General features: G+C 41.6%; 1 protein-coding gene across 1 annotated transcript; it reads left to right on the top strand.

The window, feature by feature from the left end:
- Window positions 1–26,043: 26,043 nt before the first annotated feature.
- On the top strand, window positions 26,044–48,211 carry ELOVL2 (ELOVL fatty acid elongase 2). Its single transcript, XM_010152948.1, has 7 exons — window positions 26,044–26,102; window positions 31,400–31,587; window positions 42,738–42,815; window positions 43,965–44,136; window positions 45,734–45,858; window positions 47,292–47,426; window positions 48,044–48,211. The coding sequence occupies exons 1-7, from the start codon at window positions 26,087–26,089 to the stop codon at window positions 48,170–48,172; spliced, it is 843 nt and encodes a 280-aa protein (XP_010151250.1). The 5' UTR covers window positions 26,044–26,086; the 3' UTR covers window positions 48,173–48,211.
- The last annotated feature ends 7,272 nt before the right edge of the window (window positions 48,212–55,483 follow it).

The following is a 55,483-nucleotide window of genomic DNA, read 5'->3' as shown; positions in this document are numbered from 1 at the left end:
AGGAACGGGTTTGGGGGAAGGGGGAGGGGGGTACCGATGCGCAGCCCCCGGGCATGGAGTTCCCCGGGCGGCGTGCGGGAGGGTGCAGGGCACCCGCAGCCCCTCTGCCCTCCCCCGCTCCAAACAGGTGCGTTTTTCTCTGTTCGAGGTGCGCTTGAGCGTGTTACATAAACAGGTTACTCCCGGCGGTATGTTAATAGCAGCTCTTGTGTTACCCTTGCAACCTCCAGTGGAACACTTGGGTGTTTTTCCCCATGTAATGAATGAATGAACAATAGAGTTTTAGATTTCTGTTTGGCATTTAAGGGAGTTAAAGTGGAACAATGCTCTCACCTATTTAGCTGCTTGGACCGTTTCCCCATAGCGCGTTGTGTCTTTGCAGTCATAGTAACGTCCCCAAAGGAGCTCATCCTGTTTATAAACAGTAATGCGTTAAGTGTCACGCTGCCCTTTACAAAGTAGGACGGTATCCTACAGGTATCTTGCAGCCTTAAAATCTGAGGTACAGTGGGGCTGAATAACTTCTCCAAGCTTGTCCTCTCAGAAGTCAGACATGAATAATATTTAAATAATATTTCCCTAATTAACTTCAGTCCTCTTCCTAAGTCATGTATACATCTGCTGTCAGTTTGGATCTATTTCTCCTACCTCATGTGTTTGCAAACAACTCAAACTGGGACGATAAACAGGAAAAGACCCTATTGAAAAAGACCAGAATTGGTGCAGTAGTTTATGACTAAATGACCATAACTGCACAAAGCCCAAGTCAATACCAGCCACTGATGATGTCTTCCTTACTGTATACTGAAGGCAGTTACAAAGACAACTGGTGTGGCAGAAGGTAATGTGCATTATTTGTCAATAAATGGTACAGCTAACACCCAGGTGCTCCAAGTGCCAAGTCATCTGGAAAGAAAGTTAAAATTGCCGGAACCAGTTAAAGTATTTCTTTTTGACTACCTCCAGGACTGAGATGAAGTCAGTTATACTGGTGCAAATCAAGGCAGTGTTCATTAGTAGCACAGGCACTGGCAACCCTGTATTTGTAGTAATGGAAATGATCACTGAGACCAATCCTTAACCTACTATTTCCGCTTCTTAGAGCTGTTTCATTAACCTGAAATTATTCTTGAAACAGCTGGCAGCAATATCAAAAAATCGCCATTCAGAGCTACTCAAGGGTTTCTATTAGCAAGTTTTGCTCTTTTGTTTCTCCAATAACCTTAATGTTGAAAAGTTGCTGAGATTTCACAAGCCTTAATACTCACACATACAGGCATTCTGGGGGGAGAGTGGCTGATTTGGGAAAATCCTTAAAGCAATATAATGGCTGAACCTTGCTTTAGCTCTAAAAGTTTTTAAAAGTGTCCTTGGAGCATTAGCTACCAAAAATAAAATTGAACTTTAAATGAAAACTGCTGCAATGACATTAACATAAGGTTAAAAGCTACAGCACATCAGTGTCTAGGTGAAACCGGAGCTTGGGGAAATGGGGACACACAGACCAAAGGTATCATGAGTAAATGACTGACAAACATAGATTTTGGGGTCAAGCAGTGGGAACAGTATTTGAGCACTCCCTTCTCTAGTGACATAGAAATAAGCAGGTGGATGTTGCTAGTGTGCCTTCAACTCAACTGAGAGAGCTTCCTCAGTATCCTGTGCGTTAAATCGGTATTATTTGTAGAAAGTAGCATAAGGAAACTTTTTTTTTAAAACAACTTTGTTTTGCTGAAGAAGCAAACTGCCGCTTTCACCAGGTTTTAAGCCTTTCTTCAGCATCCCAGCCGTCTGAGGGCAACCACAGTGGGACGGTTCTTCTGTTTATGTAGTTCACTGCAGCTCTACTTACTCCAGTGAATCTAGGTCAAATTACACTAGCTCAGGATTTGGCTGCACCCTTGAACTTTAAACCGATTATAAATTTTGATTGGTCAGTGTATTTTCCATGGGGTCAAATCCCACTTTTACAGAGTAAGAACGTGTATAACCTTGCAGAGTGCATGGCAACTAATACTTACAAAGAGGCTAGGTGACACTAAGGTAAGCATAAACATGAGGATGGTGCGAAGCTGTATTTAATAGTTTCAAGTACCTGTAACTCTACAATAATCCAGTTGCAGAGTTGTTTATATATAGACAGGAGCTAGAATATTTTTTAAATTTGCTAAGAGACTTTGGTAACGGCTGTAATCTGAAATCAGCAAAGACAGACACCTAACTCTTCTAAGCATTCATAAGCCTCTGTGACCACCGTATCAGGGTATTATGATGCTTGATGTGGGCATACACTGATTGCAGGTCACACAGAACACACCCTAGACAGCAACAAATCTCTCTTCTTCGTTGGCAGTAGCCAAAATAAAAGACTGCCTCATTTTCTGTTAGTATTTGTTAACTGCCTTGAGCACCTCCTAGAAGAGTATTGCAAAGACAGTGTTTCAGTCCCTGGCCATTGACACACAGACTGGAAGAGAACATTCTCTGTAGACGGGGATCAATCCACAAATCCCTGACTGACATGGGAGCCAGTGCTACAGCACTCCCTGCCAACAAGATCTCTCCAGCTCCATGAGAGTGAAAAGGTAGCAGAGTTCAGCAGCCCTGCCACCCAGAACAGCGTCAACGAGCCAGCGTTGTGCCAACTGATACAGAATCCATAAGCTATGAGAAAACATGCTCAGAAGTTGTTCTTCATGGAGAGGGTCGTGAGGCACTGGAACAGGTTGCCCAGAGAAGCTGTGGATGCCTCATCCCTGGAAGTGTTCAAGGCCAGGCTGGATGAGGCTTTGAGCAGCCTGGTCTAGTGGAAGGTGTCCCTGCCCATGGCAGGGGGGTTGGAACTAGATGATCTTTAAGGCCCCTTCCAATCCAAACCATTCTGTGATTCTATGAAACTGCATATGGAACAGACAAAAGGACAAATACTTGCATAGAAACTCAAAAAGACATGTTGAAGCCTTTTGCACATGATGGGATTGATTTTAAAAAAACTCCAGGACATGAAGTAGGAGTCCAGTCTTTCATTTGCATAGCTAGTTAAAGATACCTGCTTATCAAAACATGCATACTGGCCTTGGTGTTGATCCCTTTCATCTCTAGGAAGATCTTTTGATTCTCTACGACTGATCCTTGCATCTTCATTACAAGCAGTCTGACCTGTGAAAAGAAACCGATTCCTGTTGTTCATCAGGCACTTGATTCTACAGTCATTTAGTTTAACACCATCTCTCGATTTTATTAAAGAAAAATGTTAATCAGATGCAAATGCTTGAAAATTGAACCTCTGACTCAATTAGAAGTTGCGAAAAGCCCTACAGTTGTATATTCTTTAGGTATGAGTAAACTCCATCTTAATGTAAACAAAAAGGGCTGGTTTATTCCCTGGTATAAACTAACTTCAAGTATAAATCAACAGAACCACATCAGGTAGGAATTATTCCTGATGCCTTCATGGTGTGCTATATGAGAGTTTTATTAATCACTGCCTGTAAAACTGATTTAGAAGCTGAGGCATTGATAGGCCTTGTACAAATTGAGTCCATATTCAATGATAAAGTTGTGACAACATGCCACAAGTGCAGTCTGACTTGTAATTAAAGAAGGTAAAGGAAAAGGGAGGGAAATTAAGAGGATGAAACTAAGTGTACCACTGGTTGTTCAGAGCCAGAAAGCTGCTGGGATTAATCTGCCTGGTGAGGCAACGGTGGAAGGGCACAAGAAGGGTTGCCCAGCTGCAACAGAGAAGAAACACCTTTCAAGTGGGGCCTGCAGCTCTGCTGCATTATAAATGCCATGCTTCAGACTCTGAGCATATCAAATTTATCAGCCAATTTGTAAGCGCCTGGCAACAGCTGAGCTTATAAATCCATTATCTGCATACACACCGCCATGCCTTGCCTTATCATATGCTAAATACACGGGCCACAGATCTAGTGACCACAGGACTGCTGCACAGCTAATGAGTAGAGTTCCATATGAAATAAAGCAAATAAATATATCTTCTGTGGGACTTCTTATCTGCCTCATTAACAGCAAAAAACCATTTTAGTTTTTGAGGGCTAGTTATGCTCAGATTTAAGAGGGCAAGAAAGAACACTGTCCATCTTCAAGAATATGACAATTAACATTATATTGGCATTGGTACTGCAAGTACTCTGATTTGATGTCAATCTGAGTGATTTTTAAAAAATATTAAGTTCATCCAGCTAGTGACTTTTAGACTGCATTGCGTTTCCTCTTCCCCAGTCAAAACTGTCCATGATGAAATGGTAAAGGTCAGATGTCCCAAACTGAAGGAAATGAAACCACACATGGCAGAAACTTCTATATGAAGATGTGCAATTAGGGAATAGAAAAATTAAGCTTGTTTTCATTGCTGTTGGGAGACATTTTGATTCTTTCTCCCTTAAGAAGGACAGATATGGAAATGAAACAAGAAGTACTTCATATTCTGTGTCACTATCTGAAAGCCAAACACAGCAAGAAAATGGTAGTTGGAAGGAAGGTGGCCAAGTTTTAAATAAATATCCTAAAAGCAGAATTAAGGAAGCTCGACAAAACCATTCTTTTTCTAGTTCTTAAAGGCCTCTAGTCAATAGTTACCATTCACAACACTTTGCAGCTAGCAAAGACAATGTGGTACAGCAACCTAGCAGGCGAGTAACCTACCCATGTGAAGAAAAGCCTTCAGCTGTTTTTATTGCCCCTCTGTGACAGTAACTGATGTAGTTTACAGACATTTTGTGTCATGAGGGTCTTATCATGCAGCACAGTCATTAGCATTTTGTTTTGAGTAAAGCGTCAGTCTTGGTGTTTCCATGGTAATAATGGGTTTAAGAGTTTTGGGCTTTAAAATTCCAGTTATACATAGATTACACTTGAGGACACTGACTGTATCAGTTGAGACGGAGGAAGGGAGCTAATCAGCCTGTACACCCTCTTATCCTATGCCAGCAGACTGGGCCCTATTATTGAGGCTCTACATGCTTTTAAGAAGAGGTGTCCTTGGAGTTCGTTAGTCTGATTTAGGCTTTTAGAAGCGGTGCATTTAGAACAGTTTTGGAGGAGAAGGCATAAAAGCACTTCCATACTCTCTTTCTGTTTTCCTTATTAAACTTGAAAATCAACTGTCATTTCCTTTCCTCTCTTCACCCAGTCTTCTTTAATCATGGTTGAAGTCCAAAACATGAATTAGCATTTGAAATCCAGGTTTTGCCCTCCAGGACTGAAGGGAGAAATGGAAAGAAAAAACCTAAGGACTAGTTAACAGAACAAGAAGATATTTTCCTCTTCAAATGTTGTTTTGTGGTGTCAAGTGACACTTCGGAAAACACATATCGGATTCTGTTTCTTTATTTCCCTATATTACACATGCATTTTCACTGCCAGCTTGAAGTAAAAAAAACCAAAACCACTTTGTTTCTTGCATTTTACTGTAAGCATGGATAAAGCCATGCCAAAAAGCAAAGTGCCTTCAGATTGGCCGGGAATAAATGGTTGGCAAAGTTGCCAAGGGTGATTTCCATGCCAGGGAATTGGCACATCTTTTGGTAAGGCAGTTTTGAATAATACCATCCATACCCACTTTCTCTCCAATTGCTGGCGGCAGGCAGCCAAGTTACTTCTATTGCAGTTTAAAAGGTCAGGTGTGAGGTCATGCGAGCTCTGCATCTGGTAGAAGTTGGTATTTGTGGCAGGGCAGTATTTTATTATGTACACAGTTTATTTTTTTCAGCATTTGTCAATAGTCTGTGCAATTCCAGGGCAGGGAGGAACCATGAAGTTGTATTTTCATATTTATACGCTTGTCAGTCTAATATTCAAATCTCTTTATGTACTAAGTAATTCAAGCCATTTGCACTACTGACTGTATACTCACAGTTACTCTTTTCCCTAAATTCACAAGGTTGTCTAGTATGAAAAGTATCCCATGCAATGGTTATAGGAGTGGCTGCATCTGTCCTCTCAGCTGTTAGGATTCTCTGCCTTCCTAGAGTAGCATTTCAGTGTTGCTTTGCTGTTACACCAAAGACTGAACTGTGGCTTAAAACCAGCCCTTCTTATCTTGACCAGACTTACTTCTGAGATGTATCTTTTAATACTGACAGAAGGCTATGCATGAAGCCAGACAAAAAATCCATCTTTTCAAGTTTATGGAAGAAAAAAAAAATCAAAGACATCTGAAAACAAGCCTATCAAAAAAACCCAGTCCAGATTATCAAAGTGTTTATAGGCCCCTCTTTTTTTCCCTTCTTCTGCTGAAAGCAGAAATGAGAGATGTCTTCCAACCTGCCAGCATGTAAGTAGCTTCGATTTCAGCAGTTATCATCAGTCTCCAAATAGTAGGCACCTTATTTTATATGAGCTACTTAAGAAATCCAAATCTCCCAAAAGTCAGGTCCTTCCATTGAAAAAGGTATTAGAAGACTCTGGATCCACCCTCAAAAGCACCCTTGGAAAATTTCTCTCTTCAAATACTGGAGCTACTGGCTTTAGCTGGAAGCTTGATGATTAAGCGCCATGAGAAGGTAGCACTGAATCAGTCCACCCCCAAAACAGACAAGTCAGGTATATCACACCTCTAGTTTTATGGCATTCTCTTAAATTTCGAGAGCTCTCTTTTCTGGCAGGTTAGTTACATATATCCTCCCTAAGATTTTTTTTTTTTTCCTGGTATCTGTCAAAAGCATCACAGGATATTCATTCTTCCCTTTGAAAGCTGAGAAAGAGCTTGTGATTTCTTGGTGCTGAAACACATTTGAAACTTAGCTCAAAAATAGGCAATTTGTTCAAGGAAATAGAAAAGGTATCATTTAGCTTTTATGCCTCTGCAAAATAGCAGTAGCTGTCCATTTCAGTGAAAAGCGATGTTGAGAACCTTTTGGTTTTAATGCAGTTATTTCTTCCTTACTGCTGGAGACTTTGTAAGCCTGCATTTTAATAGTATCTGCAAAAAATCTTGAAAGATAAAAGACCAGATAAGTGTTATTTTGCTTACAATAACTAAAAATAAATTTCAAAGATATCCCCCACAACCTACGCTGGAGGCAAGTGCACTACCTTTTTCCCCTTTTACATTTACTACATTGCCAGCATAATTTTATTTCAAAACGGGTATCTCTGAGATGTCCCCTCAGGACTATATTTAATACAAATTTTTTTTTCCACAAAATAATTTCTTTTTCATCAAGCAGGAAGTAATTTCCTTCTGTTTGCCAGTCACCTTTGGGAGATGGTAGAATTCAGAGGAGAAAGTGTTTTGATGGGAAGCTGCGAAGTTGAAAGCCAAGCCATAGAACAATGTCATAAGGATGATGTAGAAGGGAAACAACACAGCACTATCCCATTTTGCCTCCAGGTGTCTTTTCATGAGTTTAAAAGAGTGTAAATATTTTGAAATTCTTTCTCGCTAAACCTTAGGGCCTGCTGAAACCTAGTGTGCACGCTGCAAACACTCAAAAATACTGAACAACTCCTGAGCGCCCAGTAGGATAAGGAATGTCCTGATCAGCTGAAAACAAGAAACCCTTACCAGTGCCCTACTCTACAGCAAATCTGCGTGTCCATGTGCTCTTGTTTCTTTTACAAAGGTGTCGCCTCAGTGCTCCTTCGCCTAATAAAAACAGCATTGATAAAGACACCGGTGCAAGTGTGATTCTCATCAGTTCTCACTGGATGCAGTAAGGTGGTTATTTAAGTGAAGAGAATACAAAATAGTGTTGAAATATTGATGTCATGTCAACTAACAATACTGGGCTAAATAAAGTACTCACTGCACCATGGGCATCTGTGTGGCAGAAAGCAAAGTGAGATCATTAAACACCTATGACGTTTCATTCATCAATCCAGAATGAGAAGAGGTTTGAGAATTTGCTACCTGAAATGATCTTGCACTTGATTCAATAAACCCGTTTGGGATATATTTTGACCAGCATTAACTTGATCAGATCTTGGGGTTAATGCTCCAGGTAACTGAGTCTAAATTAAAAGGAGAAGTGCGCATAGTCAGAATGAAGGAAACTTTCAATTCAGCCAGTGCCCTCAAACAACACAGTGCTTACACCTCGCTGGGAAAAGTTCCAAAGAACATCTTCAGACATCCCCACCTGCTTTCTTTCGTAGCATCCTCCTAAAATAAATAATTGTCAAATAGATGGATTTTCTTTAAAACAAGTAACACCTGCAATTTTTTATTTTACTTCCTTACTTAACTCTCACAGCTATCACACATTTGGTCCCTCATCACATTTACAGATCGCACAGACTTAAACAGAGATGTGTATTTCTTGTTAGAGGTTTTTTTTTTTTTTTCCAGGGGAAAGTCTCTCGTTGCTGCTTTTTTTTTTTTGTAATAGCTTAACTCTCTATGATATTTAATAACTTGATTTACCATCATTACCTTTGTCACTTCTGTCAGACAACACGTTTTGCTGGCAAATAATTATTCTGTGTCTGCAGAATAGTTAGTTTTTCACACCCCACCCCACCCTTTTTTTTTTTTTTTTTTTTTTTTGAGGATAGAAGCTTCCCATTTTATCTGTCTTTAAGGATATCTGTAGTGATAAATCAGCTGCGGGTGCCATCAATGCTACTTCTACCTTGTCCTCTAAAGCAAACGTATTTATTGCATTTACTAGTAAGAAATTGTCATCTCTTCAAATAGTTATTCCCAACAACACACATCCAATGCAAAGTAAGAAGTGATGCTTTTCCTCCTTTGAGAGAGTAATAAAGCCAAAGAGACTTGGAGCATCAGCTTCAGTTGTTGGAAACTTGAGCTCGTGAGGATATTCATTTTCTGGAAAGAGGTACCTGATCGGTGCCTGTGATGTATATCAGGTCTCAGGCAGTTCAAGCTGACCTTGCCAGCAACTCTATTTTCCTCTTGTCAATTATCTGTCCGCTACAGGGCAGTGCTAAACTTCACCAATATCTTAACCATTGAGGGAAACAGTATTTTCCCACATGATCTCTGTCTTTCTGATGGCTGTTTGCTCTAAGAATCAATTAATAATTAAATCAGTCCAGATAGGCATGGCCGTCACCGCAGTGCAGCGTTCTCAAGTAGATGTGATGTCACGTGGAAACTCCCAACTTTGACGGCACTTGATTTTACAGGTCAGCTTAGGCTGATCCTATCAGATACCCGCCCAAATGACAAAGAAAGGTGTGTGAAAAGCCTCTACAGAAAAGCTGATCTTCTAATAGTGGGCATAATCAAGAAAACACAAAATATATTGCAAGACCAGCATAACCACTGAAGCAATGAATGTCTCCTAGTTGTGCTTTCCTTCCATAACATTATTGTGACATCCTCATCCTTTAGAATTTTTCTCATTTTACTTTCTTTCTTTAAATAGGCACTTACCTGCAAATGAAATCTAGCATTAAACCAATAAATTAGAAGATATATATTTATTAAAACTCATAAGCTTGAAATCTGTTTGATTTTAAGTTTAACATACAGATTTTATATTTTATAAGCAGATATTTTGAACTAAAACCTCAGGTTTCATTCCCATTCAAAGTTATAATACGACTAATTGAAAAGCTTCCTGTACCGAGTTTTATACCTGCATTCCTCACAGGCAGTTAGACTTTTTTGTACATGGGTAATGACCTCAAAGCGAAATTGAAAGGATTTGCATGTTTTGGAAGATTAAGGCTGAAACCTTAGAGGCTTGGATCTGGACTTTCTAATCCACATCAGCATGTTACAAACACCTCCTCCTCTTCAATACTTTTCCTTCCCCTTTTTCAACTTACAGCCCTATGAATAGTTCAGGAATGGTCCATGGATTTGGGCAGCAACTAGGCAAGAAATAGTGCAGCAAATGACTGCAAAACAAGAACAACCCGTTTCTCTAATGGGTGAATAAACACAAGCAGACTTCCTTCACCCACTTGATGAGAGCAATTGTCTAAACTGAGTGTTGTTACTCTTAAGGATGTGGCTAAAGCAGGCTACAACATGACCCATCTTACCCATCCCTGAACGGAGAGCAACAGAAAGAAAACACTCACACACATTAACCTGCAGCACTAAGCTACTTGGCCAGATTCCGTCCTTCCAAGTTTTGAAGAGAAGTCAAAATACAGGAGCTCCACTCCTGGCAGTGGGTCCAAGGAGTCTGGCCAAGTGGACCATTGCGTCCTCGTGGCACTTTGCTGGTTTCTTCAGCAGCCAGCACAGCATCTACCCAAAGGTGTTGGGTTATAATCAGGCAGTGAACATGCCCCCTCATAAATCTCCCCCTTCTTCCAGGTCCATTCCCACATAGCAAGGAAATGGGAATATGTCCTGGTTTATACCCCACATAGTTCAATAACTTGAGCAGGATACAGAGGGTATATATCAGGGTAGATTTTGATGCACTGTGACTTTCGGAAGGTAGTTAGCCCAGTTTGACTAAACGTTTTTAAGTACAGTTTCTGCAAAGGAAATATGGCTGGGCAGAATAAATCGCAGCAGCTTTACATGAGACATTCAGTAGAGGGTTTGGGAAACAAAGCAAACACATAGGCAATTATTACAGATATGTTCTATGGGTTTTAATACAACTTTTTTCCTTTCTAGGTTTTCTGACTTTACAGAAGTCACTAATAATGTTAATTTACAGGTATTCTTTTTAAATATAATTCTAGTTTTACTGTGGCAGTGAAAACAAGACTTAAACTTCTACAGCATATAAATTTACAAAACCAAGAACTTAGCGTTTTAGCTCAGTAACAATGCACACGGGAGGGACTTCAGTTTGGGGGATCTATACTGAAGAAGTTTGAATGAAAGCCAGCCAAGGATGTGAACATCTGTCTGATCCTGTCCCAGCTGTGCCAGTAAACGAGATGACCGCCCCCAGCCACACAGCACCATCCTTTTGCTGCAGGTCCCTGTCCTGCGCAACTCCTCCCATGATGTTTGCATAGCTACTTTTACTCAGGATGAGCCCGGTTGTCAAAGAGCTCCTATTTGCGTAGTTTTGAATAACCGGAGTCACTTTAACGGCACTATGTGGCAGTTGTACAACCAGCACTGCCATGGGTCTGTGCTGGTGTTTCCATCCCAAAGGAAGCACAGCTGAGAAGCTGGTGCACGGAAACCCAACTCTCCAGCCAGCAGAGTGATTCTCATGGTGCCTAAAATGCAACAGGTCTCTAGCTCCAATTTGCTTTTTATTTATTTGTATAAGGAACTTGATGCAATTTAATAACTGCATCAACTGGAGATGTTTTTGCTCATGAGAATTAAAGTATTTTCAGGACCATTATTTTTTCTGAAAAACTAAGGTATCCTATGCTATAATTGTTTGCTCCTAGAAGTTTTTATACTTAAAATATTCTTCTGTACACATTCAGTAGCTATGGCAATTTTAAATTGCTTTAAGAGCATGAAATTAATAGTAGTCAACTTCAGAAATTCATAATACATTGACTATAAATACAGCACACAGTTGAGTGATGCAAACAAGATGTGCTGCATTTCCTTCATTTTCTTATGTACACTGCCTTTAGCATTTTACACGTATTAGAAACCTATTTTTACCCCATACATCCTGACTAGGTGAATCGGTTATTGGTTTGCTTGGAAAACTGGCGTTAATTACATATATGTATATATATGTTTTGCCAACAGCTCTCAGAATCTTTCTTTTTTGTTACATGCTTCACAGGCTGTATTCAATCTCCTACCACCGCTGTCCCTAGCAAAAGCCTTTCTATAAAGGGAACTGTCACTGCAGGAAAAAGGCTTAATTAAGGAATCAATTAGATAATAGTTAATATTTTACAAGTTAAGTTTCTGACGGGCTGCTGACAACTGTGCCAAAGAGCAAAAGATACGAAGAAAAAACCCCAAGGCTTTATTTTACTTTTTTGTGGGTTTATATTTTAATGTAATTTATTGAATTTTTAAGAGAGAACCCCACAGCCCCAGTTGTATGTCAGCCCAGAGGAACTAGAAATGCTGCCCATGTGGGCTGTCTTGTCCCCCTCCCAGTAGGCAAGAGCCCTGCAGCACTAGAACGAGCTGCTGAAGAAACTCAGGCAAAACCATTCAAGCCGGGCAGAGCCCCGGTCAGGGAACACATTTTAAAAAATCCTTTTTGATCCTCCCTGCCTGTAGCAGGAGGGGCCAGCAGTCCCTTGCACATTAATCCCTGCCGTGGGGACACAGTGTTAATGTTGCAGACATCTGGGACGGTAACCAAGAAACCTACTTCTTCAGCATAGAGTGCCCTTTGTCTTACTGCACTGCCGGGATTGTGGGAAAGCCAGACCTCTTGCTTTTGGGGTTGGCTTTTTATTTTTCTTAAGGTTCATTGTCCAACAAGCCATGAGATCCTGTGCAGAGGGTTAGGATCTTCTATTCATCTTAGATCTTGAAGTTTGTTACAGTAGAAAATCAAGAGATTTCCACAGTACTAGAAATGATATGTTGTCTGTCTCGGTGGCTTTCTCCAAAAGAATGGGCTAATGTGTGCGCCAAGTACAAAATAAAGCCCTGCATGCATTATATTAACTTAGAAAATCAGCTTCTCAGCAGTAACAAAACCTGTCTGTGAGGAAAATAAAATTACCGACATGGCATATGGATAAAACTGAGCTGCCCTGTAAACTTGTTGCTGTGATTTTCCCCACCATTTCATTTGCTCCCTGTCCCCATCTTGTTTATTCATTGAACGGGTCTAAATTTAGGATGCAAGCTTTCTGCTTCAGAAAGTGTGTAGTTGCATACATGGCACGTCTTGAATATCCTGTCCCAGAACCAAATCATCTGGTAAACCCAAGGCCTTAAAAGGGTAATTACCCTCCCTTGCTCTGGTAGAATTATTTTCCCATGCTTCTCAAAGTGCAGCTGGCTGTCTGGCTCTTATATAATGAGAAGTGATACGCTGCTTCTTCACTACATAGTTTGGCTGGGCATCCTTTACCAAGTCCAGCTGTATGGAAGCAGATATGTTAAACTGTGCAGGCTTTCGTATTGCTGATGTAAAATTAATTCTGATACTGATTTGTCTTCCCAATGCCTTCTAAAATCAGCAAGAGCTGAACAGACCATTAAAGAAGCAACTATAACAGAATTAACCTCTCTCTAAGAAAAAACTCACTGAGTTTGTAACTTCAGGGCCTTGCTTCTCCAAAGGAAACTTTCTCGTGTTCAAGCTAGGACCAGTTCTCAACGATCGTTGCTTTGGCTGAGAAAGTGATTTATTAACTCAGGCTATTAGAAGGTGGGAGAATTTCTATCTACCCTTTCATTTTTGACTAATTTTCTTTTAGTTTATTCCCTCACAGTCATACAGTCTCATCACATCATCACTGATGGGAATTATGCTCCATCTCAGGTCATACTGTCATTTTAAATCTAATTGTTAGAGCAAAGGAAAAATGAGGTCAATAATTGCTACCATTTTATTGGGAACTGACAGGCCACATCTGAGGTCTCCCTAGAGAAATCTTCTTTAATTACAAGTTAAGCTGATGTTCCCCTGTGTAGCAGGTAGAATTGAGCAGGATTACTTTTAAAAGGATTGCACTGATCTGCTTTGGTGACAGTTTCATTTTGAAACTCTGATAACAAGCAAGAGGATGGATTATAAAGATATGGTTCTCAGGAGGGTACATGACTGCCACATACTGCAAATTGGGCCACAGCAGCCACCCTTCTTTTCCACTCTTCTTTTACAGCCAGATGAGCTCTATTTTGAGTGCTGCCATTGCCATATTTTATTTTAGAGATTACTTAATATGATTATAAGAACAGAGCGAAAAATGTTTTGCAAATTGTCAAAGGAAAAATCCTGCAAACAGCGATTCTAGAAAGGGAATTTTTCATCCTGTAGACAATGCAACCACTCAGCCATTTACAAGATGAAACAATGAAAAACTGTGCAATAGGCTGAATGCTTTCAAGTACTTAAATTATTAGTAGATATTTTGGAAACTGAGTAAATATTAATTGGTTCTTTAATCACTTTCATACTGTCTCATGAAACTGTAGTGCAAAAAACCTCCCAAATTCCTTCTCCTCATACTTAAAACAAACAGCTGATTAATTTTATAAGAACAATTTATCTCACAATGATATATGACCTGACAGTACTGTGGCTGGTAAAATAAGGCTCACTAATTTCTCACATAAATAAGGTATTTTCTATGACTCCTTGCAGGTTGAATAGCCCAGAAAAAAAAAACCACTGACGTCTGAAGTAGCTCAATTACTTACAATGTTTTTGTGAAAAATTGTTCTGCCTGTTCAGGCTTACTCACCTTTGGCGTTGATGGTGCTTCAGCCTGATTTGAGTCCTGACAGAAGCCATAAAGCAGGTCCTTATTCCCCTGTGTGGCATGGACGTGTGTAGCACTGAGCAGGACTACAAAACCAAGTGAAAAGAGACCTCTTGTTAAACAAAACTAAAAGTCCCAAAGCAGAAAGAGCCTAAATATTAGTGCCATGCCTCCAGAAGTGAAAAGCCTGGAGTTAAGTTGGCTTCTCAAATGAAAACAGCTGAAATCCCCGTTTCCTACAGGGGCACACCAATCATCAACCAACAAGTGATAAAGCTTGAGATGTTTCTCCAGAGTCTCCTGGCTGTGAACTTGCTGTTCCGGTTCACTACAGCTAGAACCTAGCATTGTCAGAGAGACATGAGAAATATGATAGTTTGTGAAGCCCTATAGTATCAAGAGTTAAAACCCAGTCTTTTGGAGGGGGAAGAAAATAGCAAAAAGCAGGGTAATTTTTGTTAGTTAGGAAGAGAGAATGAAAACACGTACAGAAAGCTTTTGCAGTTTGATCTTTATTTTATATAACAGTTTTTTAGAAAGGTGAACATTAGGAAAGCCCAAAAGTAAATTTAATTTCTTCCTTTCATCATATTGGGTTACCATCTATTACATTTACCAACACCAGTTTATGTGCAAGAAAACTATAATTCCATAAGCTCTTGTTTTAGAGAAGCATGGCAGCAGCAGCCACAAGGGTTGCCTATAGATTCACACATGTAGAAACTAAGAAGAAAAAAAAAAAGTCAGCACTGAGGGTGGATATTGCAGCTATCGATAAGGATGATGGATTACAGCTGCTGTGGGGTGTGCGTCTGCGCTGCGATTAGGACGGTGAGCAGGATGGAGCGCAGGCGTGTTGTGTGAAAGACCAAGCATAGCTGATCCTTGGGCCAGTCTCCCATCCTGAGGTGAACTGCCGAAGCCTTGCCTGGAGCTCAAAAGCCTGAAGCAGGCCCCCGTCTCATTCTGCTCCTGGCCCAACCACTGCAGGCAGGGAAACCAAGCTTAAGAGGTGTTTTCCCTCCTGCTCCACCAGAGGCGATTCCCAGAAAGGGCAGGTTCACGGCTAACCATCAGTAACAACAGGTCTCGGTGCAGAAATCAAAGGTGTCGAACCTCAGAGAAACATGCGCCCAATTTGGTTTTGGTATGTCCTGCTGGCTTTCTGTTAGCATTCAGCACGGTAACCCAGAGCTTGCGGTTGGTGCTGTACCTCAGACACCCTTGAGCTACACACCTCTGTGTGTTTTTCGACTGTGACTAACTTAACTGTGGCTGGAAACTGGGCTGAGATGCAGAAGGGAGATGGGGAAACGTGCTGCTTCTACTAAGCCCTCTTCCACTCCTAGCAGCCCTATCCGCTCATTCGTATTAAACTCCATGATGAAGGTGCATCACCACCACCAGCAGATTGCATCAGGCACCCGTTTCAGTCCAGGTGAAGAAAGGGAGTCCCTTGCACAGCACAAGCTGTCTAGGGGGCAGTGAGCAAGCAGACCAAAGGGCTCTGCTTCCTTGGTGTGAGGAGGTATGAGTGTCAACCTGAGCAGCACAGCAAAGGCTCTGCCTTTAGCAGGCCACCATTTCTCTTAATGCTCTCCATGAATAATACCCTGAGAGCCATAAGATGCCTAAGCAGGGGGTTGTTAAGAGAGCTGTGTCCTCTGACCCTTACGTAGGCCACCCAAACTCACAGTCCGCAGAGGAGGACATGGAAGTTTCTCAGCCTTCAAGCCTCAGTCATCTGCTTCTCTTTCATCTGAAGGAAAGCACTTTTAAGATACTGAAGATAACACAGGAAGAGATACTAAAGGATGGGTTGGCTTTTGCTACTAGCTACTTTAGCAGCAAATGGGAACTAACCCAGGGCAGGTCTGTGGTAAGTCCCTTCTGGCCTCACTCTTCTGTGGGAGCCTCTAGATCTGCCCATGAGAGCTGCTGGTTTGAGACTCTCTGCTCCTTCTCCACCCTGGGCAATGGGGAGGGATGTTTTCTGGGTCCACAGCTCCTTTTGCTATAATATTCCAGTCTGGTTTGGCAGGGAAACACCCAGAAGAAATACCATCAGCACAAGTAGATCTGCATAAAGGTGGCCTCATTCACCAGAGGTACACAGAGACCACAGGAAGACTTGGTTTAGGTGCACATTAGCCAAAAGACCAGTTTCTAACTCCCCAAAGACCAGAGGTATATTATGAAGAGGAAACATTTCTGCTGAGCTGTTGCAATCATCTCTGGCAGGCAGTGACTATTTTAATGTTCAGTATGAGTTTGGGATTATGTGAAATAATGAAGAAAACAGATACAGAACAGTCACTCTGAAATACTAGTCCTGACCATTCAGGGAGCAGCTGGTGGGAGAAACTAAGTGAGGAATATCACCCTTCCTTAGAACAGAGCCTGCCTGCCTGTCCTCCAAGAAAAAAAGTATATTTCAAGGTTACCACTGCTTAAATACATAGTGGTCACAACTCTGAGCCTTCAGACCCCAAAGAAGCCCTTTCCTTTTAGAGAGACGCTCTGCAGCGTGTATCTAGAACACAGCAATACCCCCCCAAAAAAATAGTGGGAGAGAAGAAGGGGGTAGGAGGGGTTCCATGTACAGCAGATCCCTAGCATCAGTCCTTGCAGGATGCTACAGAGCACGGGCATGCTGCGGATCTGATTTTACAGAACAGGATGATGTACTATTGCCCTTATTTTCAAACACTTACAGTCAAAAATGCTGCGGTTCTCAATCCAGACTGTAGCAAGGAATATTTTTTTGTAAATCCTCTTCATGGATCTCACATAGATTCCTGCTCATTTTAAGATTTTTCTACAAGCCCAGCATAATGAAGACAGCTTGCAGTAAGGATAATTAATGAATAAAATGCTAACCAGTTTGGATTTGGTTTAGGGTTTTTTTTTGTTGTTGTTTGGGGTTTTGTTTTTTTGGGTTTGGGTTTTATTTTTTGCTATTTTTTAAAACTGACAACAACTTTAGGACGAAAGCAGCAGTTTGAGTGGTGCTTTTGTTTCTAGGGGTAAAGTAGAATGGCTTTGAAAATAAAATTACAGCAAATTGCTAACATTAAGTCAAAGCACACCTAGAAAAACAAAATCCAAAAGGCTAGCATTTATGCTTTGAAGTGCCGTTCTTCTGGATTCCTTTTCAAAACTACAGTTTAAATCTGACACATAAAAGCATCATGACACTAGATTTTTGCTTGGTTGAAGCACATATGCTAGGAAACTACTGAGCCCTACAAAAATGCTGTCAAAGAAGGGGTAGATGTGAAGGGAGAAGCAGATGCTGCCACAGGGCTGCTTCTGAGCTTGAGTCCTTCAATCGTCAAACTTCTTTTTCAGGGTGCTATGCCAAAAATTTAGAACCCAGCTGCCACATGATGTTGGAGGCTTCTAAATTCTTAGGTGTTCATGTTTCCAGTAGTAACAGCAACTGTTTTTCTGTACACAACTGTACTGACCTGAGCTCCTAAACCCCAGGAGCATTCTTGAGCCATGCCTGTCCTGCCCACCCACCCTCCCTCCGCTGTGGGACATGGTTTTCCAAGCCTGGATTTGCAATTGCCACTTTCAGACCAAAACTGAGTACCTGCGATGCTGCGAAGCCCACTACCTTATTGTTCCCATTAATTCAATGCACGCAGCCCTCGCCTTGTTGTATGGGAGGCCAAGCATCGAGCTGCTCTTAGGTACCACCCTCCAGAAAGGGAGCTCCTGTACCCTCTCCAAGCCCATCTGTCCGCACAGCACAGGGAGCCAGGTACCCAGGTCTTGTGCCTTGCACAGGGAGCTTGAACACCTCACTCGGGACCACGAAGCTCATCAAGACACCTCAGCACCACGCACCACAACACTACACCCAAGACTTAACTCTTCCTTGCAAGATATGTTCAAGTAGAGAGAACACAGAACTAAAAATCAAGATGAAATTGAAGAAATTCAGTTTCCCTCTGTAAATAGCATCTTTTAGCATGCTCCATAACTTGGGCAAGTGCAATATTCTGCTTCAGGCTTGATGCAGATATTGCTGGCAGCCTAGTCCATTCCTGCAGGCATTGCTAAACCACATGGGGAATTTCTTTGAACAGCAATAAAATAGAAGAACCTTTTGACACAAGTGCCCTCACTTCAAATTACAAGAACATAGAAGAAACGATGTATTTCAGGGGAAAAAAAAAAAAAAAATTATCACTTCTTAAAGGTCAAGCCCCCCAGACAACCCAAATGCAGTAACTGACAAAGATAAAACCTCTGGCTACGTTTAGCTGTGTCTTTCCATGCTTACCAAACTATACATCCTTCCATTAATTTTTCATATCAAAAATTGCTAGCTGGTCTTCAATAAGAAGCCACTGAAAGCATCATAATATTTTCTTGCAGGTACTGTAATCTGAACAGCTACCGAGGCAAAGTCTTTCAACCTCCTTCTCCTTTGCAGCCACCTTCCCCTTATCTTTTCACCCTCACTAACACCACCATCAACTCCGCTTTCTCTGCAGTGACTAAATCAGCACAGGAGAAAGTGTTCAGCACTTCTGGCTGTAATCACAGTTCAAACAGCTGTTCTCAATCCCCTCTAGAGAAAACCAGCCTATTTGATGAATCAGCTCCTCCACTGACTTTGTCAGATAACAGGCAGGCCTGGAAGCTACCAGCCTTGCACAGGATGCCAACCTGCAGTTACTGATTTCCAAATGCATACAAAAATAACCCTCAGCTGCAAAGCTGTTGCCCTTTGTCTCACAAAAGAAGTGCTGAATTTGGCAATAACAGCTGGAAAATGTCTATTTGCACAAGCTTTAGCAGTACAACGGAGCATATATGGCGTAGTATGAGAAAGTAATAGGAATAAAATATAATCTGGTTGAAAAATATTGAAAATAAAATAAATTGTTTTCAGAACAGACAAGGCTCTCACTGATAACTTTTATAGATACTATATGTTTCTCGAATATAAGCAGTGTTATTCTTTATTACCTTCAAAGCTGCTCTTGAAGTCTTTTAAATAATTTACTGACCACCATAACATCTTTCTTTCCTGAAGTGCTTACAGATTATTGTGAAAGCCTTTAGAAAAAAGGATATAGGAAAAGAAACTTATGAAGACATTTCATATTTTCTGTGCTAAAGCTGGAACAGCCTCATTTTGTTTTTTCTCCACCATGCTGTATTTTTCAGACATTTTTGCATTACATTAAAATGTATTATAATCATAGAACCACAGAACGGTTTGGGTTGGAAGGAGCCTTAAACACCATCTAGTTCCAACCCCCCTGCCATGGGCAAGGACACCTTCCACTAGACCAGGTTGCTCAAAGCCTCATCCAGCCTGGCCTTGGACACTTCCAGGGAAGGGGCATCCACAGCTTCTCTGGGCACCCTGTTCCAGTGCCTCACCATCCTCTCTGTGAAGAATTTCTTCCTGATAAAATCTATCCTCTTTAAATTTAAAGCTATTACCCCTTGTCCTTGTCCCTGTATTACACAATTTGTATTCCCAAAACAAAAGATCTCTCTTTTTTTTTGTAATTCTAAAAGAAATAGCTGTATCTTCAGATGGATTCATCAGTACTTCTTTTATTAGCTATTCTTAGCTATTTTCCACAAAATAGGAGCATTACCAAACTTTGTTCATATATTATATAGGCACCACTCTGGAACCGGTGCACTAGCAGAACTTGTCTTGCTGCAGCACTGCCTATCTTCGGTCACTTCTGTCACACCAAATTACATGCCTCCATAGGACAGATCCAGTTACAAAATTCTGACAGCTTTGCAAGGCCACCTGTTGGGAGGGAATCAGGCAGTGAGGTGGTTACATTAGCAAAAGTATTTCCCGTGGATGCATCTCACATTGGCAGAGGAGCCGTTCAGCCAGCCCAGTTTACCACAGTCCAGGAGCTGTGCTTCTACTGGGAGCTCTGGCAGTACAGCTGTGCTGATTAAAGGTTTGGAATGTAGCTAGTCCCCAGTCTTGGTCAGCCAGTGGAGTGGAAAGAATGTCCCAGAATGTGGGACATAGAAATTACCATGTCAAATAAGGAGTCCAGTTTCTGTCTCTTGAAAAGATTAATCTGAAATGCTAAAAAGGTCTAAGATGATGTCCCTTCTAGCTATTTTGTTGCTTCCCTCTCTCCCTGATTATCCATGGGATATAGCAGCAGTCTCATCCCCTAGCTAGTTGTCTGTTTCTCTCATAACCTAACTCCAGCTTATTCCTGCTCTCAGTGAGATTATCTGGCAGTGAGTTCTATCTATTAATTTCAAATTACATAAAGCAACAGTTTATTACCAACTTCTGGATGTCCTGTCTCCCAGTTTCATTGAATATTCCCCTTGTTATAGTGACACAGTACATAGCAATCTCTGGCTTTGTATTTTCAAATATGCAAAGGCATCTAAAATTAGTTTCTTTAAACATGCTGATAAATTCAGATTCATTCCAGCACTGCTTAGTCAATAACTATTTATGGAGCAGATCTCTTCAGGGAATTAAAATAAAGTTGCCATCTAAATAATAAAAATCACCATACAGTTAATATATTTATTTTCTATCATGGTTGTTTCGAATATCACATTTACTTCCAGGAACAGTATTGGAGAGCAGAGGCTGGCACCTATTTCTGTTTCTTGCTTGAAGCCTGAGATGAGATCTCTTTGTATGCAGAGTATTATAAATCCTGCATGGCTGTGTAAGAACAAGCAACAAATTACCTTGGATTTTTGAGATACTGAATTACATTCAAGGCTTTTGCATGAAAAAAGAAATCACTAATACAAAAGGTTTCCAGGTAGCATAAGTAAGACTGAATGCAGTTTACTCAGCTGCAGGAAATTTATGTCAGAAAGCCATTTAAAATCCACATCATCAAACAAAAAGCCTCAGCATGTATGCATATATTTAATAATTGACTTTTATTGTCTTTTAATCCCAGTTATTGTCTGTAATGGTACTTTATGCACGTGAAGAACATTTTGAATGCGTTCCTCATGCCAGCTCAGAAAGGCCTGTTATCGCTGTCTCTGAATTCCAAAGAGCCTTTAATTTTGGAATATCCATCCTTAGACTAACATGGATTATGGAGACCGCATGCCTGTGGGCAAATTCTTCTTCTGAAGGCTTTGTGACCACAGTCACTAGGACCTAGGACTTTTGGTGGGCTCCCTAGCCCGTTCCTGGTCCCAAAAGATCAAACAATTTACTTGGGCTATAAACTCCTTGTTTCTAGACTGTGGCATTAATTCACTAAAGTAGTAGTCGGAGGACATTTGAAGATTGTCACTGGGAATAGCAGCTGACAGGGACAAGCATCCACTTGGTTCTGTAGAAGAAAGGAGTGTTTTCATGATTATGTTGGATCCAGGTAGCCTGTTTTTCACAGCTATATAAAGGGAAACTTAAATTACTTGAGGCAGTGTTTTCAGTGGGCAGTAGATAATACCCAAAACCGGATCATTGGTATTTTGATAAATCAAAAGTATTTTGGACAAAATAAATATATTTTTATACCCTGTGCTGTTTAGATAACATGTACATAATTTTTGCATAGCTTTTACTAAAACTATTACAAAACCAAGACATTGGTCTCCCAGTGAATACCAACACTAACAAATACGTTATAAGCATAAAATGAGAAGTGATTTTTTTTCCATACCTGCTGACCTTGAAATAGCGTTCAGGTGCAATCAGCATGAAAACAGTAATTCACACATGAGCACCATGCTGCTTATTCACTTATTTCCATTTGTGCTGCAAAAATATTGAAACTCATTAGACCTTTATCATCACTGGCTTTATGCTCCTTCCCCATCTTTCCAGTTGAGTGATTTGATTTGCTCAGATAACCTAATGTCTTTTTCATAGGTGTAGGTAAATAGGTCTTCCACAAATCTGTCCAAAATCCTGCCAAACTGCTAGCATTGCCAGTGCCCCGAACAATGTCCTGTACAACAGAAGAGAAAATATGAAGTACATGTTAATCTTTAGCCTTGCAACTCAAATACCTTCACTGATAAAGGCTATTACAGTGATTTGCTGGAGAGAAGTGAGCTGTGTGAGCATGTGGTTTTGTTCAAGCTGGTTTTATTTGCTTTGGTTTAGAAACACAACAGATCATGTTGAGCAAGACATTTGCATCTAATCTGCCCCAAGGCGCTATTAAGGACATGTTCTAAAACACAGAAATACGGTATGGTCTCTTGTAGCGGTGTTGACGGGAAAATGACAAGATCAGTCACACAAAATTACCTACTTTTTTTAAAGTAAGACACTTTATTTCTTCAACTGTTAGTACTAGTATTAGGTATATAAACAAATGTATCATCTTTAACAACCTTGTAAATCTGTATCTTGTAAATCTCTATTTCTGTTCCTGTAAACTAAGATAAACTGTAAAAAAAAAAAAAAAGGGGAAACAAATCCTGGGTCATTCTTAAGAAGCATATATGTTTGTTCTGCTGCACCTTCTAGAAAATATTCTACTCTCAAATTACTAGTGAAAGCAAACCAGCCACTGAATTGATCCAGTGATAATTAAGATAGACCAGAGCATGTTTAGGAGGTGGTATGCATCCCCACTGTCATTTAAGCCCATACGTAAGGAAGTAAATTTAACTTGAGACTGGCTCATCTACTCAGCATGCTGCCTGTTCATCCCAGCCAGGTGTGAGTGGTCAACTGTCACAAGCCAGATACATGAAAACAGAAACCTGTGCCAAAAAGTAATTGGTATATTTTTCAGATAATACCAAGTTGGGTGGGAGTGTTGATCTGCCTGAGGGCAGCAAGGCTCTTTAGAAGGTCCTGGACAGGCTGGATTGATGGCCCAAGGCCAACTGTATGAGGTTCCACAATGCCAAGTGCCGGGTCCTGCACTTGGGTCACAACAACCCCACGCAATCCTACAGGCTTAGGGATGAGTGGCTGCAAAGCTGCCCAGCAAAAAGGGACCTGGAGGTGTTGGCTGACAGTGGCTGCATGAGCCAGCAGTGTGCCCAGGTGGCCAAGAAGGCCAACGACATCCTGGCCTGCATCAGAAACAGCGTGGCCAGCAGGACTGGGGCAGTAATTGTCCCCCTGTACTGGGCACTGGGGAGGCCGTACCTCAAATCCCATGTTCAGTTTTGGGCCCCTCACAGCAAGACTGACACTGAGTGCTGGAGCGTGTCCAGAGAAGGGCAATGGAGCTGGGGAAGAGTCTGGAGCACAAGTCCTGTGAGGAGCGGCTGAGGGAACTCGGGTTGTGTAGCCTGGAGAAGAGAAGGCTCAGGGGAGACATCGCTCTCTACAACTACCTGGAAAGGAGGCTGTGGAGGGGTGGGGGTTGATTTGCCAAGTAACAAGCAGAAGGATGAGAGGAAACAGCCTCAAGTTGCACCAAGGGAAGTTTAGATTGGATATTAGGAAAAATTCCTTCACCAAAAGGGTTGTCAGGCATTGGAACAGACTACCCAGGGAAGTAGTTGAGTCTCCATCACTGGAGGTATTTAAAAGACATGTAGACATGATGCTTAGGGACATGGTTTAGTGGCAGACCTGGCAGTGTTAGGTTAACAGTTGGACTTGGTGATCTTAAAGGCCTTTTCCAACCTAAATGATTCTGTGATTCTATTCTTTTTTTATGTCATCATTCTGTTCTTTCTCCTTCATAACTATTCTACAATTCTAATTCCTCCATCTGTTAGAAGAATTCAGTCCCTAATTTCCATTTCAAAGCAGCCAAGTGTAGTTTTGTCTACAGTAGTTTTAATATAAAAGGAACGCACATGTTTTATTATTTTGTGCTTGACATGTAATATTTGTTTATATAATCTAAGCAAGAAAACAAGTACCTTTGCATACTCATTCCTACGAGTCACTTGAATCCATTACGGTATTGTTTCCCCAAAGCAGTCTGTTAAGTCTAACCACAAAACCATCAAGCAGAAGAGTAGCTCTGTTTCAAATAGGTGAATCTGAATGCCACCCAGCAGGTAGGCACATCATAGACAAACAGTAGTCTGGCCTTCCCTAAATGGCAGTACTTCCATCGTGAAAGCTGCATAGCTCAAGGATGTAAAAATAGAAGCAGGTTTTTTGCACCTGGAAACAGAGCTGCCTCCTGTTACAGAAACCATCCTTAGGCAGCAGTGGAAATTGTCTGAAACTGAGAAAATACCTTTCCCCAGGGACAATAGTCTACTAGCTTTTAGGAAAGGGTTCTAAGTTTCCTAAGTGCTGTGAAATATGAGAAATCTTTTTATATCATGAATCAACTGTTTCATTCTCTCCTTTTTCAGAGCAAGTCCTTTTTTTTTTTTTGTTAAAAAAAATATATATACACACTTTTATTTTCAGTGGTTGTGTTGGGTTTTTCTTTAAGATGAGCAGAGCAGCATCATGCACAGACAGACCTTGAGAGCCTGGGATGCTGCAAAACCTCTTGCTGCCACATATTTACACAAAATCTGTCCACTTTGAACCACCTGAGGACCAAAACATAAGAAGGGAAGAAACATAAGGGGCTTGGGAGTGCCAAGAGCTTCTCCCTGCTTGCATCACAACCCAGCCCCAGTAGGGGAATGCAGAGGCCAAGGACTGGACCTGCCAGGGTGCAAATGTGATTCTTCACAAGGCAGATCTACCAATGGTGACTGCAGCCAGGCTGGTGCGGAGATACCTGGCAGTCAGAGGCGCACACAGCCCTGGGCAGCTCTTACCCTGTGGAGATGCTCAGTGTCACTCTGTGTCTTCCTCCTCAGCCTGGCTACATTTTCTCAGTGCTGGAATTAATTCATCAAGCACAGCAGGGCATTGTTGGAAGGAGCAGAGGAAGAACCTGGTTGACCTCAGGTTTGTGGCAAAGATTTGTTCAGGCATCAGCATGCAGGAAGCCACTACCTAGAAGTGGAGTCCAGGACAAAGTATTTTGGAGAGGCCACCACATCCAACTGAGGGAAGGACTGTGTAGATAATGGCTTAGCTCTCAACTCCATCACAGACAGACTCAAACTTGCTAAGCCTGCCAACTTAGCAGCTTCATTGACTTAGACCTCAAAACCCAATGTCTCTGTAACATAGACATGTCTCTCTTCCTGTCTCCTCTTCCTCCCTCCCTACATGGCCTGGAACTTCATAAATGGCAGTCTGAGCTCCCCTGGAGACTATTTTTAGGAATTCGGTACCTGATTTAGAGAAATCTCAGCTGGCTCACCCCAAAGGTTTCTTTCTTTAAGATTAAAGCATCAATGTAAGTCAGCTAATGTGCTGTCATTAGGCTGATTGCAACCAGGCAGCTGTGGGAAGATTACCAAAGGAATCGCCAACTTCACCCTACAAGAGAAAAAAAAAAAACAAACAAAACCCACAGTTCAGGAAACATAATAAAAACAAATAAAATACCATCTTTATTAAAGTGAAAACAACATTTGTTACAGATGGGCTTGCTGTGATACTTTCATTTGTAAAGCCTTCATTTCCCTTACTAAAGAGTTCTGGTTTGGGCAGTTTCCAGTAACAAGGCCTCTACTGCTATCTAGACCACAATCTACCCTGAATTAATTTTTAAAGAGGTTTGGGTTTTTGGTTTTGTTTTTGTTTGTGGTGTGTTTTTGTTTTTCCCCAGAAGACATGATGTTGCATATTTTGGAAACACTTAAGCACTACCTGCTCTTTGCCAGTTTCTTGGGTTTCTTTAATTGAGTTTCTTTATGTGAGCCATGACATAATGTCTTTGTCATGTATCCTTTCTATATTTTTTAGGATCACCTGAAAGCTTTTGACCAGGAAGTAAATGCTTTTGTGGACTATATGTTTGGACCTCGAGGTAAGTTGCTCCACCTGTAGCCCTTTTAGGAAATACCTATTCAGTTCACCAGTCAAAAATATTCTAATAAACAGAAGCAGTCAAAATCTTCTACCTGAATAACTTCTCATTGAAAAATGTGGATTAGACAGAATCACAGTATTCGCAGGAACACACAGTTATCATAGGAAATCTATCAAAGTGCTGCATTTATAGAGAGCCAATAGATTTTGGTTTGACCGTTTGACATATTATCTGTAATACAAATTAAAACCAATCACAGATTCTGCTGAAAATGAAAGAAATTAAACTGATTTTTTTTCTTAAGCTTGAAAAAAACAGCGCTAGATTTGAGAGCCCTCTGTTTTTTGAGAACAAAGGTTTTACATCATAACAGATATAAGAAAATTGAAAGGCTGGATTTTTCTGAAAGTGGAAGATCTGTTTTGGGACTCATTCTCATTCATAATCTAGTTATTGCTTGGTCCAGCTACCTCTGAAATAACCTAATTCAGAAGGATGCTTGAAGCAAAAAGCAGGAAAGGGCTTTTAACACTCTGCAGGCTCACATTCAAAATTTTAGTAAACCAATAGATGGGGTAGGAGGACAGATGCATCTTTGTACTTCCTATTCTTATCCAAACTGCTTTAGAAAACAAGAATAACTTGAATAATTGTAGCTTGGAGGTGCCTCATTACTTTTTTCAGTCCTAATAAAATATATTTTAAAAAAAATTCCACACTCCACCCTGAAGTACCTCTGGAGAAAGAGAAAAGCTACAGCAAGGTGAGGGCAAAGCATCCAAGTCAGGGCTAAGAGAGCCAAGCAATTAGAGGGAAGAGGTAAAGTCAGGAGCTTAATCAGCAGACAATCTTCAGGTGTAAGGTGTAAGGCCACCTTGCTGTTGATAGGACTGGGCTTAAACATACAATTTCAGGAATAGCCTTGCAACTTTTCACCATGATCAAGCCCAGAACTGCTGTCCACATATGCTTATGTATTCTTGTTTTGTTGCATTAATGTCCTCCAGGTCCCAGAAACAGTTTTTACTTCATTAGGAGGAAAAGGAAACAAAAGCTGTAGCATTCTTAAAATCAAGAAAGTCTCACTTTTCTTAGCTGGCTGGCTGGCTACAAAACCTTTTCCATCATTTCTGCAGGGGATGTGAAGCTTGAAAGAAAGATTTCTGGTGAAGAAATACTGAACAGCTGGGAAACTGCAGCAAAAGTGATTAAATTGGAATAAGTTTTAGTAATTGTTTCTACAGTAGTGCATTTTAATATTAACAAATAAATGTGATCACAAGCATAAAAGTGCTATTTTTTTTTTTTCAAATGGACATAATATTCTCCTTCATTATTCTTTCCTTGTTAGTCCAGAACAAATAATTTGAAGGAAAAAACCATAGTTAATCCAATGCAGAATATCACACAGGTCCTCTTGGGCTTTCAGAAAGCACTTTAGTTAAATATTATTTGCATTACTTGCCAAGTACATCACCATCCTGCTCTGAACATCAATGCTGAAAATAGCACTTATTTGTATGTGCGTCTTCACTATGATCTTTAATTCAACTGGTGGTATAATGACACAGCATCATGCATTTCGTGAATAACGTAGCTCCCTCCAATGTGTTTATACACATAAATAATTCACAGATTAAGATATAATAAATTTTTGAGAGCTTCCCCAAATGTCTAAACCCAACAAACCATTCCCTTCTTTCTCACCACTGGTTTTCATCCACAGTGCACACTTCATTAAGCAGCAAGATGGCTTAAAAGGACAGATAGTGCTCTATTCTTTTTTTAAAAAAATTAATCCCATATTTATGGGCTTATATTTTTAAGTAGTAACTCATGAAATACTGGTATCACTGCACTAGTTTCAGTCATTGTTACCAGGTGTGACATGCTCACATGGGTAGCACCAGGTTAACGCAAGCTCCAGTACTGCACTGCTAGAATAAGGGGTGTACTACCAAAGATCTGAATTTGATTTTTTTTATGTAGGCACGTTTACTTAGTTCATTGGTGTCAGCTACACTTTGTACACAAATTTACCTCAACGTTTGCTTGTGAAATAGCAGACCAAGTCCTTTGAATCAGGGAATAAAAGCCATATGTGTGCCCACCAGTTGCATCTCTTAATAAAAAGTGATCTTACAGTTCATTGTTGGTACATAATATTATAGGTGAAAGATTATTTAGGTTCAAGGTAAAATGAGAAACAGTAAAAAAGCATTATTGTTCTGTAAGACAGCATTTTTCCAGCATCACCTTCTTCTGCAGTGTGTTGTTTGGTGTTACACAGAATTAAGGAATATTGAATTGCAGGAGCTAAACTTAGTTAATTGGTTTCTTGTTTTATCTGTGAAAGAAACAAAGGTGGTCAAGAATAGATATATTTTAATAAAGTTATGATAAAATGATTAACACTCCTCCTTAATTGATTATGAGCATCAGCAAGGCTTTGGTGTAAAACCACCTACACCCTGTGCACCTAAGCAGGTCTGAATGTATTCAGACACCAACTGGCCCAAGCTACACAGAAAACTGAATCAAAATGTTTCTAAACCTCACTGATAAAAGCCTGATACCTTTTTGAAGGGCCTGGGAAGCCTGCCACTCATTTCAAAGGAGCCAAGATTTCACCCCAGGGGTCTGGCACACTGCAGCCAGTGACCGTGAATGAGTTTATTCATGGAGTGATTGGAGCTTGCGGGATCCTGCCCCTTCCCCTGCTGCAGTCCAGCACTTCCACACTGTGCCTTTATTCACTGCCTTGGTCCCAAATTCAGATGCTGTGTGGGTTCAACATTGTAAAAATAATCCTTTCTCCTACTGACAGCATACCTTTATAGTACTTGAACATGGAGATCAAGCCGTCAGTCAACAGAAATACTCTTGATCTCTCCTTCTTCCAATAACTTCTTTTGAAATACACTTCCTTTCCTCTCCCTTCCTGACACATAAAAATCTCACCCCTCTTGTCATTCAGGGATAAGCGGAAGAGGAAATAAAACAGTCACATTCCTTGGCTGCTGTTTATAAACCACTTGCTACCAATAACTGTCTTACCCTTCCAGGTACCAAGGTCAGGGTGGAAAACAATCAGTAAGAAGGTACACATTTTAATAATTTCTCTCGAAATGGAAATAGTACAGATCTTAAAAATACTCGACATGCTGACCCAAACAAGCAAGCAAGTTCTGTGTTTGCATGGATCAGCCCACATGTTTGTGGCCACTCACAGCAGAGTCAAAACTTCGAGGACATACGGGGGCAGCATTCAATGCTGTGTGGTTTAATTTGTACTCTCATCTCTTCCAACGACTTTTCCTCTTTGAGCAAACATGCTGTTTCGTTATCTACTGATGACAGTTGGCCTTCGTGCAGGAAACCCTTATGCATGAAGTGTCGCAATCTTCAGACAGGCAGACCCTTCTTCAGGTAGCAGCTTTGCTGACATGACTGCTTTCTACATCTTCATTTAGGACAGCAGTTAAATTAAATCCCTGTGCTCCTAAAACATACACTAGGTCAACACTTACACACATAGTCTTTACCTGTCCCACCACTCCTGTGTCCTGTATAGAGCCCATATGAGAGAAGAAACTGTTTGGAGTCCACATGGGAGCAGAAACTCCTCAAAAAAATCCATTCCAGAGCTTCAGACGTGGCTTGTGAACTTTAAGAGGGCTGTTGGAAGTGTTTTGCTCTCACACGGAGGTGATCTTAAGTAGACATTGAGATACAAGATCCGAAGATATGAAGTTCTAGCTTGGTAATGCACAGGAATGCAAGGCCACCCTAAAGGAAGGATGGTGCTTTGTCATAGATGGTTGTGCTGTTGTGACTTCTTTAATCCTATATCTACTGCTTTAATCCTACATGTCTCCTCTACACCTGGTTTTTAGAAGTCCAGAAGGGAAAGTGAAAACCAGGCAAGCACTGGACTTCCACAGTTAACTTAGGTCCGATTGAAAGTCTTACCTGCAAAAGGGCTAACATTCCATGCGGAGCCCAGATCCAGCAGATGAGCATTACAGCCAACCCGATGGAAGCAGGGTGGAAAGAGGAGGGAGACTAATGAGAAAGAAAGTGGATGCTCACAGCCCTGTCCATACGCACATTACTCCAACTCACTTAAAAAAAAAAAAACTCGCTTTACAAGTTATTGTCTGAACAAAATTCTTCGGAAAGAAGAGCCAGAAAGAAGAGCCGGAAAGAAGAAAAATAGTATAATTTTTTTCATGCACTGTGAATACCTCTTCTGCTTTTAGAATTTTTAACATAATCTGTGTCTTCGCAAGAATCAAACAAAGTAACACAAACCGGTTTGTAGGAGTGGGAAGAACCACTGTGCCTTCTTGCTGACTTATTTCTTCACTGACTCCATAAATCAGGATGGATTTAGAGTAACCTTTTTGAAAAAGTATCCATGATGTCCCTTGTTCTTCTCATAGATAGTTGTCTGAAGATGATTGCTGTGGAAAATTCATAATTTTGCTCCATTTTGGGGAAAAAGAAACCCCACTCCTTTCACTCATGGCATCCGGTTGCTCATAGGACAATGAAGCAGTGCCTCCAGACTGGCACACAGGATTAGGCTTTGCTTATGTACATTCAACTGTCTGATTATGGCCAATGGGATTACTGGTGTGAATAAGGCAAGCAGGATTTGACCTTAATATTTCATTTCAGGACCAGGCAAATGGGACAAACTGTGAGAAAGCAAGCCCTTGTCTTGCCAAATAACTCTGACAACTATCTAAGTAAACATTTGCCATTTGTTTTTCGTAGTTAATGTTTTTGAAATGAACTCCACTTGTATACGTTTTCTAGCAAATGTTACATACCTTCATACTTATATGCAGAATTAATATATGAACTGGCAACTTTACCAAGTATTTATGTATTTAATACTATCTGCAAGCTTTCCATTGAGCTGATTAAACTTAGTAGTTAATTAGATCATATTTAAAACATTAAATTCAATTTTTAAAAGCATATAGGAATGTTTTCTTCTTGTCATTTTCTCTTTCCTGGTAAAATAAGGAGATTTAAATTATAAAATTATTAGGGATAGATATTATTAAATTATTAGGGAATATTCCATGCAGTTTTCAGCACACATTCTCTGAATTAGTGTGCAGTATTGGGGAAGTAAAAGCAATGGGTAGCTCGTGTGGGCAAAGCATGGCAGATTCCTTCTCATGCTTTTAGGGGACATGTTATTCACAATGTGTGTGCTTTACTTTAGCAATACTTCACCACAGTCGCTTCAATTGCCTGCTGCCTGCGTTTCTTTTCAGATGCCAGGGTGAGAGGATGGTTCCTTTTGGACTCTTACCTTCCCACATTTTTCCTTACTGGAGCATACCTACTCTGCATATGGCTGGGCAACAAGTTCATGAAAGACAGGCCTCCTTTCTCTCTCAGGGCTCACCTCATCGTATACAACCTTGGGATTACGCTGCTCTCCTTGTACATGCTCATAGAGGTAAGTGTTCTTCCATGCCGTGCGGTTGAGAAAGTTGCACAATACAGTTTTTAGCAGAAATATCTTAGCAACAGATAGTTTTGCTAGGAAATTTAACATCAACGGCAAAGTAAATTTAAGACCAAGAAGAGTCCCTTAGCAATTGGGCAGCCAGTTAGTTGTACAGAACCTTCTCAGCTTAGATCTTGGCATGTTTTAACTGTCCTTCCTGAGTTACAGTCCATACCTGGGGACAGCTGTCTGCTATCAGGACAGTGTCCACAAGCCTGAATTTGAATCTGCAGCAATTGCACAGCTCAAACATGCCTAGACCTCATTCTCATACCCCTTAGTACACCCATGGATTGGGTTTCATTTGTATGACTGTCTATAGGATGATTTTTCTATGTACAAATGCTCAGGCTTAAACATGAACAGATTTATAGATAAGAGTAAGGGTCGATTTATGTGTGGTATTGGCAAATCAATGTTATTTTTCTGCTCTCCTAAGAAGCTTTCCTTATATAGTCAGACAGTAACAGGCAGATATTAAAAACCTGCCACTTCAGCCAAAAGCAAGTGCTGTGGGACTTGGAGCATGAATACTGTCACACAGATTATTTCCCAAGTACTTATCGGGAAGAAACATGCTCACAGAAATCAGGATCCATTCAGAACCAGAGGAGAGGTTTGAATGCCTCTGACGATTTTGCATCAGCAAAGGACTCCATGCTCCTCGGCAGATATCTGTGTTTTCACCTCCCCAGTGGGGAGCAGAAGCCAAAAGCCACTATGTTGATATTATTTGGGAGCTCCCTGTTCCCAGCCTCGTGATGACTGAGGTACATTAATATGAAAGTGTTAACAACCATCCATTGTGGCCCTGTAAAACAAGCACTAAAAGACAGCACAATTGCTGGAAGGCTTGATGACTCCATATTGATTGTCCTACAGAATTTAAATTAGCACTTTGATGTTGAAATCCCTATTTTGCTCAAATATAGACAAATGTCTTCAGTAGCAGGACTCAGCAAAAAGGATTAACTGAATACAAAAAACACTGCTCAGTTCCCCTTGCAGGCTGATTTGGCCTGCCACAAGTATATGAAGAACAAAGAGAATTTTAACAAGTCTCACTTACGTGAACTAAGCAAACGTGGGTTTTGCCACCTTCACATCCTTGTAGGCATTGTGTTGAGCCAGCTCCAGTTCAGCTGCCTCGCTGCCCTGGCCTTCCTGAGGGTAACTTTGCTGCAGATGATTGTTGAGTTGCATTAGTCCTCATATTAGTCCCTTTAGACCTTGATTCTGTAGCTGGAGGCTGTTGATTTATGACTTCCAGACTGCAACTGGGCACAACTGGCATTGACTCGTAGCTCCACATTCTGCATTTTTCCAGAACCAAGGGGATATCACAACTGATCTGCACTGCCAGCTGGTTTGCTGCAGATTTCACTCTTGGCTCTGGACTGTCAGCCAGGCTAGTTTTACACAGTACAACACACTCTTCCACAATGGCAGCTCTGTAGTTTTTCATAGTCGACTTGCTATCACAGCTTCTCCTGTGAAGGAGCAGAATGGAAGTTAAGACATGCAGACCTGCCCGAGGTAGCTTGCACATCCCTGCTGAAGGAGAACAGGCAAATGGGAGAGCAGAAATTATCTTCAGTACTTAATAAAGTGATGGTGACTCAACAGGGAAAAATGTCCCACTTCCAAAGCTTCTCTTAGGCCCTTATTCTCTCTTCTATGGACAGTAAGTTCTTCAAGGCAAGAGTTACCTATACATAGAGCACTATCCACAGTGGTTTCTTAGGTAAACACAGCCGAGCACTCCAGTGAGCATGATTAAGGATTAATTCCTAGTTACAAACATTTATAATAGTTGTCTTATTCCTCCATCCTCCCACTGCACCTCTAGTCTCTGTAACAGAGATAAAACACAAAATAATAAGCTCTAGAATAGAGATAAAACACACCCAAAAAAAAAACCCACCACGACACAGTTCACAGTTATTAGCATTGTTCTTATCTCTTCTTGGCTTTGTTTATAAGGTGCCACACACCTCTTCTTGTGAATGCTCTGCAATGGAGTGGGTGCTTCTTAGACATTCAAAAGAAAAGTTACCTCATTGAAAAGAAAGGATGTATCTCCAAATGCAGGCTGTCCCACGTGACAGCTTTAATGAGAAACACAATAAACCAGTTGATGGGGATACCTGTGCTGCAATTCTCCCCACCAAGTTTTAGCTATCCCTTGACTACAGCTGATTTGTACAACCTCAAGGCAAAGGTCATAACAAAACATACTCATAACAAAACATTCAAAACAAAATAACAAAATTCAAACATACAAAACATAACAAAATTCATAACAAAAGGTCTGTTGTTAAATCTCCAAGGGAGATCTTCCTTTGAGCCAGAGCTCCATGCACTGCACCATAGGCATGAAGTATCTGGGGGCTGATTTTAGCTCCATGAGCTCTGAGGTCAAACAATCCTTAAAGTACTCTGAGGAACAGCTCAAGGACAACTTTAAGATGTGCCATTAGCATAAGGTCAGACACCTCTATTATCCAGGAGGGACAAGGTCTAAAGAAAAACAGCTGTACCCAGCTGGGGTGGTAGGGTAGTGGAGTGAAGACCTCTCTCCTCACACTCCTGATACTCCTCATCCTCTCCATTTCCTCCTTCAGCTCCACCACCATGTTGAACAGATCATCGACCTGCTCACACCTCACACAGGGGCCGTCTCTGCTGCCCCCAGGTACGAGGGACAGACTCAGGCACTCCCTGCAGCCGGAGACCTGCACAGCTGCATCCCTCAGTGGGAGCACTGTCTGGGTTGCCACGTTCCTCCCAGCAGCGGCTTTCCTCCAAGTGGTCTCCATGGCTGGGTCCTGCCTGTGCACACTGCCGCGCCACGTCGCTTGTGCTCCCTGGGAGAGGTTTAAATCCCCTGCAGTTGCTCCCGGCACTACCCCCGAGTGACATTAGTCGCTCCCGCAGGGGCTGCCGGTACCACGCGGGCTTCCTGGCTCCTTCTCTGCTCCCTGGGGGCCAGGAACCCCTCTGCTCTCCTCGATCGAGCGCCGAGCCGCAGCAGGAGCTGCTGCCGCTGCCAAGTCCTGTGCTGACCGAGCTACCAGTCAATGAGCACCAACTATGGGCAGAAAACCAGCTTACTGTGAAAAGCAATAGGTCTTTGCATATTTTAAAGTTACTCCATGGGCAAATCAACTCAAACTATACTCCAGGGATGCAACCTGAGGCACAAGAGGCCAAGATAAGGTTTTCAAGTTCACCACAGGATAAAACTGTCACAACTCCAATAATAAATGAAAGCTGGAAGCAAAAAGAGGCCAATGCTGATCTCTGAGTTGTGAAGTTACTCAGGTGAGGATACTCCCTCATTAATAGGAAAAGACTTAATCTCCACTGTGGCCTTAGGCTGCTTTCTGCAGCAGTATCACCTCTGCCCTATTTAAATTAAACCTCGGCTAGTCATCAAGCTCTTACCCAAGACCTTCTGTTGAGCAGGCACCGAGAAAACCAGGACACTGACACCATCTGGGTCAGATTAAAAGGGGATCTGGAGATACGTGGCGTTAGCACAGGGGTGGCGTGATGTCTCAATCTGCCTGTATCCCCAGGTAGCTTCACAGACTTATTACAAATCCATAGGATTTGTAAGCAAGCAACCACATCCACGTGGAGAAGCAGGACTTGCATGTGAGGAACCCCTGATTCAGAGCAACGGAGAAAGAGCAGAACTGCACAAGTATCACAAGCTCAGTGCATTAAGCTGTTGTCTTGGTTTCAGGCAGGAACAAGCTCCTCTCTTACACAGTGCTGGCTAAGCCTAGTGCATTAACCTTTTTAATGAAGCCAGAAGAAAATCTTTTACCTTACAGGATTATAAAGAAGAGGAGTAAATTGCCTTCCACTTTACTTGCTTCCAGGAGCTGAGAATTGACCCTCAGTAAGTCAGATTTCTGAACTGGAGTCATGACTTACATATCCACTGGTGCCAAGACAACACGACAATTTCCACGAGTACCAGAATTGCCTTCTCTGTATCCTCCGATAGCAGGGAAAGGTCAGAAGCACAATACTGACACAGTAAGGTCCACCAGCAACCGGTTTTAGCCCTACACATTGCAACTGGGAACGTATCTCACAAATTACCAGAAAGCCCGGTATAATGCCTGGATTTGGGATAACTGTGGGAAAAATTAAAGGAACAAAACAAAAAATAGGAGCAACTCTTTTATTCCACCATTCCAATGGCTGACATGACAAAAATTTGCTTCCTAACTGTGCAAATGTTAAAAGGATAGAGCTCTAGCAGCAGAAGGGCTAAGTAAAATTTTAATAGTGCAGGTAATGAGGAAAGGTAAAAAAAAGGCATAGAATCTAATTGATTTCACTGTCCTGGAATTTTACCATAGAAACCCAACTTTAACATATTACAATCTTAAAAAAAAAAAAAAAAAGGAAAAAATAAGTGCTTTAGTCCTTCATTAATTGTCTAGAAGTTAGCAAATGTAAATTTAACAGAGAGGCAAGAAATTATTCTCGATTCATAAGAACTGGTGCTTGAGGTGAAGGCTTCTTTGAATAATTCTTTAATTAGGACAGAAAGACTGTCTTAACCTTAGGGGAACAAGAGGAAGAGAACCAAGTGAGAAACCAGAAGAAATCAGGTACACTTTTCCATCATTTGGAAGAAAGAGAAGTGAGAAAGACAAACTAGACAAGAGGTCACCAACAGTGTGTTGTAAAGCGGTGAAACCTGAAGACAAAAGTAAACAGGTTTTTTTGAGCAAGTAAGAACTTTGACTGGATAAAGTTAAATTCCCAGTTGTTATGTGATCTTAATCAGATAATTTGTTGGAGAACTGAGGAGCTGACTTTGCTGTTCTCACCTGCACTGATTTTAGGTGCACACGTTGTCCTTACTTCTCAGTTTTCGCCGAGTTCTCCACATCTTTTCTACTGACCTTTCTGAGCTCTGCATTTAGGTCAAATGTTTAGTCTACTCATGAAAGTGGCAGTACTCTGGATCTCACCTGCCCAATTCAAATATATTTCAGGCAAACCTTAATGGAAAGCAAGAGTAAAATTTTATATGATGAGTTTTTTTCACATGTGCAAAGCTTCCAATACAACCACTGGTACTACAAAGTCACATATGGAAGCTATTCAGAATAGGACATATAATCAAGAATCCATGGCAAATAAGCCTGGAAGGGATTTGTTTTAGCCTATTTCACTATTCCAGACAACAGCAATACACAGAACAGTCACCATTCAGAAATTCAGGTAATTTTGAAGTTATTAGTTCACTAATCCTTTTAGCAGTCTCCCATTTATGTAAGGGGTATTAAATGGAATGGGCTAGGAGTTTCCCAGTAACATGTTTTTTCATTTGAAAAAGCTTTTGTTGACAGAAAAAAAAAATGCAGATGTTTATCAAAACAATGAAGTTTCTGACTTCAAAATAAGAAGAAAACATAGGGCCAATTTTTCTCCACTCTGGAATAACCAGTATCCTTCCAGTAAGGATGCCCAGGACGGAGGAGAGACCCAGCATGCAGTCCAGCTGTACATATTGCAGGTCAGGATAACAAACTCCAGTTGGCATATTACAGAATTAGCCAATCTGGTTTTTGGACTACCAGATATGTAATTATTGGATCTCTAACTAGACCCTGTATAGAGACAGAGAGCATTATCAAGGAGTAGCCCAAAGCATGCTCTTTACATTTCTGTCCCCATGGCGGGGGGGGGGAAACCAAACACACCACAGCAAACCCACACACCACTCAGCTGCGTCATAAAGAGGATCAACAAAATATTTTAATTGTGAAAAATCTTGTGGGTGTTTCCTATTCAGCACCTGTTTCTTGTTGGGCACAACACCATTACCATGTAATACTACATTTGGGGAAATGGAGGCACTGACCAAGTGGCAGGGTTGAGACTAGGCTCCTGGAATCCTCCAGTCCTGGGCTGAACAGTCTAGCCCATGCTGCTTCCCTATGGGGTTTATGGTGTTGCCAGGCTACAGCTTATTTAAGGTCTTCAGGACGTAAGAGCAGCAATCAAGAAACACAGGCTGTTCTGTATCTCAGCTATCCATCTAAAATCTGGCATTATACCACAATTCTTAGAGGCTTGGCTAAAAATAGGCAGCCTATATAGAAAGATATTTTTCAACAAATACCAGTCACAGATTCACTACTGAATGTCCTAGCCAGGAAACACATTTGTAAGCTTTTTAGGTATTTATCGTGGTTTAACTCTGGCTAGCCAAATACCATGAAGCCACTGTCAGACTCCACATCCCCTCCTCCAGTGAAGGGGAAGAATCAGAGGAAAAATAAATAAGGAAGCTCATAAAATTGAGATAAGAACTATTTACTAATTAAATCTAAATTAATATATACAAACACTACTAATAAGCAATTAAAATAATAGAAAATAAAACATATGATACAATTAAGATACAGTTGCTCACCACCCACTGACCAATGCACGACCAGGTGCTGAGAAGTGAGAGTCAGGCCCAGAGAGACCGAGAGCCACAGTCCGAGCGCTGTCACAGCAGATGCTGAGTGAACCCATCAGTGATAGCATGACCAGGAAAACTAAACAAACCCACCAACTCCCTCATGAATGAGCCAGCACAGGATTTAGCAAAGCAGCTAACACAGGAGTCGGGGAGAGAGTTAGCAGGTGCCAGGAAATAAATGAGCAAGAGAGTAAGAAAGAATAATGGCTCCCGGACCCCCTCCTCCCCTCTGCCCCAAGCATGATGTACTATCAATGAAATACTCCCTTGGTCAGTTTGGGTCAGGTGCCTGAACTGTGTGTCCCAGCACTGCCTGTAGCGAGACAGCGAGAGCTGGGAACGCAGCTGCAGGATCAGAAGTGGAGAAAGACCTTGAATTCAGTGCAGGCATTTCCCAGCGCCAGCTAAGACCTTATCAGTGCTGCTCTCTGCATCCAGGAACACAGCTTCCTAGCATCCACGGTCAAGAGAGTTAACTCTTTTCTGACTGAACCCAGCACAGTATTGTTTAACATTGATTTAATGATAAATCTTAAAGGTACCTTCCTCTATTAATCTGCTTATTAGATAAAAGCACTATTGCCTTAGCAGCATTGCAGCATGCCTTCCGCCCAGCCTCTTGGGGATGGGAGGACAATTCAGATGTTGCACCTGTTTGGAACTGAGCACTGTTACTGTCAAGGAGTTGATTTCTCCCTTTAAGACTTAAAAAGGAAAGTTAGGTGAGATTATGAATATCTGGCCTCTGGTTTTAGACACTGAGGCACTTAACGCTAAAATTCACTTAAAATAAATGCAAAGACAAAGTCATTCCTTTCTCCTTCCTGAGGCACTGACCTGAGCTTTTGCTTAGCCTCCTCTTCCTTGGGATCTGACCTGCACATAACTGCTTTAGAACTGTTTTGTCCAACTCGGAGATATTGGGAGGAGTTGCTATTCACAATGACAACCAAACATCTCCTCCTACAGCCAAGGGAAATAGGTGGTCCACAGCACTGCAAATTAGACCCTTCTTTCCACTAGGTAGACTAGTCCCCTTAGTTTAGCAAGGCCTCCATCTCTTGAGGACAGTGATCAGATCAAGATGTTTTAATTAGCCTGAGGGCTGGCATCCCACAGAAAACCCTGTAAAACATCGTATACATAATGACAAGAGGCTTCTTACTCAGTTTTTTTCCCACAAGAAGGACACTAGTGATCATAGAAACACAAAATATCTCAATCTGGAAGAAACCCCTAAGGATCATCAAGTTCAACTCTCTACTCCTCACGGGACAACCTAAAACTAAACCACATGACCAAGAGCACCATCCAGACCTCCCACTCTGAACTTTGAGAGGAATTGCAATTTTTCAAACACTAATTCCAATATTTGTATTTTCTGAACTGTTTCACAGACTCCAAAGTGTTTCAGGAGCCTATTAGGATGGCTCTGTCATGGAAAAAAAAGAAATCAGGGCAAATCAAACTAGATATTACAGTCGTGAACCAGAACTCCAAAGGGATCCTTCTGAAGGGTAAAAGCAGTACATGCAAAGCTTTGCTAATTCTAATTCCAAAATCAACGTTTTATGAGCTAAAAAACTGGTGAAAGTAAATAGTGAACAAAGATATAAATATTAGCACAAATAAATGAACTAAAGTGAGAAGGGTGGGTGTGGTGGGAAAGATCTATGCATTTCCCTGAGACTGCAAACACCAACCCTCTCTCCGGTTAAACTGAAAATATGCTGAATGCCTTACAAGGCTTACTCATCTAACCAGGTGCTGGTGTCTCAGCCTCTTTCTCCAAGGAGAAATACCTTGCTGCTTCCAGGCATTTTCTCTCCAAAAAGCCTACCAAACAGAGCTTTCCGCACAGCTCAAAGAGCACAGAGAAAGCACAGTCAGTAGAAACAGGAATACCCAAAGAGTCACATTACTCTCCTTTCTAGCCTACCTGTAGAGAACAGATACAGGAACAAGCTACAGCTATGTTACTTTTGATGCTGAAAGCTTGAAACGAGCAGGGCACAGGGCCCTGGGTCCAGGCTGTTGGTGCCTATTCTGCTACTCAGCAAGGTGAGGGTCTTTGGCACCATCCTCCAGAACCTGCTGCCCCCTACCCCTGCTGAGATTCCTTACAGAGGAACCAGCTCTTATTACTGAACAACGCAATTTCCTATTATAAAGAAAAGGGCAAGAGTTCGACAGCTGCAATGAAGTGTTGTGAATCCTTGTGCTGTTTATACTCAAGCGAATAAGTAAAGGTCATTTGTTGGTGTAACAACTGGAATCTGTGACAAACATTAGAGCAACAGCAAAATATAAAAGCTTGACTAATAACAGGATGTTGCTACTTAGAAATCTTCCACAGGGCAGCATTTCCTTCTTTACATGATCTGTTTTTTCTGAAAGCTTCAAACAATGCATGCATTAATATTAACTTTCAGGATAGGTTGCCAAGAATGCAAAGCATTCAAAGAATTGTTTTTGAGAGAGAGGGAGGGGATTTCTCACTTCTTCAATATGTCCTGCACTTGCACCATCTCTGCATGGTTAACAATACTGTCGGTTCTGCAGTCGTGATAGCGCTCAGGATATGAAAGGGAACATAACATATTGATTTGGTATCTGAGAAGAGACCTAGTAACTGAACAACTTGTGTCAGGATACCAGCTTCTGTTCAGACATGCAGCTGTCTTACGTAGTACCATCAGGTAAGCTGCTTGCTTTCCACATCACTGATAGCCAACATGACAGTCTTGGCCTAGGATCACCAGGATCCCCAAAAAGTACACTCTGCCTTCTGAGTTTCCCCACTATTTTTTTTATTATGAAGTTAGCCAGAAATCTTGAAAATTACCTTGCAAAGTAAAGCAATCAAAACTCAAAGTGGATTCTCATCTTTTCCCTAAAGCAGACCCAGCAGTAAGGTAGCAACAACAGAGAACAGCAATGGTGAGCTACAGAAAAGCTGCCGTGAAAGAGGAAGGTTAAGGCAGTCAAAACAGATCTTCACTCCAAGTCTTGAAACACACACACAAATCAGAGGGAACTCTTCTGCCAAGACAAACGATGGGGGATTAGACACACAGTATGATCTGCAAGTCTGGATTATACAGAATCATGCAAAAATGAACAAAAGAAGTTAAAGAAAACCCGGCAGTCAAAGACTGCAGGTATTCTTATCCCAAAGGTTGCTCTCCATTTCCATGCTGGCCAATTGTGTCAAGTTAAAGATTTCTCAAGTGCCAAGTTAAAAATCTGTGATATCAAAAAGAAATAATTATCTTTTTTTATTCCTGAGCCTTTAAGGAGTTACTCATCTCATTTTCCAACATAACAGCTATGAATGGAATCCTTGGGAAAAAAAAAAATCTTGCTATACAACCACGCAGGCCAGTTTAATACAGCACCAGCAGGAACGTTTCCAAACCTGTAGCACACTCAAAAAACCCAACACAGATTTTTTTTAAAAAGTCAGCCTATTGCAATCATACACAAATCACAACATTGGCAAAACAGACTAATCAAAAGATTTAAAGTAACAATTTTTTCTAGGGAATTTCTGTGAAGCAATGTATCCCCTACTATAGCAGAGGATTTTATGAGGATTTTATCTTCAGCAAAGCAAAAAAAAGAGTTCTTTTATAAGGGGAGAGAAAAAAAGATTGAAAGAGTAAAGTGGGCCTGCAATTAGAAGCTGAGAAAAGTAAATCCCCAAAGATATATAAAAAAAGAAATGAAAGAGTTTGACCAATTGAAGCATAGGAAACATATGAATTCACAGGTATAGAATGCAGTAGAATCAATAAGGTGAAATTGTTTCAATTAATCTTGGAACAAAAATTACTAAAACTGCATACCTCTTATAAGGTAAAATTGTTCAAGAGCTGTAGATTAAATAACAACGTTATAGGCACATTATATAAAGCATTACTACAAAAATATTCCACATGAAAAGCCAGCATATGGCTTGCCAGAAACCCTCTGCTCCATCAGCACTGTAGCCTGACATTCCATTGCTTTGTCTGCTTCCCAGCGTGACATGTGCTAAAGAACTTGCTTGTGTGCCTACTCCTGTCTCCACCGAGCACTGTGCCTGCCCTCCTTTGCTTCCTCCTGCATTTAACAGCGTGGGATAAAGAGACATGTACAGCATTATGAAATGTTTCTCCCATAGCAGTGCTTTAGATTTTTCTTCTGTTTGCTTGCTTGGCATCGGGAAATTTTTCCTCAAGGTCAATTTTCTATGAACAGCTGTGTTAAGCTCTCTTGATACTGCTTCAGGACAGAGATACAACGTTCAAGCATGAGATTTGGAGTGAGGATCACTGCACTAACAAACAAGAGATGTTAATGGATGCCTCGAAGGCTGCAAAGAGAGAAACATAGAAGATATACCATTTCAGTATATATATTCTCCAGCGCAACCTGGTGCCTTTCCCATTTCAAGCCAGAAGATATTAAGTTGTCTGGTTTAAGAGCATCAGTTCATGGAAGGAGTAGGAACCTGCCGTACTTTTCCATGCCGCTTTTTTGAATAAGCACAGAACAACTGCAGGGGCAAAAAAATGCTACATGGACATAATTGCTGTATTTTTTGTTGCAGCTCATCCTTGCCACATGGGAAGGAAGATACAACTTGCAGTGCCAGAACCTCCACAGCGCAGGGGAGGCCGACATTCGGGTGAGGGACAGCAGCAGCTCAGCCCCCAGCATCCGACGCAACGTTTCCTTCTGCCTCCTCAGTGTAACGCTTCCGCGTTCACGGCACTTACAAGGATGTTACTGATGGCATCTTTACATGAGGGTTTTAATCACGTTGCCCAACAGCTGGTAGCAAAGAAAAAGCACAACCCTCCTGATTCAATACAAATGCATCCTTGCTGTAGAAAGCATGACAGGGGGTATTGTGAAATGCCATATATCAAGATCTGTGATCAAAACAGCATTGCTTGATTATTAAAACAGAGAATATGAATTATTTAAGAAATTTGGCATGTGGAGGGGAATCCACCATCTAAAAACATAACACTTCTTGGGCTCTAGCTGGAAACTGATTTAAGCCTAACTCTAAACTGTATTGTGCTGGCTTGGCTCATCCCAAGTTTCAACACTTATTTCTGCATCTCAGCAACCCTCTGCGATTCCCCACATCAGACTTTCTTTCCAGATAGTTAGACTTCAAGGGCAGAAAGACTGGTTAATTTATATAATTCTCCCCAGTCTTCAAAATTTGTCTGTGTTTTTGCAAGGGAAAAAGTCAGTTAAATACCTTTTCCCACCAATAAGATACTCCCCATTTTCTATTTTAACGGTCTGTAACATATCTGGGTTACATGGTCTGGGACATATCTTGAGCTCTAATAAAGTGTCTCAACTCTAGAGGAGGGTTTAGTCCTTTGTGTTGAGTGTAAGATTTGGATTATTTAAAAATAAGGCAGCTGCCAGCAAAATCTGTTTAGTCCCAAGAAAGTATAAATAGTAGCATCCTTAAAAAAAAAAAAACCACCACACACCCCCACCCCCACAACTGTACCTTTGATTAAAAAATATAATAGTTAGAAAACCCTTCCTCAAAGTTTATTTCTTATAGTATATTTACGTGTTTGTATAAACATATAGTTTATTAAAAAAAGATGCATTTTTTCTAAACTGCTTCATTCAAAAGGGAAATAAACATTGAAGGAGGCACAGAGCTTGTGCGCTTCATTCAGTAGGACACTAATGCCTTTTGGGAAGTTGCATGCCTAGGGACTGATTAAGTACAGCAATATTTAAGCCTTTTTATGGACAGATATTGATCTCCTGCTCCTTTGTTCTTGTGCACATACAGGTAGCCAAGGTGCTGTGGTGGTATTATTTTTCCAAAGTAATTGAATTCATGGACACTATCTTCTTTGTACTGAGAAAGAAGAGCAGCCAGATCACCTTCCTGCATGTGTATCACCACGCCACTATGTTTAACATCTGGTGGTGTGTTCTGAACTGGATACCTTGTGGGCAAAGTAAGTCTCTGTTCACTTCACCACCCAGGGTACAGATCAGCTGCTGCTGGAGGGACAATCACATCACCATGCAAAGCAAGGGTGTCACTGTGCTGTACCACAGCATCCTTAAGGTTCACAGCCTTTCAGAACTGCTGAACGCCTGCAGACTGCAGTAAAGTAAAAAGCATGGTTAAAAGTTCAGGCCAAATAGTATGAGCGCTAGGCCCCAGATTTTCCACTTCACTGCCAAAACCTCCCATGTTTACTTCTCTTCAAACCACTCTCAGGCAGGATGACTCTGAGTAGTACACAGGAGAAACTACATACAAGACCTACTCCAAAAGCAGACAGAGGAGAAAATCATGACCCTAATAAAGTCAGTGTCAATCACGGCAAGTGATCTCAATAGCATCTTTATAAGTTTGATTCCTGTATGCATCAATCTAACATGATGCTTTAACAAGATACTTTACATAATCACCAATTAAAATATCAGTTTGAGTTTGTTTTGAATGAGAATACATCTCAGTCATGTAGTAGAACTACTGGACAGCCAGAACTGATCAATTACAGCCTTACATTTCACACTGAAAAACAAGAAGTAGCAGCATCCTTTGCTTTGTTATATTTTGGGTTCAATATATTTCACAACAGTAATCTTTGAATGACTTAGGAGAATATTGCAATTGTCATCACCTCCTCTCTTGAGGTGGGGAAGATGTATGGTGCCACAGGCCAGTCACTTGTCATTTGTTTGTTAAGCCCAAACAGCAGAAAACTACTTCAGGTGTCTCACAACATGCACATTTCCCAGGGCTTCATACAGCCAGAGGCTTCCTTTGCCCTATTAGAATTAACAGAGTGGAAAAATCAGCAGTTAAGTAATTCATTGGTAATTATTAAATAATTTGATTTTTCCTCTGATTAAATTGGTGAAACCATCTTGTAGTTGTCAAGCACTGCGATCAAACACAGTAGCATGTAGCAGACAATAGTGCTGCCACTTCTCAATAGTGTGTAAGGTACTAAGAGCAATTAATTTGCTCTAGAATTAGTATTTACTAAGTGTAGGTAATTAGAGTAACAAGGTGTTGCCTGGGGTGAAATTCTAGAAATCTGCATCTAGCAGAGGAGCCACTGAAGAAAAACAAGAGCCGTGCTCAAACACAGCCATCCCAGGCTAGTTTAGAGTAAAGCACTTACTACTGCATCAGGGAGCAGGAGAACGGGTGCCTCCCAGTGCTCTAAGCCGCAGCACCAGCAGAAGAGTCACCCACACAGGGGCATCCAAAGGTTAGGGTGACCATGGAGAGACTCATGCAAACAACGTTTGGGAAGGGAACAAAAGCAATAACCTGTAAGTTACAGAATAGAGAAGTGGAGAAAGTGAAAAGTATGGGATGAAAATACAACATTCCACATGAGAAAAACCCTATGGGAAGTATCATTCAGTTTGTCAGTTGTCCCTAGGACAGCATCTCTTTGCATCAGGAATGTCTTCAGCAAAAGGATAAGCGTAGAGGGAAGACTTACCGTATACAGGGAACACAACAATAATATCTTCTCTCCCTTTTAGCAGTTGGTATAAAACATTTCCCTTGTTGGATTTTTATAGGTTTCTTTGGACCCACGTTAAATAGCTTTATCCACGTGCTCATGTATTCTTATTACGGACTGTCCGTCATCCCTTCTATGCGCAAGTACCTGTGGTGGAAGAAATACCTCACTCAGGCACAACTGGTGGGTATCTATTTTAATCTCATTTTTAACAACCAGAAATCCTTCAAAATGCCAGAAAGGACAAAATGAATGATAAATATTGTCATTTGCAGAATTAAGCCAGTTAGAATTCAAATATAACAAAGCTGTCATACAGAATAAGTCACTAGTACAGCTTGGTCTAACTTAATAAGGGAAATTATGTTCAAATATTTTCTTCAGTACAATAGAAACTTGAGAATCCATAAATCTGTTATTTTTGATGTCTTGCATAGAAAATGGACACTGTTTAATCATGCCAAATGGACTGATTAAAGAGTTCTAAAAACTGACAGAGCCAGCTCCAGCAAATTCCAAGAGAGACCCATCACTGGCCAACACTGAGCCCATCAGCAAAGCAGGGGGCACCTATGTGATATTGTATTTAATAAAGTGTAAAAAATACTGCACAGCAGCAGTGAGAGGAGAGAGAAAAACATCCCTGCAGACCCCTAACAAGGTCAGAGCAGAAGGAGGAGAGGGACAGAGATTCCCCTGCACCCATGGTGAGAGGGGAGGCTGTGCCCCTGCAGCCCATGGAGGGTCACGTGGGAGCGGAGACCTGCCTGCAGCCCAGGGAGGACCTCACACTACAGCAGGTGGATATGCCCTGAAGGAAGCTACATCCCATGGAGGGCCCCCAAGCAGAAACACACTCCTGGCAGGAGCTGTGACCTGTGGAGAAGCACCCACACAAGAGCATGTTTTCTGACAGGACCCGTGGCCTCAGGGGGTCCCATGCTAGAGCAGTTTATTCCTTCAGGACTACACCACACAGAAAGAACTCATACTGCCACAGTTCAAGAACCACAGCCCATCAGGAAGGAGCCACACCGGGGCAGTTCATGCAGAACCGTCTCCCGTGGGAGGGACTCCATGCTGGAGCATGGGAAGAGTGTGAGCAGGAAGGAGCAGCAGAGCCAAAGCAATATGGACTGACTGCAACCCCCATTCCCATGCACCACCTGGGGAAGGAAGTCAAAAATGAAGTTGAGCATTGGAAGAAACATGAGCTTAGGGGAAGGTGGTTTTAGTTTTGTTTTATTTCTTACCATCCTTCTGTTATTAATTGGCAATATAGTAAATTAATCTTCCTGAAGTCAAGTCTATTTTGCCTGTGACATAAAATTTCATAAGTTTTAGCAATTGTTCTCCCAGCCCTTATCTCAGCCACAGGTTTTTTGCATCTTATTTTCTCCCCATAAGAGAGAAATCATCTTATTTTCTCTTCATAAGAGTGCCATTTTAATTTAACCCTCACATACATCCACCAGTTTAGAAAAGGAGAGTTTAAGAACACTCAAACTTAAGAACACTTCCTACTCAAACGAGCAGGAACAGGTGACAGTTCTATCTGATTTAGCTAGCACTGACACTTCCTCAGCAAATACTCACACACGGTTTTTCCTCCACAGATCCAGTTTCTGCTCACTATTGCGCACACACTCAGCGCCGCTGTGAAGCCATGTGGATTCCCATTTGGCTGCCTCATGTTCCAGTCCTCCTACATGGCCACACTGGTTATCCTTTTCATCAACTTCTACATTAAGGTAAGCAGTCTTCCAAGAGCTTTCTGACAAGGGTGAGGAAAAAAATAAAAGATACCATTTTAGATAGCAGTCTTGAACTCACATGTAGCATGTGCATCAGTATTTAAAATACGTTTGTATTAAAATGTATATGTCAGTTAAGAATGAGAGATGTAGTAATGTCTGCAAGAGATAGTTATTCAGTAGTGACAACCTCCCCATTCCCACTCAGCTCTTCTGCACTTGTGTAGGGAGTCAGGTACTACTTCGGAGGTCTGAATTCACTCCGTTGGGCAACTTCTTGAGTCTTCCTCCCTCCTTGGAAAAAAAAAAAAAAACAAACAGCTCTGTCTTCACACTCTTTATTTCAACCCTTTTTTAACAGAGACTGCTCCAGCCTGCCTGCGTACATAGCGCTTCTAGTGTAAAGGGCTTAAAATCTCTTTTGACATCAAGAAGTATTACAGCAATACTAGTAAGATAATATCAGCCATGGCACTCAACAGCTCCCTTAACACAATCTGAAGTAAATATATCTGCACCAAACACCAGACAACTCCATTTTATGATTAACCATAAGTTGTGTTTGGGGGACACTAAATAAATCCAAGTATTTTCTTTGGATTTTGCTTTTACAGACATACCGGAAAGCACCTTCAAGAACAGCTGTAAAGGAAACCCCTGTCACAACAGAAATCAAGAATGGTTTCCATAAGGACTACTTTGCTGCTGCCAATGGATTCCTGAACAATAAGAAAGAACAATAAGTATAGTATTTCCTATGATGTTTTTTCATGAAAAAAAAAAAAGACTGAATTACAAGCTTTAGCTTAAACCCTATTTGATTACATTTATCAGTTCTTTGTACCAGACACTTATTAATATACTGCTGTTTAGGTTTTAACAAAACAAACAGAATGACTTGTCCCATGAAAGATCAACATTGGAACAAGAAGGCCAAGGTCTTTTACATGAAAAAGAAAATCTTTCTGTTCTCTAATGCTGACACAAAAACGCCTTACAAAACACTCGACAGATAAATCCATCCATGCCTTCAAAAGGTTAGGACTCTGTTCAGACTAATGCACAGAGCACTTTCTGTGCATGCGAGAGGTCTCGAGGCAAGGCTTTGCAATCGTACCTTTTCCATCACTACACCCCTCTCTGCTTCTTCCCAGCTATTCCCCAAACCACATTCCCTTCTGCAGGCACCGTCAAGGTGCAGCCGTCCCTTTGGACCCATGGGAGGCCTGGGGAAGGACAGAGCCCAGGCGCAGCATCCCACGGTCTGCTGCAGGCATGCGTTACGCTCGCTTGCTTTATGTACGTGCGACCTGACTCAAGCACCACGAAGGCTGGCAGGAGCTTGCTATTTCAGGGGCTGGGTTGGCAGCATAGGGGCTGCCCACTATGGTATATAGAATATATGACATCACACAATTATGTGGGGTTTTGAGCTCTAGTCAGAGCAAAGCAAGTAACTTTGGATGTGCCAAGTTAATAGGAGTTCTGACTAACTGGATTCTGGAAGAACAAGGAGCTCAACAACTTGCTGGAGATAAATCCTTCAAGTGTAAACACACACACAAAGTTAATTCTATACAAACACTGCTAATATGAAGCAAAATGACATGCCAAATATTAGACTGCAAGATACAGAGTATCTTAAAAGTCAATTTAGCAATGAGTTAAGTACATTAAATAGGAATATCTGTGCTAGGTGGGTCTTATTCAGACTGGTCTCTGACTGAAGAAACAGATAGGACTGAGGCATAATCCTCTGCAGGGAAAGCAAGGAGATACTTGCTGTCTGCAGCTGTAACGGTGTGTCTCAGAGGGCAGTCACCATCTTTGCTGCTTCAGTTAACTACATTTACCTCCCACTTAAATTATTAGAAATTAAAAATACTCAAGGTTAGCTTTGGAGATCTGCTCTCACCCTTTTCTTATTTAGCCCACCCCTTCAAAGTATCTACCAGAAGTGGGCACAGGCTCTTTCCACTCCCTTTTTCCAGTTCTGATCTCTTCCCATCTCCTATGTACAAATTCCCTCAACAAAAACATGTTTCAGAGTCACCCAGCCCATCAAGGCCCCCGGACTGAAGCAGTTCTGTAAAGGGACTGTGTCCTTCCCTCCCATCACCCTACAGGATCCCAGGGTAGGAAGGGAACAAGCCACATGCACAGCCAGCACAGAGGGACCAAGAAGCTGCAGAGGTCCCACACGGACAGGGGGCTGTCCCAAATCCTGCTGCTCTAATTCTTCTCCACCTCCTGGGTCAGTTAGCCCCTCTAGATAACCTGGCATCAGGGTGTCTTGGAGACTGCAGGTGCAAAGCCTGGAAGGTTTGTCCCAGGGAGCACCAGGTGTGGACGCAGGGCAGCCAGCCTCACTGGGAGCAGCCTCAGAGGCCACAGGCATGAGGGCTCATGGGTAGGAAGGAAAGGGGCTGAGGAATTGGTACAGGGTGGGGGAAGAACAGATGGGTTTGTCTGGCAGAAGCAAGAGGAGAAAGTGGCACGGATCAGAGTTCAGTTTGAATTTGTCCTTGGAAGTCCCTTTGGATCCCATCTGTCTCCAGCCAGTTCCAGATCCTGCTCCTTGACAGTGTGGACAAAACCTTTCTGCTCCAGCAGAAAACCAAACTTTAACTTCTCAGTTCTTTCCGGTTGATACAGTAAAACCCTAGTTGTAAGAAATTAGCGGGTATGACTAAGTGTTGTGTATGGCCCTAAGTAAACGGAGAGCTTCAGAGCTCAGCAGACAGCGGTTTGATGCTGGAAACCAGGGTAAAGGCAGAGGGAATCAGAAGAGCTGACAAGATAGCACACAGGGCAACCAGCTGAACCGTTTGCCTAAGGCAGGCAACAAAGTGGTTGCGTGGCCCAGCATGGATTTTAGGTGGAACAGAGTCCATAACCTTTTGATGGCAAAGCATGCATTTCACTACCAAGGTGGACAGCGTCAGCATGCTAAGTGTTAAAGTTTACTACAGCAACCAAACCCACAGATACTGTCTTGTTTTGCTGAAACCTCATTAAAAAGGAAAATAAATAAATGCCTTACTTGAAACTCAAAGGGCTGGGGGGGGAAAAAAAAAGAAAAATTAAAAAAAATAAAAAGAAAAAACCAAGATGGTCTCACCTTGCAGATCCAGAGCAGCCAGGAAGGCTGGAATCTGGTATGTTTTAAATTCTTCAGAACTGTCTTAACATCTTCAAAATGCTGCAACTTTGAAGAAAAAAGAAGCGTTGACTTTTTAAACTGATTGTCCTGTAACACATAACACTGTAAATAAATAAATTTTACTATCAGGCTGTCTCCACTCCCCTTTACTTAAGGTATCAAACTGCTGGGAAGTAGCCGAGGCCACCGTTGTGAAACTTTTTGAAAAACCTCTTAGGGCATTCACCTCAGACCATGAGACCACCTCTGTGACTTCACACACCACCTCCACTGGTGCTGATTTAAAGCTCCCCAGTGTTTTTTGCCCAACTGTCAACTATGCTCTGCCCTCCTCAGTGACTGGGCAGGTGGCGTTTCTGCATATCATGCTCATACACACACACACCCCGATTAGGTAGATGGGAAAGCGCTTTCTACAACACGCAGACACAGCATGTTTACATTTCCTACTTGAAATACCTTTCCCTGGTAGACTGAACATCCCTGTCCCTCCTAGAAAGTCCTGCTTCTTAGCAGCAGCTCTACAGGCAACACAGGCTGCCACCTTTGCTCCTCTGGGTTTTATTTCAGATGCACGAAGTAGATGCTGTGAATACTTAATACTGAGCTTGCTTTTTCCAGCAGAAAGAAAACACGCTTTCAGCTCAGCGAGACTTATTAAGACAACTCTGTGCAGTTCTGCTGTCTCGCTGTTCCCAGGCTCTCTTGCCATGCAGATTTTGGAGGGTGAAAGCCTTTTAATTCATCTGTTATAAATGGGTAAAGAAACTTCGATAGAGGAAAATTTCCAAATAATGCACAGAAAGACTACCACTACATCCCTGTCATTAGTTTAAATGAGATTGACTGCCAGGATTTATTCACGTCTAATTTAATGCACCCTGTTCTGCGCACACAATACCAAGGACATCTCTAGATTTTGCCGTGCACAACAGCGTGAGGGCACAGTGCAGCATAACCAGGGCATCATGGTTGAGACATGGTGGAGATGCAATTTACAGAACATCAGCTCTCCACCCAGACATACCTACGTGGAGGGGAGAGAGCCTGGCTTACCCCTTATTTACCAAGAAGTGGAAACCTGTCAGTCAGTCCAGACTTTCTTACTGGCAATGCAGCTTGTTGCATCTGCTGTTTCTGCTATATAAAGACTTTAAAACATCTCATTTGAGAGTTCTACCTGACCAAAAAAAAGCAAATAAATCAGCAGTCAACACAGCCTAGAAAGAAACGTGTGAATTTACAGCAACGCCTGTCCAGACTTTGCAGCTATGAGAGGCTTTTAGTTGACATATATTTCCTGGAAAAAGGCAAAACCTAGGCTTGAGCTATTATTTCAAACCAGCAAAAAGGGGAGTCTGGTCTAGTTCAGCAGCTGAATTTCAGTTAGGGTGATAAAATGAAGCACTGAAATTATCCTCAGTATGTGTGAGCATTTTAGGATTTTATCCTTGTCAAATGTTTGACGTTTGAGAAAATGCTTAGCTACTTCTGAAAAATTAATTTCATTACTGTTTGGAACACATTAAAGTAAAACAGTATGAATGGGATGAAGGACTAGGACCTCAACACCATAGAACAGAGGCAGGTGTTCGTTCTCTCCCCTCCCTCCAACACCCACCCCCAAGAGTACCAGATTGCATTAACAGCCCCTGCTCAAGAATATAGAAAACTGACACTTAGTTCCCCGCTCTGGCAGAGGACACCAGAACCCACAACTCCCCATTTCCAGGACAATATTTTTGGTCTTAGGTGGACATTATTTGAACCTAAAGAAGATAAAAAGCTCCATGGAAATGCAAATTGAGTCATTTAACAGCAAGCTGTATTTCAACAGCTTATAGACTAGTAGTCAGCTGCTGTCCTAAAAGATGGGAGAAATGGGTTTTCTCTGTTTCAGAGAAAACAATGGAAATCAGGTTTCTCCACATGCCACACGAGCTATCTAGTCACTTGAACTGCAAGAAAAATAAAAGCATCATACAGTATCCTTTGCCTTCACAAAGAGGATCCCACTGAAAAAGTGTTCCTGGATTGAGCTGTTCAGCCTCAACTTGCCTGTAGCTTCCTGTCCATACAAATGCAGAAACAGCATGTAAAGGAATCCTTGACACCCAGCTCCAGCCACGAATGGAAACCCAGAAAGCGTTGAGATACCGAAATGGGAAACATTAAAGCAGAGATAAGGTGTGGCTACCATGCTCATTCACAAACAGGCAGTGAGTCCAAGTACAGCAGCTGAATTGGAATAGAAACAATCCCAAACAGCTGCAGCAGTTCTGAGTGCTGCTGGAAAGCCCTGTGCCATATGTTACCACACAGAGATGGTGTCTAGCACCACAGGTGGAAAAAAGTTGGTATTATTCTTGGAAAGAGACAAGACCTGTAACAGATGATGGTTGGTAGCAAAGAGCATCCCATCTAAACGTATAGGCTGAGTAGGGATTCTGGCAACTACGTGTTTGTGGGGTACTTCAAGCAACGTTCATGGACAGCAGCAGTCTCTCTGCATTTGACTTCTTTTCCAGGACCACCAGTCTTAGAGTTGTGTGGGTTTCTCTCCTCCCATACACACTCTCTTCTTATGCCATGCTTAGAAGCAATTTTCACATCCTGTCAGCAGAAAATGGTTTGTCAGGCATGCTTGGACTATTCCAAGGCGACGGGAGAGGAGGAAGCACCTCATCCAGCCCAACAGGCAAAATAACAACTGCATAACTGCCTGCGTTCACCAAGGAAAATTTGTTGGGGAAGGCGGGAAGGAAGGAGCAAACACAAGCCAGCGTGTTTTACCAAGTTCATCTTCTGGCAATACTGTAAACGTGAGGGCAGTACGAATCACCTTTCACAGAACAGTTTGGTTGGAAGGGACCTTAAAGATCATCTAGTTCCAACCCCCCTGCCATGGGCAGGGACACCCTTCACTAGAGACCAGGTTGCTCAAAGCCTCATCCAGCCTGGCCTATCCAACGTGATTTCAGGACATTGCCTTTCCTCTGAATGGACATGAGCTTTACGTTGCCAGCAGCTCCTCTGTGCTACAGAGCACTCAAGCCTAGGAGAGGTGCTCAAACCCTTGGGAGGCCTAAAGACTCTCAGATAAATGAGTCCCTTGGTTAGCTGTCAGCATCATCCAAGCAGAGATTGTGGACTGATGAAGGGAGCAGATACTGCAGCTATAAGCTTCCTTCAGCCACAAACAGCCAGGATGAAGCAAGTCAAGCAGCACTTCCTACCCTTGTAAACGAAGGCTGAAGCAGCCAAACGTTCACCAGGACAAGATTCGAAAATACTTCCAACAACTCATTCACTGTGAAATAAGCCATCACAAAACACCTCTGCCACTGTAGTTGGCTCCAAGGTCAGATTGCTCCTTCAGGTGAGGAAGTTTTGTAAAGACTGCAGTATTAAAAGCACAAGAAAGATCACTCTGCAATCTAACACCCAGCTAGTTATCATTACAAGGAGTCATGATTGTCAAGAACAAGGCTGTTCTTCCACAAGATACCAGAGATTTGGGGAAATATATTTAACATTCCCACCTCCAGCCAATTTGCACTTTCTAGGCTTAAATACAGTGCCACTGAAATGCTGTACACATCACACCTCTTCTGACTGGACCAAACTACCAAGCCAATTAGCACTTTGTTTTTTCTATTACACAGCACTGTAGCTGGGTACTCCTAGCTCTCCATACACACACGGCCCCACTACCTGTAAAAGCTTGGGATTTGAGCAAAGAAAAGGTTGCTGTAATAATTTGTTTGTTCAAAGCTTGTACTTGCCTAACAAGTCATCCTCTGATCCTCAGATTGTTTTCAGTTCAGACCTGATGGCAAAAAAACTGGGAGGAGAGGCAATGGAGAAATCAATCTCAAATATAATTTCTTTCAGATTGAAAACACAAACACAGGGGCAAAATGTGTAAACACTCAATCCTGCTGACTTGGGTTCACCAGTGGGTGGGTGTGAGAGGACAGGGAAGAGAAAGCTATTGAATTTGATTCATTAGTTTTGGATGTTAATAGCCTCCCAAGGAATGAAGAGGAAGGAATAAGCTTTACTAAGGCCCTTTCAGGAACACTGGAATTAAAGGAGAGAAATCAGGCTACTAATGCTTGCCAACACTCAACTTCCCACAAGACCATGAAAGAAACCCTGTAAAGTAATGCTTTCTCAACTCTTACTCACAATAAACAAAAAACACCTTGTAATATATGACCACAAAAGGCTCTGTTGCTGTGTTTGTTTCCACAATATAGCAGCTCTCAGCTGTTCCTAGAAAACTGACAATTTTTCTAGTGCACCGTTCTTTTAGACGCAGTCCTACTGCTTGCAGAAGGGGCAGCTGTCCCAGCACACTGCCAGCCCACATTAGTGAGAGCAGGGCAAGCTGACCCCAGGCCAGGGCAAACAAACACACCAGTTCCTCTGGTCACTCTGCCTGTTTCCAACCACAGAGGACACCCCTTTTGCTGGCATTATGAAGCTTTCACGTGGCTTTGCCACTGGGTAGCAGTAGCCCTCTAGACCTTGGATGGGCCACTGTATTGCTATGGAACATGCAGGTAAACAAGCACTTGGCACAGCATTGTGCCCTGAAAGAGATATAGCATAAAGATAGAAGAAGTTATAACAGGGTTTAATATTAAACTGGTTAAGAGCTTAAAATTCATGAAGCAGTTGTCCTTAACCTGCATGTTGTATTTCCCGTTTCTTTTTTTTGGATACCGATGCGAGGGTTTTGCGCTTCAGCACCCACAGTATCTTTGTTTTTCTTGGTAAGAAGAAAAGCTTGAAAACTGAGCTTCATCTATTTACGCTGAAAGAAAAAAAAGAAAATAAATAGCTGGATAAACAACACTTAAGAGTGTAAGCAAAGCAGCCAAAG

This window comes from Eurypyga helias, unplaced genomic scaffold, assembly GCF_000690775.1.
Source record: "Eurypyga helias isolate BGI_N326 unplaced genomic scaffold, ASM69077v1 scaffold1196, whole genome shotgun sequence".
Taxonomy (NCBI): domain Eukaryota; kingdom Metazoa; phylum Chordata; class Aves; order Eurypygiformes; family Eurypygidae; genus Eurypyga; species Eurypyga helias.
Note: the sequence above shows the minus strand (reverse complement) of the source record. Positions and strands in the feature narration are given on the sequence as shown.

What these genes read in the sequence shown, in the direction of transcription:
- ELOVL2 (XM_010152948.1), top strand. An exon ending in CTGGATACCTTGTGGGCAAA is followed by an intron (nt 44,137 to 45,733) that starts GTAAGTCTCTGT and finishes GGATTTTTATAG; the next exon opens with GTTTCTTTGGACCCACGTTA. An exon ending in ACCTCACTCAGGCACAACTG is followed by an intron (nt 45,859 to 47,291) that starts GTGGGTATCTAT and finishes TTTCCTCCACAG; the next exon opens with ATCCAGTTTCTGCTCACTAT.